The sequence below is a fragment of the Acanthopagrus latus genome, unplaced genomic scaffold (genome assembly GCF_904848185.1).
Source record: "Acanthopagrus latus isolate v.2019 unplaced genomic scaffold, fAcaLat1.1, whole genome shotgun sequence".
NCBI lineage: Eukaryota > Metazoa > Chordata > Actinopteri > Spariformes > Sparidae > Acanthopagrus > Acanthopagrus latus.
In genome coordinates, this window is record NW_023504052.1 from 1 (window position 1) to 71,884 (window position 71,884).

The 71,884-nt window shown below is 41.1% G+C and overlaps 2 protein-coding genes and 3 long non-coding RNA genes across 23 annotated transcripts; 3 read left to right on the forward strand and 2 right to left on the reverse strand.

Moving 5' to 3' along the window:
- Positions 1-255: 255 nt before the first annotated feature.
- LOC119015868 lies at positions 256-3,634 on the forward strand. Of its 5 annotated transcripts, none has more exons than XR_005073549.1 (10): positions 256-372; positions 552-834; positions 971-1,079; positions 1,365-1,445; positions 1,812-1,909; positions 1,991-2,223; positions 2,315-2,492; positions 2,645-2,738; positions 2,946-3,035; positions 3,573-3,634. It is a non-coding gene; the product is annotated as an uncharacterized LOC119015868 (long non-coding RNA). The 5 variants fall into 5 exon arrangements; XR_005073551.1 differs by adding an exon at positions 1,655-1,690 and having other exon boundaries at positions 267-834; XR_005073548.1 differs by having other exon boundaries at positions 267-834; positions 2,315-2,558.
- A 97-nt stretch (positions 3,635-3,731) lies between these two features.
- LOC119015867 lies at positions 3,732-6,968 on the forward strand. The gene is made up of 7 exons (XR_005073546.1): positions 3,732-3,933; positions 4,078-4,158; positions 4,324-4,415; positions 4,513-4,630; positions 5,125-5,283; positions 5,555-5,790; positions 5,911-6,968. It is a non-coding gene; the product is annotated as an uncharacterized LOC119015867 (long non-coding RNA).
- Positions 6,969-8,281: 1,313 nt separating this feature from the next.
- LOC119015869 lies at positions 8,282-25,495 on the reverse strand. 13 transcript variants are annotated; one of them, XR_005073557.1, is made up of 10 exons: positions 25,348-25,479; positions 25,165-25,256; positions 23,978-24,525; positions 12,685-12,759; positions 11,808-11,991; positions 11,230-11,348; positions 10,765-10,872; positions 10,059-10,138; positions 9,191-9,234; positions 8,282-8,416 (listed from the first exon to the last, which is right to left on the reverse strand). It is a non-coding gene; the product is annotated as an uncharacterized LOC119015869 (long non-coding RNA). The 13 variants fall into 13 exon arrangements; XR_005073556.1 differs by having other exon boundaries at positions 23,978-24,161; positions 25,348-25,362; XR_005073555.1 differs by having other exon boundaries at positions 25,165-25,495.
- Positions 25,496-57,277: 31,782 nt separating this feature from the next.
- Positions 57,278-60,604, forward strand: LOC119015871 (protein mono-ADP-ribosyltransferase PARP9-like). Its single transcript, XM_037091923.1, has 8 exons — positions 57,278-57,421; positions 57,935-58,045; positions 58,151-58,939; positions 59,293-59,430; positions 59,560-59,694; positions 59,885-59,953; positions 60,190-60,253; positions 60,449-60,604. Exons 1-7 carry the CDS (start codon positions 57,278-57,280, stop codon positions 60,226-60,228), a joined length of 1,425 nt encoding a protein of 474 aa, XP_036947818.1. The 3' UTR covers positions 60,229-60,253; positions 60,449-60,604.
- A 6,117-nt stretch (positions 60,605-66,721) lies between these two features.
- On the reverse strand, positions 66,722-70,041 carry LOC119015870. 3 transcript variants are annotated; one of them, XM_037091920.1, is made up of 7 exons: positions 69,915-70,041; positions 69,126-69,226; positions 68,642-68,788; positions 68,037-68,197; positions 67,797-67,927; positions 67,562-67,655; positions 66,722-67,360 (listed from the first exon to the last, which is right to left on the reverse strand). In XM_037091920.1, exons 1-7 carry the CDS (start codon positions 70,019-70,021, stop codon positions 67,193-67,195), a joined length of 909 nt encoding a protein of 302 aa, XP_036947815.1. In that variant the 5' UTR covers positions 70,022-70,041; the 3' UTR covers positions 66,722-67,192. The 3 variants fall into 3 exon arrangements, with proteins under 3 accessions (XP_036947815.1, XP_036947814.1, XP_036947817.1); XM_037091919.1 differs by having other exon boundaries at positions 67,791-67,927; XM_037091922.1 differs by lacking the exon at positions 67,562-67,655 and having other exon boundaries at positions 67,228-67,360; positions 67,791-67,927.
- Positions 70,042-71,884: the final 1,843 nt, after the last annotated feature.

Genomic DNA, 71,884 nt, shown 5'->3' on the forward strand with positions numbered 1-71,884 from the left:
CTATGGAAATGTTCGAAAAGTTATGTACAAATGTTTCGTGCATCCCACGAATATCAAAAGTCACTAGTGCGCAGTTCCCGCAGTGAAAAATGGCTTCCATTCCTTTCATTCATAGTGGAAAATGCAGCATAATGCAGCATTTTAAGGCCATTTCGCCATTAAAGTGCGTTTTGATGACATTCCTAGTGAAAAATCTGCATTTTGTTCTCATATTACTCCTTCAGTGAATATATGATCTTTCGTTTGTTAGTTATTACGTTCTTTCAGGTTTCCATCATTGCTATGGTGGTTACTATGGACTCTGCTGTCGCTGATGTACTTCCACCAGTTTTTTCTTCTTCTTTTTTTATTGCCAACCTTCTCCTGCTTCAGGTAAGAACGCAACTGTGTTAGTAAATCAGAAATGCAATGAGCTATATTGCCTTGACACCAATCAGTTTTGTCAATAACAAAGTTTGACAAATTTAGATAGATAGATGTACTTTATTGATTGTGACTAGACTAGGCTTTCTTGATTGTGCTCTCACTCTACTTTTATTACTGTTTTACAGATGACCAGTTTCTCTCATCTCTCAGTCCCTCTACCTTCCTTTACACAACCAACGGCTCTTTTAAGAGCCAACCATTTGTCAACAACAATATCAGAGGCAAGCTGGGACAGAAGTCTATACCATATAGGGTGCACTTTCCCCACAGATCAGAGATGGAGGATTGAGCATCTTTTAGTTTTGCTGTTTCGGCACTATGGCAGCAGATGAGGCTACCCTTAAGGAGCTGATCAGAAAGGCACAGAGCCTGGCAGAGCATCTCAACTCACTAGTCGAGCCTGCACAGGTAATGTAACAGCTTCAGTATCCTGTTCCATGCATGGGGATCAGATATTATAATGCATAGCAACATTCAAGAAGTTACTTGTGCAGGAAGTCTTTATGGTTTACCTGCGTTACTTTAATTATATTGTGCTTTTTAGGTGAACAAAAGAAGATCAAAACCACCAGTCCAGATCTGATGGAGAAAGCGGGATAAAGATGGCAGCATTATTGCCCAGACCATCAAGTCCTCTTCATCCAAATCCCGTGGTTAGTTTATTATATCCAACTCTGCATAGCGTACTAAGCATTTTGTTGTAATAAGGTCAATGAATACTACCACAGAAGAAGATTGTGATTATACTGGGTAGCTCTCAGTTGTGGATGTATTTAACTTTCTGAATGCTCAGCAAGGTTTTGCTGAAAAAGAGCAGACATGTTTGGCAAATCTTTCCTCTGTAAATTGTTCATTTCCTGAGCTGCTGGAACCAGTAGCAAACTGGCATTATGAATAAACATTGTTGGCACCCTTCACATTTAACTTTATCTTTTCAGGTGGAAGGCCCAGATGACTTTACCTCAGTGTTCCTGAGGGGACATCAGTGGAGATGCCTGATGAGGAAGAGGCAGGACTCAGTAAGAAATCATAATCTTTTTGTCTTATAGATTCCCATGAGTTTTGGCATGACTGGTCAAACAATCAAGCATTGTGGTGTGATTTCTGTGGGGATCCACCAATCCAAGTCTGTAGAATACGATTTATAGGCCTGCACATCTCAGCATTGCCATAATGCTTAATGTGGAATGGCATTTTGATGGCTTCCACATGCCTCTGCCACCAACAGAAGCTGCAGAAGGGGGCTATTCCCACCACACATGCGGTACTATATACATATAATCTTTTTATTTTCTTTACAAAACTCTATTTATTTTTGGCATCTTGAAAAAAGACCCCTATCTAATTTTGGAATTTTTAAACCTCTCTTTTCCTTTTGTTGCTAGAATATTGCCAATGGAAATGCCACACCAGATTTGTGACTCCCCCCCAGAGAATGTGTCTGTCATTGCTGGGAGGCCTGTGGTGTTCATCAACATGAAAGGTAACTCCATACCATTACCTCTACTTCCCTATGGTTTTACCCCCCTCCAATATAACATGAATGGATGCTTTTTTCCCCCAGGACGAGATGATCTGACCCTCCCAGAGCTGTGATGTGGTGGCTGCTGTGCCAGCTGGACCCCAGGGCTGTACCATGTCCAAGTCAGTGGCTACTGGCCTGCCACCATCCATTTCCATACCATCTATGATGTAGCTATGATTCAAGCTTTACGGGAGATGAAGTTGGCTGCTCCAGGGATTTCCCGCCTGACCTTTATGAGAATGCTGGAAGCACAAACAACAGTGTATGGCAGGGTGGGCTGGCCTACAGTACACAACATTTACCATTCCCTCCTTTTAATTCTGCATGTTAGTGTAAATTTGTCTTTGATGATTCTTTCAACAGACTGGTAAAGTTTGCTCAGACACATTTTTCCAGAGCTTCATGGAGCGGGTCATCAGCTCCTACGAAGTGGACAAGTTGTGCTCAGAGCAACCATTCGCCTGCACAACCTGTCCCCTCAGATGTTGGCTGTGTCTGTGGATGGAAACAGGAAGCACTACTGCTTCAAAAAGGGTGGACAGTCAGTGTATATTTCATGTTTCATGGTCTAGGCATGTCCATGTCTCAGCTCTCATTTGTTACACCAGTGAGCACATGTTCATTCTTCAGCAATGCTAACATGAAATGATTGGCATCATCCTTGCAATTTATATTTCCATGTCTGATCTTTAGCTCTGAGGAAGGGGGTTATTTTGACGGTGTGCTCATCTGCAAGGATAACGAGGTTGCAGTATTTGCGGACGACCTCCAAAAGAGGGCCAAGCATGTAAGAGCACGTTTTATTTATTTTTAATGAAATATATTCTCATTACACTTTGTATACCTTAAGTCAAATTTTATTTTAGGTAAGAGCTACCATTGACTATTATTTACAATTACTTGCATTCTGCAGTTTGATGCTGCAGAATTACACCCAAAGCTGTTAAATAAATGAAACATTAATGTGACCATCCTCACTTTGTCCTTTTTGTAGTTGCCAGGTAAAGGTGTTTGTGGCAGGTCTCAGCTGAACGCAGCAAAGGAGACAACAAGCAAGAGGGCTTGTTCCAGCCTTGATGAGCAAGTATGTTATCTAGAGCTTTCCCTTTTCACAGTCTTACATTTTGTGGTAGTGCGTTGTTTTCCACCCTTTGCTTACACTCTGGCCCCTGTGAATTTCCCCGTTGTTGGACTAATAAAGGAATATCTTATCTTATCTATAATGATAGGAAAATAGCTAATGGGAAACATTTTAAGATAAGACTTCCTTTATTGTCCCACAATGGGGGAAATTCACATTAACCCATCCTTCCTGTTTAGAAGCAGTGGGCAGCCATGGTCCAGGGACCAAATGCCTGTGTCCTCATCAAGGGAAATGGCAGTTGCAACAGTTAACCAGCATGCATAGTTGGACGAGCTGCTAGACTTGTGCAATTAAGACTTAATATGATGTTATTAACTGTTTTGGGCTGCGTCCACACTGGAGGTTTTCCAAACAAAATGATTTGCTTTTTCATAGGGAGAAAAGTAGCAGTAATAACATTTAATAACGCATACAGAATTGAAGAAAAGGCCGAATTATTGTTAAATTAAATTAATTTAATTTTTAATTCTTCCCCAGGGTCTAAAGTAGCAGTGTGCCGTCGTGGCATTATCCTTCGGGCCCTGAATATGTACAGGCAAGTATAAAAACACTTTGTATTTTCACTACAGTTCCATTTATTTCAAATGCTCATCAAGTGACGCTTAATTAATGCAATGCTGTTAAGCAATCCCACAGGGGTGAGATCGTTGTGTATGTGATGTTCCTGCAGAAGGCAATCACAGCCAGTCCACCAGCCTTCTTCTGCATGGACGTAATATGCAAGTACTGGCCTTACATCCAGAGAATTGCTGAAGCCTGCCCAGAGTACAGTCACCTCACCACCGTGAAGGCTCTGTTGTCTGTGCTCCATGCCAAAGCACATGGCATCGAGTGTGAGGTATTTTTTACTCATCCCTTGTGTTTCGATGCCAGTAATTTCTCCTTGTCAAATCCAATCTGCTTGATTACAGAGCCAAAACAACAATGCATGTTTCCCTGAACTCAGATTAATAGACTGCACTGTATATTCCTGAAATGTCAGATAACCTGGGAGAGGAGGTGGAAATGGTTCATTCCTCCCTGTCCAGGACCGCCATACTCACAAAGTTCATGGGCAAAGGAGGTTGGTTGTAGGCTTCGATATTTCATATTTGATATTTTATTTGCAGAATAATCATATAGATAGCATGACTTGACAGCAGTTACACTAGTGGAGCCTTTTAACGGCATTGTTGTTAAGTGGAGCTGCTAGGCATGCATCATTTTTGTCTTTTTTTGTCTGTAACAGCACGCACAGACATGCTAACTGTCCAGATTATGGACTGGAATAAGAGAAAGATGGAGAACATGTGGAAAACCTTGTGCACAAGATTTCGTAAGGTAACCATCTTCTTTCAGAAAAGCAGCCACATTGCTATATGAGTGACAAATGTCACTCTTTAAAGTTTAATTTCCCCCATCCCTCCTTTTCCTACAGACACAGCAGAATCCTGAGAGGGAGAGGCAGAGCCTAGAGACCCTCAAGGGAGAGATGTCTGCAAATGATGGGACTGTGGAACAGTGGGTCAGAGATGTCCGGGACTGGGCTGAACATGGTAGGTATCATTAATCAGACTCCGTACAATATGTAACATTTCCGCATTACAATTGAAACAAGCATTTTTGCTGTTTCTGCACAAAGCAACATGTTCGGTCAATGTTATGGACCATGGCAATGTCATTTATGAGCATGTTCTTTCTTTGAGTTGGTGTTGTCTGTTATGTTGATTTCCTTGTATAATCTGTTGATTTGCAGTACGCTGTAACTTCAGTGTTCTTCTGTGGTTTTTTTTTATATATACTTTAATCAGGGTGTCCGTGTAAAAGAGAGCAGTCTCTGAAGGGCCTTCTCTGATGACAGAAATCAATCAGTACAATGTTCTTGCATAACTCAACATTGCTCTGTGCTGTAAAGAACCCCCTGCAGCCAGTAATGATTCTCGGCTACAAGTGAGATCAAGAACTGAGGAGACTTCTCTGGGACTGAGGCAGCTTATTAGTCTTTTTGTTCTGGCCTCATTTTTCTTTTCTTCTTTTTTTACATTTCCAGATGGTGTGGAGTTCCTTGCCAAAAAAATATTTTTGATAAGGCAATGCACATAAGAAGACCTGAGGAGGAGGTGATGATCCTTGCTGCAGAAGTAACAACAGTGGGAGTTCCTCAAGAGAAGGGAGCAGACATTGAGAGGTCTATCCGTCAGCACTGAGGGTAAGCCATTACCCGTTACAATAAAAACATCAACAGAACACACTCATCTACCCAAAGCTGTTTTTTTCTTCCATAGAAAGATTTAAGTTGTCTGTTTTGCTGATTTTTTTAATGCCGTTTTCAGGACTCAAACAGATCTCACATGCATCTCACTGGAAGATATCATGTGATCTATGTATGTGTGTAACATACAGGAAACTTGCATGTATTTCAAAGAAGAAAAATATCAATGTAATTTAGACTTTTTAATATTTTGTTAATTACTATGAAGGTAGCCACTGCAGCGTCTCTGAAGAAGGACTTCGAGGTCTTCAGGCAGAGTTCAACAGAAGAAGGTCTCAGCTGCAGTCTCACCTTTTCACTGTGAGAAATAAATACTTGCACGTGGTAAGAGCAGGACTTGATGGGTCTGCACTGGACCCTGAAGAGGGAGAAGAGCAGTTTGAGGAGCAAGATCTAGCAAATGATGTGGAGAGCTACTCAGATGAGGAGGACATGGACATGCAGGTAATTAAGGCCATGATATTGATATTGACATTGTTTGATTATTCTGTGACAAATGCAGTGCTCCAGGTTTGTGTTTAACTAATTCCTGTTTATCTTCTCTTTTTCTCCCAAATAAAAAAGGGACTGGACAGTGCTGTTGGGGAATAGAATCCAGAGGACAACACACTCCTAATGACATGCCCATTGAAACTGAGTCTGGCACTTATTATTACTATTATTATTACTATTATTGTTATTATTATTACTATTATTAGTGGGCAGGTCTAAGTACAGACAGCTGTGAATACACCTAATGTGTCTTTAATGCATCTTGAGATCAAATCACTCCAAAAAATCACATTCCAGTATTTACAGCAAATATTTGATATTCTGCGTAATGCTGTAGCGCCACTGCCTGTGATCTTGTCGAATGTTTATTGTTTATTTGTTTTGGTTTGCTGGTTCAATCCCAGCACCCTGTATATCCCAGTCAGGGATGGACCATAACTCTGTATATTCACTTGAATACTTACTGTAGACCCTGAGTGTACTTTTGACCCCATGACTTGTCTATGAAGGTTCATGGTACTTTGAGCCTGTTTTGAAATCAGTGGATGAATTTTCTTTTCTTTTCTAAGAATAGGCAATAAACTGTTTGTCACAAGAGAATTACCAATCATGTCAACTATGCCTACACTAGCAGTCAAGTTTAAAGTGCTTGCATTTATTTCTTTAGTTATTTATTTATTTGAAAAGTTTGATTCAAACTTGGATGAAGATTCCTCACCAAAGCATGTCTGTGTGGCTTTATCTCTTCACAGCTGAGGTTTCTGAAATGAAGAAAGATTCACATTGTTTGAAATGTTTGCTCTGTTTACAGCACACAAACTTTGTAGCATGTGCTACAAAGTCCTCAGTTTTATTCTATAGGTTCTACAGGGAAGTCAGTGCATTCACTGGATTGTCTGAGTCATTAGTTTGTGCAAATGCATTGTGGCAACAACACATTAAAGAATGCTTGAAGACTTAAAAACAAGCACTTGGAACACAAAGTTTGACCAGATGTACAGTATGTAGTATGTATCTATGCACTGACTCAATTAAATGGACTTGTCTACTTTGTCCACCTCTTTTTTCAATGTTTATTCATTGTCTCTTCATGGTTCACATAAAAAATAAATAACTAATATTAATAGCCATTCATGCCTCATCATTCCTGCACTGAGGACACTTAATTTAGAAAGATAGAAATATTGTTGTTTTTTAAAAACATCTAAAGTTTGAGTTTATTTGCATGTTAAAAAGGAAAAAGAAGCTCACAGGCTACATGAAAAATGGGGACACAGGCTCTATTAATTTCTGTTGTGTCATTGCTGTGTACCGTCAGCGCCATATTCATACTATTCAATGCTGCTGTCCGCCGCTCTTGGGGTATGTTCACTAGCTGGAACGTTTAGCTAACACACGTTTGTTATTAATCGATCTGATAGATTGAGCTGTACGGTGCATCGTCTCGTTAGGAAGCCACATTATATTTAAACCAACTTTAAACCACATTATCACTCCACAGCAACAAAAATGGATCCAAGTCATGAGCCCCGAAAGTTCTGAATTCACACGTTGCCGAATCATTTTAAACCCATTTTTCCCCCATTAACAAACTCATTTTTTATATGAATGTTTTCCCATTAAGTCAGTATGGACGTTTAGAGCCACTGTATTCCCATCCCCCGACTGACAGGATGATCTGAGATGATCAAGATTATTCTAGATTGTGGTACCTATATCTCTCAGTACACACTTTTGTACACATATCTCCTAATTTGACCTTGTGCCCCAATAAAATATCATAACTTTGAAGTTATAAAAGCACATTGACTTGACATTGACTGCCGTTTTGAGTACATTTAGTCCATTTCCCAATCCTACTTAATGGTCCTCTATGGTCAGGATTGCGTTGGTATTATTGTACCTAGTATCCTGTGTGCACACTGTCAGCTTTAGACATCTCCTGTAGGTCTACAGATGAACTTGATATGAGAGTTGAAGCTTGTTCAAAAATGACTGAATCTTAACAGGACATAGCACAAATCAATGAAGGATGAGGGACTCCTTTCACTCTTAGAGAACTGAATTGCAGATAATCATCACGTCCACTAATACGAACCTTCTTTTTGTATTACGACTGGGTTTGACTTTCGTCTTGTCTGGTTGTGTGAATGTTGCTGTGGCTGTGTTGGTGAGGTCTGATCAGTGTTGATGGTTCCTCCGACCTGCCTTTCGCCAGGAAACAGTCAATCACACTCCTGCATACAATCGAGTGAGTTCAGCCCCTGCTTCTCGTCCCCTCCTACCAACCAGGATGGGCTTAGACACAAATGCTCATTAAATCATCCGATTTCTGAAATAAGGCAAACTTGTTCATTAGGAAACTAAGTGATGTGTCAGCTTCATTTTTTTAAACCATGTTCTTCACTTAAGACATACTAGGGTAAGAACTCAAGCAGAGAGATGAGCCTGCAGCAGCACAACTTTAATGGCAAGAACAAACCAGAACATTACAAAATGAAGAACACATTAAAGGAAAGTCTTTGACATCTAAGTGAGGTCATCTTGTGTCACCCACCAATCGGCCCATCTCAGGTGGCTACAAGAAAGAAACGATGGAAAACAGGAGAATTCTTTTTAGTACGAGTTGATTCAGTGTCAAGAGATCATAAATGACTTCCATGTATTGACATATGCACAGAAACATGAGTGGCATTCATTGGGTTATTTGGATGTCCCGCTTTCACTCAGTAATCAGAGAATGAACTGGTAATCAAGCAAAGAAAGCAAAACCACTAAAATCAGTATTATTCAATGTGGTTGTCTTGCCAGTAGGTCAGGGGTGCCTGCGGGACTGAATGTCATGGTAAGGACAAATAAATAGCTCCAAGAGCCTCTCTTACAGGCTGATGTCTATGTGTGTGTGTGTGTGTGTGTGAAGATGTGTTGGGACACAGGAGTGTGAGTTAGAGCTAATAAGAAGGTTGAGGGAATGATCCCAGACCCCTGCAGGCTGCATGTTGAAGTATCTTGGGCAGGACACCCTAAATTGTGTCTGTGTGTATGTGGATGGTCATCAGTCTAGTGGCACCTTGCATGGTATCCTCTGCCACCAGTGTATGATAATATGAGTAAATGGGTGAATGCTGCTTTGAGTAATTACAAAGACTAAAAAAGAGCGACATGCAGTAAATGCAGTGCATTTAACCATCCATGCATCAGATTGTCAGAGGAATGTCATTATAGGTCTGGTGTTTATGAATGTTGCACTGAACTGTAACTGAACTATACTTGGACCCTGTATACTTTCACAGCTACCCTGCATCGAACAGGCAAGCACAAAATGATGTGTATGATGAAGCTACATACATACCACTGAGGGCATGGCACCCACTTCACTTTGACCTCCAGCATTCCCTGAAAAATAGCCAATAGCCAAAATGCATCAGACAAAACATTCATAAGCACTTTTAACAGGTATTATAACAATCCTAACAGCTGACATTATAGACTGCATTCCATGTATTTCCAGTCTGGTTCAGGAATGTGAACATCAATCAGCTGAATTAAACATTAAAGTGTAACTTTTTTCAGGTTAAGTCAAACCAGTTTATATGGGTATCTTGCAGTCTTGATTCAGCTCCATGTCTTGACATTTTAGTACAAAATATTCTGCCATTCTCTATTCTTTCAGCACAGTGGTTGTTGCACTGTAAGCATGGAGTCCACAGATGTACCCAGTTCAATGTTTTCCCATATTTACTGTAACACATACTGTATTCATGATACATGTTGCTCCTCCCTGTACTGCTAGACAAAAATGTACAGTATTCAATTAAAAACAAAAACAACTTGCATTTCGAGTCCTTTGTGACACGATTCTGGAATATTGTCAGATTGTCATGAATATGAATTTCATTTCACTGTGGCAAAGACATGGGGGGGTGAGGTACCACTGTGATGATTTGTGTTTGTCACAACAGTCTTTCCAGATGACCTCTCTCAGCTTGTATCTGCACTACAACAAACTGTAATAGTCAGGACACGTATAATAACAAACCTTATCAATAATGGATAATGTTGCCAGCATATCATTAACTGGTCAAAAGGACAGACATATTGGGACTGCAATTGATCACATCAAGGCAAAATACCATATCTACATTTGGCTTAACTTGAGTGAAAAAGTGATGGATATCAGAAAAAAGGGTTAAATATACGTAATACAGATGCAATATTACCTGCTAGGTTGACTGGATTGGGTCTGTTACTACGACCTGGGGAGGTGAGGGGCAAATAAAGAAGATGCCTAGGACACAGCCTATAAAAGGAGGTTATTAAATGTTTATTCAAGGTTATACTATTTAACTCTCCCAAGGCTACTTTACATCAATTGGTGTAAAATGGTTTAATTCAGAAGTCAAATGATCACTTTTGCTGCAGTTTTTGATCTACTGAATTTGTTTCCCCTAGTCAGTGGCAAACTATACTTTCAAATATAGCTGACCAATTCATCAGAACAAAACAAAATTATAACATGGACTAGTGCAAGATCCAAATAGCAGGAGGAGCAGTATTTGTTAAAGGCAAAATGTGTGTGAAAATAGCACTGTGAATTAAGTTTTGTGATTGTAGTAGAGACACACAGCCTCTTGATGTGAACTCGAGACTCTGGTAAAGCTCCAGCAGACTCTCGTGTTTCCAGTGCAGACTGACAGCAGCTGTTCATTGCTGGTCAGTTCTGACTACCTGCTCTGTTTGCCTACAGTGAGCACTGATCAGTGGGTCACACTGTCTGGTCAGTGTCTTCTTTCCTCCCACATCACACAGCACCAAGCCCGCTACTGTGGATGTCCAGTGCAATCCCTCCTCAGCATCTTGCCATCTGTTTTAGTATTTGGAGAATTATGCAGAGGGCAGAGGAAGGCTCAGACCTGGAAGTCTTACCTATTTGCTTGAGTGCAGAGCACAGCTTAGGGGGATGGGGCGAAGCAGAGGGCAGGGGAGTTGGTTCAGGAGGGGTCTGGGACACAATACTGGGTGCAGGCACAGGGTCTAGTGTATGGTGGGGATAGAGAAAATAAACAATAAATAAAACAGTTAAGACACTTTACTGTATCATGTAAAGGTGACAGAAACTTAAAAAACAAGAAGTGGTAGCATTTTGTAGGTGACCAAGTATCTCAAGTTGTTATGGCGAAAATATTCACAAAAACAAGATCCAAAATAATTATAATGCCCTCTTTATTACGAACTCAAACTTCCGTGAATCTTGTATGAAACCTGGCAAAATGGATTATTCTTTGTTCTATCATCAGGGTGCAACATCCATATTGGAAAAGAAACTACTGGGCACACATTCCAGTCCATAAAGTATCTTGTCTCTTGCAGGTGTTTCTCATGAAGTCTTACCTGTTTGCTTTCGTGTCGAGCACAGCTTAGGGGTAGAGGCTTGGTCATGGGGGGCTGGGATGAAGCAGAGGGTCGTGGAAGTCCAAGTGAGGAGGAGGGAGAGGGTGCAGGTGCAGGGTCTAGTGTGCAGTGGGGCAAAAGAGAATAATCAACAGATACTGAGTCATTCAACAACATTTTTTGCATTACTGCCTATTCATAAGTGCCAAAACAGACACTGCATAACACTTTGCTGGGAATCAAATGAATAACTTACGAGGTGCAAGAAAATATGTGTTCTTGAGAAATCCAGATTTTGTAAGAGTAGCCAAATGAAGCCAAATGACTCAAAACTTCACAGACCTCACAGCTATTGTTGTTCAAAGACATGTTTAGTTTGGTGCAAATCTGGAGAATTGGGGCGTTCACAAGTAACAAGTTACTTCCTATTTACCATATGTTTTCCTCAAATTCTATATGGTGTTCATACTGTCAAATTTCTCGATACATTAAATTGACTGGCTGTGATGTCGAGCTGGTATCATTCGTGTGCAAGTTGGTTGGTGCATCAATACTGAACCAGAAGAACTACAGCTTACCAGAATCCGTGCAGCATCAAAAAGTTTGGCAATATTGCCCCCTTTCTTCAGCTCCTCTCCCCATTCCTTCGTAGCCTTGTTCTTTGCCTTGATGATTTTTTTTTTCATGGGCTGCTGTGCCCCACAAAGACAGACGTGTTGCTTGCAAGATATGCAAGTTTTCATTGTGGATCCTGGCATTCTGCTGAAATGGAAAACAAACAACATTAGCCTTCATCACTAGACCATGCATACAGGGTCAGTTTATTACTCTCAAGAAAAAACGAATCTACTGTTTCAATTAATATGATTTAAAGAGAGACAGACAGAAAAATACGCAATAATAAACACTGATTGCAAATATTGAGTAGGATCATATCGGCCTCATAGTGAGACATGTCAGGTTCCTATAGATATTGTATTTCACCAAAAATATCAAATTATTCCTGACATTAGCAGTTGGCAACATTACTGACTTTTTGATATCCTGGATGTTTTATGTTCTACAAATGTGTGAGAAACAGCTACGATAAATAAAAACACAATAAGATATCATAGAAAATGTAGGAGATTCTTGTAATGTTATGATAAAATATCATTTGCCTACAGTAAATATTATAGTTGATGGTTAAACCTAACTTGCTGAGAGCGACAACTGAGCATACAAAGGCAAACTTTAACCATGTGCTAACTTTATTTAGCTTCATTGCTAATGCTAGTTAAAGGTAAGCTTGTCTGTGCTGTTAGCTTTAGCTCTTAGCTAACAGTCAGCGCTGTGCTGCTAACGTTGGTTTCGTACTACTGTTGCAGGCAGAACCAGTCCAGACTAGTCAAGACTGGTTAATGTCAGAGTTTAGTTTGAACTGTACTTAATGTCAAAAGATGAAGGTGTGCTCACCTCTAAGATGGATGACGTGTTTTCAGCCGGCAGCGTAGATCCACGCATCATCAACTCAACAGCGCCACCTTGTGACTTTTGGACGAAACAACCATGAAACTAACCAAACCAATTTCCACTCACATCTGTGTTTCACTTTGTTTGTTGAGCTTAATAAATAGTGATGATTACTGTTAATGTAACACATAATAAAAATGGATAAGACATTAAAATAGAGGTAATGTTTCCCCCCTGTGACGCAGCACCGCAAACCTAATAATAATAATCAATAATGATCGACGGAGAAATCTTGAAAATTAAACTCATTTATTTCGTACACGCTGACATTATAATATCGTCATACTGAGGCTTACAATATCAACACTATCTCATGAATGTGTTATGTTAACTATCAACTAATTAAATTGGGCTGTAATGAAGCTAGTATTTCTTTTGGCAAAAAATGTAATTAATTTAATTGCTTATAAATCTTTACCTTAACCCAGCTTTAGTGATCGTTTTTCCAAGTCATAATGAATGCAACGTAGAGGACATTCTGATGCTCTAATAACCAGCATACAGCGCACCGGTCACGTGACTACGGCTCTGTGGCAAACATAGGAACGCATAGGAAAAGATCCTGCTGTACTTCTGGTAGTTTTTAGTACCAAAGCTGAATGAGAGCTGGCAGCCTGCCATGATGCAATGTGTGTATTTTCAGATTTTCAACAGTGAATTGCTTACTCAATTTGTGAAGCCACTGTTGTGTTGCCACTTGTCAATTAGCTCAGAGTGATAGATGACAGTCTTTGGTTCCAGAAGTGGTGAGTTCAAGCCTGAAGTGGTCACAAATGAACACTGTTGTCAACTGTCTTGTCTTCCTATTCTCCTGTTTGTTGCTCAGAATTGCCTGCATTTGCCAAAAACAGCCCGGACCCGAACCATCACTGCACAGCAGCTATAATTATAAATCTGTATTTTCATTCAGTGGTAGAAAAAAAAATTGTGTATAATGATCCTGAACATGTCACACAGCCATGAACACCAGGGTGAGCCCAAACTTTTTTACAGGTATCTATAGACTCCAGATGAACTGAAATGCTGGCTTTAAACATCCCCTTCCCTAAAAAAACAATAATCCCCACACCCTTTATCCCTCTCCCCCCCTCTCCCTATAGCCAAAACCCCAACACCCATCAGGCACAAAATTTTGGGAGGAAACGATGGGTTTCTTTTGGGGGTGAGGGATTCACGAGCCCTAACCCCCCACACTTTGCCTTGACGTGGCATCGGTGGTGCTAGGTAATGTCCATTGACATTGTACATACAGCCTGACCTGGCCATGTTTACTGACCTCAACCACCCTGGGAATGGACCTAAACCCAACCATCTCACACTTTGGCAGATGTCACCCCCACAAAGTTGGAAAATTTCAACTTTTGTTGTAGGTATTGTCAGAATCTTATATTGAAAAGTTGGCCTTTTTTACCTGGCTCTACCTAAAAGTTAACATCTTTTCAGATTATTTAATATGTTGGGCATGCCATCCATTCATGTGTATTGGGGCCATTTTCCCAGTAAGCCAATATCGCAGTGCCAGTATCCAGGTATGCATTTATTTGTGGTAGTTGCATTTTTGGGCACCAGGGGGCACTTAATCAAGACTCTGGAGGCCAATATTTCAATATCATCCAGTTTATCATTATTAGACCCTAACAATATGAATCTTAGGCACAGGCGGCCATTTATTTAAAATGCATTGGAGTTGTCTGCAAAGATTTCTATTGGCCCTCAGTGTGACTCTGTGGACCCACAGTGTCCTGCCTGCAGGTCCCCCAGAAGAAAAATGCTTATTAAACCTGATGATATTCATTTTTTTTTTCAAGGGGCCTTTTAGGACTGTCATATATAAATATAAATATAAATATAAATATAAATATAAATATAAATATAAATATAAACATATATATATATATATATATTATTTATATTATTTATATATATATATGACATAAAGATAAAATGCAGCGACCCTAAAGGGCAAGTGAATAGGCTAAGAGGCTTCAAACCCCCACAGGACTGGCCCCCGCGGAGTGCAGGATCAATGACAAAATGTTCAGCCTTCAAGCTTGAGAGGAAAAAAAAGTTCGTCTGGCTGAACCAAAGGAGATCTGGGCCCTAAGAACTATACAACCTTTGACCTCCTGCAGGTGTTGGGGCTGGACTGGCTTGTTAAGTGGATACTGAAATCCCCAATAATTAAGATTTTATCTGAGCGAGACAAGATCTGCAATAAATTCACTGAATTTTTCTAGGAACTGAAAGTAAGAGGTCTGTACAGTACAACCAGGTGAACACCTGTTCCCTGGATAAGGCTGTTAGTATTTTGATGAAGATGGTTTTTAAAACCAGAGCCTCAAATGAAGTAAATTTAATATCCTGGTCGCAGCTTAAACTGAAAATAGATTTGTAGATTACAGCAAACACCTCCCCCTTGTTTAGAGGCCCGAGCAACATGGGCGCAGTTATAGTCAGGAGGGGAGTGCTTCAATTAATGGCAGAAAAGTAGTAGGTTTCCAGTCATGTTTCACATAAGCCTGTCACATCGCGGTGAGGTTGTCCTTGTCTTGGGATCTGTCTTGTGAACTTCCTGTTTTATTTTGAAAGTAACTCTCCTCTCGTTTCAGGTCACTTACCCTTTCTCCTGTGTCATTGGTCTGACGTCATCCCTGATTCCTGATGTTTCCACCTGTGTTCCCCTCCCTCATGTGTATAAAGTCTCTGTCTTCCCCTTTCTGGTCAGGAGTTTTGAGTTTTGAAGTTTGAATTTTCATAGCCTTTGTTTTTCCTCGTTGTGAGAGATTTTTTTGTTGATTAACTTTGATAACGCAGAGCAGCTATATTTCATAGCCTGTTGTTTCCTCTTCGGAGAGTTTTATTTTGTAATTATTTATATCTAAGAATTTTTCTAGAATAGAGTAGATTCCTCCTCGGGAGCGCCTTTTGTTATTTCATGTTGTATGTTGTTCGTCTTGTTTGTCTTCTGAGAATTTTCATAGTCGTTTTGTTTTCATTCTTCCTGGAGAATACCAAAATCAGATTAATAAAATTTGATTGTACTTTCGCCCACTCTGCATCTGAGTCCTATTTTCTGTCCAAGTCTGTCAGTATACTTAGGCCAGCTATGGACTCAGCAGAAGCGGGGCGACTCTCAGAACTGTTGCGGATCCAGGAAGCTCGTCTAACTCGCCAGGAGGAATTCCGACCGCCATGGCTGTTAACATGGGGCAACTCTCGTCTCAGATCAGGAAATGCTGGGACAGCTCTCTCGCCAAAGCCCCTTCACCTCCGACTCCGCCTCCTCCAGCATCCCGGAAGTATAAGCGGCAACTGGAGGAGCTCCATGCCAAACTAGCTTCTCCCACTAAGTACGCCGTGAGCCCTGGACTTTGTCAATCTTTTCTAATTGACTGCTCAATTCATTTTGAATTAACGCCACAAGCCTTTTTGACCGACCGAGCTAAGGTGGCGTTCAGATGTCACATCTAACTGGGAGAGCTAAAGCTTGGCTTTCGGCCGAATGGAGTCGAAATTCAACAGTAATGCGAGTCATAGATGGCTTCCAGACGGCGCTGAAAAAAGACTTTCGACCCCGTGAGTTCTAGCAGGGAGAAGGCGCAAGAACTCAGCACACCTGAAGCAAGGTAAAGACTCGGTTTGTGATTATGCATTCATTTTCACACTTTGGCTGCGGAAAGTGGGTGAACGATGCTGCTCTTTAGTGATACCTTCCTAAAGGGGTTATCGATTGAAATTCAAGATCTGCTCGTCCCTTGGATTTACCCACCGATCTGGACGCACTCATCGCTCTCGCCATTCGCACGGACAACCGACGCACTCAACTAAGAAGGCACCGTGAAGGTAGACGAGGCGACAGGGAACCCCAAACGCTCCAAGGATCAAAATGGCCGACGCCGCACCGGCGTCTCCAGAAAGTCTTCTCCCCACCGAAGAGGAACCCATGCAATTGGGAAGAGCTCGCATATCCTTGGAGGAAAGGCAGAGAAAAGACACAAGAGGGTAGATGCTTTATTGCGGAGAAATGGGTCACCTCGTCAACTCTTGCCAGTCAAACGGATCCAGGGGGTGAGTTCCAACCAGTTGCAAGTCTGCTGTTCGTGTTCTCACTCCAGTACCATTAATTCGCATAGACATGAATTTGATTGACTCAGGAGCGGATGAAAGTTTAATGGACTATAACCTAGCCAAGAAGCTACATTGACTACCAGCCTCTAGCCAGGCCTATTCGTGCACGATCCCTGAACGGAACTGATATTTTTGTCATCACGCACATAAGCAACCCGGTTAAACTGTCCATTTGTCATCATCATGAGATATCCAATTCCATTTATTCACCTCCACCTCTCACTCTCTGATTCTGGGGCAGCCTTGGCTTTTTCTTCATAATCCCCACATAGACTGGAAGAGTGGCCAGATCAGAGGGTGGGGGGAGGATTGCACCGAACACTGCATTTCAGAACCAGTTGCAGAAATTAACTTATTCTCCACCAATCCTGTCCAGAAGCCGAATATCCGGACCTGACCGCCGTTCCAAGCTGTTACCACCATCTAAAAGAAGTTTTTAACAATGCTAAAGCATTGTCTCTGCTCCTCACCGCCCATATGACTGCGCCATTGAACTGATTTCCTGGATCTAACCATTCCGAAGGGGCGACTTTACTCCATATCCGGACCCAAGAAGAAGGCCATGAACGAATACATCACCGCATCTCTGAAGCCGGACTCATTCGCCCTCATCTCACCGGCAGGAGCCGGGCTTCTTTTTCGTGGGTAAGAAGGATGGCTCGCTCGCCGTATTGACTATAGTTCATTGAACGATATCACTGTCAAGAATCGATACCCGCTCCCTCTGATGACTTCTGTCTTCGACCAGTTGCAGCAAGCCAAAATATTCACCAAATTAGATCTTCGTAACGCCTATCACCTGATCAGAATCCGGGAGGGAGACGAGTGGAAGACAGGTTTCAACACCCGAGTGGACATTACGAATATTGTGTTATGCCTTTCGGGCTGACTAATGCACCCGCTGTTTTTCAAGCCATGATAAATGACGTACTCAGAGACTTCTTGACCAGTTTGTCTATGTTATTGGATGACATTCTGATATACTCACCCGATCTTGCTTCCCATCAGATCCATGTAACACAAGTCCTCGAAAGATTGCTTCAACACGATTTGTACGTTAAAGCAGAAAAGAGTGTTTTTCATGCCGAGACTGTCTCGTTCCTGGGCTTCATTGTAGCCCTGGAAGAGTTCAGATGGATCCGGCTAAAGTTAGCCGCTGTGAGCCGAATAGGCCCTACCCCAGATCAGCCCGCGAGATAAGGGTGGCAGCAATGTCCTTGGTATTTTGCTACTTTTACAGGCGGTTTGTCAGAGGTTTTAGCTCAACAGCTGCTCCTCTCTGTGCTCTTACCTCCACCCAGGTCCCGTTTGCTTGGAATCCGGCTGGCCGAAAAGCATTCCAGGAAGCTAAATCACTGCTTCACCACAGCTCCTATCCTCACCGGTACCGGACCCCCAGAGACAATACGTGGTGGAGGTAGGACGCCTCTAATGACGGAGTTGGAGCAGGTACTGTCCCCAAAGATCTGAGAAGGATGGTAAGATGCACCCCTGCGCGTTCCTGTCCCAACGACTATCTGCAGCAGAGCGGAATTACGGACGTGGCAATCGGAACTGCTGGCAGTGAAACTAGCGTGGAAGAATGGCGACATTGGCTAGAGGGGGCTGAGATACCTTTCATTGTCTGGACTGATCATAAAAATCTGGAATTTATTAAGAGGCCAAAAGATGAATTCTCGCCAGGCCAGGTGGGCGCTGTTCTTTAACCGCTTCTCTTTTACCTTGTCTTACAGGCCGGGATCCAAAAACGTGAAACCCGATGTGCTATCCAGACTCTTTGATCCCGAGCCAAGGGCCAAGCAAACCGAACCTATCCTGCCACTGAACTGTGTGGTAGGAGCGGTGACCTGGCCTATAGAAAACCAGGTAAAGCACACAAATGGTGGAGCCCCATCGCCTCGTGGCTGTCCAGACAACCGTCTATTTGTTCCCGCAGAGCTACAGTCACAGGTGATTCATTGGGCTCACACCTCGCTGCTTTCATGCCATCCGGGGGTCAAACGAACCATGTACGTCATCTCCTGGAGATTTTGGTGGCCAGCAATGGAGTCGGAGGTCCGGGAGTACATAGAGGCGTGTTCGGTCTGTGCTCGTAACAAATCGTCATCCAAGGCCCGATCAGGACTCTTACAACCACTACCCATCCCATCCAGACCCTGGTCGGACATCTCCCTGGACTTCGTCACTGGGCTCCCGGTCTCTCAAGGAAACACCACCGTACTCACAGTGGTGGATCGATTCACTAAGATGGTATGTTTCATTGCACTCCCGAAACTACCATCAGCCAAAGAAGCAGCAGAAGTCATGATGACGCAAGTTTTTCGAGTCCACGGATTCCCAAAGGACATTGTATCGGACCGGGGGCCCCAATTCGTATCCAAATTCTGGAAGGAATTCTGCAAGCTGATCGGGGCCACAGCGAGCCTGACATCAGGGTACCACCCAGAGGCTAACGGCCAGACCGAACGACTAAACCAACAATTGGAAACCGGCTTCCGTTGCGTGGTCCACCAGAACCCCTCGACATGGAGCAAACACCTGGTCTGGGTTGAGTATGCCCATAATTCACTACCCACTTCTGCTACTGGTCTCTCTCCATTTCATTGTGCTTTCGGTTATTCACCACCTCTCTTTCCAGACAATGAGAAGGAAGTCTCGGTTCCCTCAGCATATGCCATGATCCAACGATATCGCCGCATCTGGGCAGCTGCCAGACAGGTTCTCATCCGGCAGGGAGATCGGGTGAAGAAGTATGCCGATCGGAGAAGACGCCCAGCTCCTGATTACCAGCCCGGGCAAAAGGTTTGGCTATCAGCTAAGGACCTCAACCTCAATGTGACTTCTAAGAAACTGGCGCCTCGTTTCGTAGGGCCATTCCCAGTCACCAGGAAGGTTGGACCTGCAGCGGTTCGTCTATGTTTGCGTCGGTCCCTGCGTGTGCATCCCACATTTCACGTCAGCCAGGTCAAGCCGGTAAAAGAAAGTAGGTTGGTGCCTACCACCACGCCCCCACCACCACCCGAGGGTTCATGAGGATAGATAGCAGCACAATACCCACATGGCAACATGGAAGGAGTTGGAGGTCATTTTGCAAAGTGGCTGACAATAGATAAGTGAGAGATGGCACTCTGAGGCTGAGAGATAATATGTTTGAGTAATGCCTTATTTATATTGTATTTTTATCACTTGTTTCTTTCTTCAGTTTTTCTTTGCTGTGATATTTTTGACTTATGTTGCGATAGACTACTCACGATGTGTTAATAATCTATCCTGTACGACAAACCAGATATGTTCACTACCACTTTGTAGCTGTCTGTAGCTCCACTACTTTTTTATTTTCTGTTCCCTAGGCAACAGTAACCATAGACATATATTTGTTACATTCTACTCTGGTGCTCCAGTTTCAGAATAAGAGCATACATGGAACATCATGGAATATTACATCTCCCTTCAACAGAAAAAATAAGCTATGCTTATGCAAGTGACAAACAATAAAATACTTTGACAGTCCGTCTAGAACATCAAATAACACAGTATGCTGCTGTCTTAAGTGTTCCAGAGTGCAAACATTTTTTTGTTCAAATAAGTTTAAAAAATAATTAATATTCTTGCAGGAACATTTTTTTCAAAACACAAGTTAAAATTCATTCATTTTCATTTAAACACATATTCAAACTGATTTTCATTCAAAATGCAATATTCAACATTTTTTTAAAGAAAGTTTATAAGTCAAAGGCTTTCCTTGGCTTAATCACATGGCCATATCTGGTACGATAAGGCCCAGAGTGATCTGGCTCACTCACAGACACAGGCTGTTGCTGGTCATTTTCTGCGTCTTGTCCAGTGTCGTCCTCACTGATCTCTGGCTGCTATGTGACAGGTGTGTGGAGCTGATCAGATGACGTCGGTTCCATTGCCAGTTCTGGTGTGGTAGCTACGTGGTGTTTCAGCTGGTTGAGTGACTGTTGCTGGTTTCCATGTGCCATCTCCTTGCTGGAAAGGGATGGGTGCCCTGGCATGTAGTAGTGATAGGGGTTTTGTAGATCTGCTGTAGTGCCCTTTTTGCTGCTGTTGGCAGCTCTCTCTCCTTGCTCTTACAGTGTCCTGGGGGGTTACCTGAGGTCGTAGATGTTGAGTTGTGTTGGGCAGGGTAGCCTGCGACTCTTCAGGATTTGAGCTGGTGATTTGAGTCCATCTTTGTGTTGGCGCTGCAGTGTGTTTGGCAGATGTCACGTTGTTTAACCATATCCTCTATCTGCTGACTCACACCTGGCCAAAACATAACGTCCCGTGCTCTGTGCTTACTTTTCTCCACTCCAAAGTGTCCAGTGTGTATGCAGCGTAGCATGTGAGGTCTGAGGCTGTGTGGAATGATTATCTTCTCACCTTTTAGAAGGATGCCATCAGCCTCAGTGATTTCATCACGGTGGTTCCAATACTCACTGACATGTGGGTGACACCTTTTTCTGGTCTCCGGCCAGCCTGGCCAGATGACCTGCTTGAGAGTGGACAGTTGCTCGTCTTGACTAGATGCTGTTCTGATGTCGTTCATCCTGTCTGCACTTACAGGTGCTGCACTGATCACTGTGTGTATCTGAGTCTCCATAGCTTCAGATAGTGAGCTGTCCTCATCATCCATGGACTTCCTGGACAATTTGTCGGCCACCAGGATTTCCTTGCCCGGCTTGTGCATGAGAGTGATGCTATATTTCTGCAGTGCCAGCATCATGCGCTGTAAACGTGGTGGTGCAAGGGCTAGTGGTTTTCGGCTTATGGCCTCCAGTGGTTTGTGGTCTGACTCCACGGTTACATTTCGCCCACAGAGGTACTCATGAAACCTCCTACACCCAAGGTTTGGGTCAGTCAGTCTCGAGCAGAGCCGAGTCTTTGCAAGAGTAAGTTTTGAAAAGAAGAACTGGAAATCTCTTGCAGAATCCTTCAATGATTTCTCAGTGTCTTGTGCCATGTCAGTCTGAGACGGTTCTCTGAGATAAACTGACTCTTTGGAACAGCTCCATTTTTTCTGGCGTGTGCAGCTCCACAGCGGCAGCGAGGCGCTTTACAAATTCACCTTCGGCATGAGGTTTCCAGCTAGCCTGCGTCACATTGTCCTGGTCTGCTCACGGTTTGGATAAAACTGCTTGCTGGCCAATCAAACCTCGGCGAGTGGCAACTTTATCCATGCGCACTTGTCCTTTCAACGCATACAGTTTTGCATGTTTCACGCTATAATGACGCTCAAGGTTTGAGTTTCCATTACTGCTGAAGTGTCCCCACAAACCAGGCACAAGGACCTGCCTTTCACTTTCACTAAGAAGAATTCATTCGTCTATTTATCCTTGAAAGAGCGAAACTCAGCACCAACTTTTCTTTTCTTACTCGCCATCTCCCGTTTAGCTGACGTGAGTCTCCTCTCATTGTTGGTACCTGTCAGTCACTGAGGACACAACGCGATGAGGTGACACGCGATGACCGTTACGCTGATGTTGTGTTCAATAACCTTGGTCATGGCCCGGAGAGACAGACACCCGCCCCGGGGGCATTTAATTGCACATTTGAAATAACTTATTAAGTAACTGAAATAATTTTTTGTGAATGTATTTACGGATTGCCTCGCGGGCAGGACCAAACTGTCTCGCGGGCCGTATACGGCCCGGAGGCCGGAGGTTCCCCATCCCTGATCTAAATAGTAGCATGGTTTGTGAAGTGTAAGTAACCTTACTGTGATGCTTAATCAGAAGTCTGAGCATGGATTAATTATAGGAATGTTGTTTGAAAGATTTTATTGTATATATTTAACGATTATTAACCTAATCATAAACTAAAGAGTATCACCATTAGGGAGCCTTAGATGATTTAGGCTACTATTCTAACAAACCAGCTGACTGAACTATGTTTTAGCATCAGGTTTGATCAATGGCCTATCTCACATATGTGTCACATGTAGCCCAACACCTGGCTCACGTTCTGCTTTAGGAAAATGTAACGCCATAATTGTAGGCTAAGATTGTCTGAATGCTCAATGTTGAAGCATATATAACTATCTGGATACTAAATACAGTTCATTTCAACAATAAATTGCTATTTCACGACAGTTCACAGGAATGTGTCGCACAACTGAATATGAGGCAGCTTCTGTCGGTTGGAATGGATGGGCCAAATGTAAATTTTAAGCTGATGGATCTTCTTCAAAAGGAGCATGCTGAGCTACATGGAGGTGCTCAAGTCATTAGTGTTGGGAGCTGCATACCCTCCACAATGCAATGAAGGCGGGCTTCACAGCATGGCAACTTGAAAACCTCCTGCGAGGGATGCACTTTTTATTCCACAGAGAGGAGTTCACCAACCTCACCAGGTTCTCTTTCTGCGGCCATAGATGGGTCGACAATGTGCCAGTGGTAGAGAGAGCAATAGCAGTTTGGCCCATGCTTCAAACATACGTGGATGCTGCAGAGAAGAAGAAGGTCCTAAAACTCAGCACGGCCTCATACAACACCATCTTGGCAGCACAAGGGGATCCTCTAATCATCCCAAAACTGGAGTTTTTTCTTGCCATATCAAGAAGCTTTAACTCCTTCTAACCAGATACCAAACGGACAAGCCAGTGTTGCCCTTTTTGGCCAAAGATTTAACTGAGCTCTTGATGGTAATTATCACTGTCAAGATTTTGATCAATTAATTAGAATTTGATTAACCTGTATCAATTGATAGGAAGGACTTGGTCACTAACTGCTAGTTGTCCTTATAAGAGTTTACTGCAGCGGTGAAACGGGAGCTCCTACAGGACCGAACCCCCCTGCAGCTGACCAACATCGAGGTGTCTGAGGAGGAGAACTGGGTCTCCCTTAGAAATCTTGACATAGGCCTGGGTGCTGAGCCATCAAGGTAATTTTGTTGTAGGTTATTGGGTTTGGCTTTTTAGAGGTGTATATGTGTATTGTGATGCCTGCACAAATCAACCAGCAATGTATGTTCAGTACAGTATTTCTAATATCATCATAAGTTTACTAAGATTTAGATTTAAAAAGTAAACATTTCTGTCAAATCACTAATGTGCATGTTCCTTAATGCTCCTTGGATGCAAGATAGGTGAAATTTCAGTGCTCACCTTCAGGCGAGAATGTTTGCAGTGCCTGGTTAAGGTGGTTAGGAAGCTGCAAGAGAAATGTCCCCTGAAATCCGCTGTGGTCAGGCAGATTGCATGTTTGGAGATCCTGAGTGGTGCATCACACAGATGAAGAGTATAGTGCAAACGTTCATCCAGGGAAAGCAGTTGGCAGGTGGCATTCCAGCTGGTAAGAAAGTATTGTATAGGGACAGATAGGTTATGCAAATTGCTTAAGAACTTGTGCTAGAGGTTTAATTTGGGATTTTCTGCCTTTTTACCCTGAGCATGAAAGTGTCTTTGCTTTTGCCAAATTAAATGAACTTGTAGATCTATGTGGATACTATTATGTGATGCTGTGTTGTATGTATTTTGTCAAATGGATGTTGAAGAATGGAATGTAATAATGGTGTGAATAATTGTATCTTAATTTTCCTGTCAACATTGTAGGTAGGTGATGTCATCATTCAGCAGTTCACATCCTTCCTCTCTGTTGAGGGCAGTGGTGAAGAATTTGTGTCCTTTCGACCACTGAAACAGCGTGTGGATGTCTGAGGGAAAGGCAGGAACGAAGATGGACGAGCTAATTACAAAGTCTAACACTCTTCGCAGAAGATCTAAAGACAAAAAAGCTGAACTGGCCCGAACTGGACAAAATAATAGAGGAAAAGGCCACACAGTTGAGGCACTTGTAAGCCCCCCCCATGATGTTGAAGTGGTTAATGATGTTGAATCTCCACATTAAGGAACTGAGATCTGTTTGTAAGTTAATTTCAGATATTCATCCTTTGTTACAGTGTTACAGCAGTAATGATTCTCAAGTGCACTCTGACACCAAAGTGCTTTACTTTTCTTATTCATGGATGATGTGCCGGGTCAAACCAGCCAAGCACCAGAGAGCTGTGTCATATTACTTCATTTATGTTGACATTTCTCATGTTTTCAGTTTTACTGTCACTTCTACCTGACATAGTAGGAGACTGTCGAATAGAGCCATGGATTCAGTACTCTGTATATAAAAGATATGTTGAAAAATCCACAACTGGAATCTCTCGGTCTCTCTGTCTGTCTGTCTGCAGCTCAAAGTCGTGTTGGTTTTAAAAAATGTTGTGAAGGTATTAAATAAGGTAGTAAAAGGTATTAAATTCAGCTTAAGAATTTCTGTATAAACCACGGACAACATGTCTTACCATCATGCAGTTATCATGTCTATGTCTTCATCCTCCTCTTGCTTGTTTTATTCTTCCTCTGGATCATATTCCTCACTGTCCTGTCTTTGTCCCTGGTGTACAATAGTGCTAGCATTATAAGCGCTAGTGCTAGCTCAAGCTGCACTTGATTTTAAAAACAACTCAGTTTGCAGCATTTTTCACCTTCAGCCAACAGTGCTCTCTTAGATTTGTTCCTGTTTCTCCGCTCCCCCCTTGTGTCTCTTGATGCCTCGATTCATCTTTTGCTAGCTTAATCTCAGTCAACTTCCAGTCTCCAACTTCCAACAAGCACGCAGACGGTCTACTCGATTCAGTCTTCAAATTCCCAGAAGGCATTGCTTCATTTTAACTTTTGCAAACAAATAATCAGATTTAAAAAATGCAGGTAGATTTGTTTTATTTCAAAACATGCACGTTTTTGAACATTTGAATAAGACATTTAGCTACAAAACAATCAGAATCAGAATCAGAAAAAGCTTTATTGCCAAGTACGATTTTACACATACGAGGAATTTGTTGTGGTGATATTGGTGCATGCATCAAATAACTATTAAGTGAAAATATAACAAATTAACAATATAAACTATTTAAAGAATAGAAAATATAACAAATTAACAACATAAACTATTTTAAAAAGTAGAAAATATAACTATACAATATAAATATATATACACAATCTGTTTTTTGGGTAAAAGGATAAAAGGAGCAGACCGGCTGGCAGTGAACAATTACAAGAATGATGTGCAATGAAAATGTGCAAATGAACAGGATGTTCAAGGTGAGCGTTAATGTAACGCATAAAGTTATGGTGCTGTCAGTGTGACAGTAGAGTCAGTGGTAGAGGTGGAGTGTGAGGAGTGTCAGGGGGGATTCAGGCCTTGTTGATAAGGCTGACAGCAGACGGGAAGAAACTGTTCTTGTGGCGTGAGGTTTTGGTCCTGATGGACCGCAGCCTCCTGCCAGAGGGGAGTGTCTCAAACAGTTTGTGACCGGGACGGGAGGGATCAGCAACAATCTTTCCTGCACGCCTCAGGGTCCTGGAGGTGTACAGGTCCTGAAGAGACGGGAGGTTGCAGCCAATCACCTTCTCTGCTGACCGAATGACACGCTGCAGCCTGCCCTTGTCCTTGGCGGTGGCAGCAGCGTACCAGATGGTGATGGAGGAGGTGAGGATGGACTCAATGATGGCTGTGTAGAAGTGCACCATCATTGTCTTCGGCAGACTGAATTTCTGCAGCTGCCGCAGGAAGTACATCCTCTGCTGTGCTTTCTTGATGAGGGAGCTAATGTTCAGCTCCCACTTGAGGTCCTGGGAGATGATTGTTCCCAGGAAGCGGAAAGACTCCACAGTGTCAATAGTGGAGTCACAGAGGGTGATGGGGGCAGGTGAGGCTGAGTTCTTCCTGTAGTCCACAACCATCTCCACTGTCTTTAGAGCATTGAGCTCAAGGCTGTTCTGGTTGCACCAGGTCACCAGGTGGTCAACCTCCCACCTGTAGGTGGACTCGTCACCAGAGATGAGACCAATGAGGGTGGTGTCGTCCGCAAACTTCAGGAGCTTGACGGACTGGTGACTGGAGGTGCAGCTGTTGGTGTACAGGGAGAAGAGCAGAGGAGAAAGAACACAGCCCTGGGGGAATCCGGTACTGATAGTCTGTGCATCGGAGATGTGTTTTCCCAGCTTTACACACTGTTTCCTGTCAGACAGGAAGTCAGTAATCCACCTGCAGGTGGAGTCAGGCACGTTCAGCTGGGAGAGCTTCTCCTGTAGCAGAGCTGGGATGATGGTGTTGAAAGCAGAGCTGAAATCCACAAACAGGATCCTAGCGTAGGTTCCTGTAGAGTCCAGGTGCTGGAGGATATAGTGGAGGGCCAGGTTGACAGCATCGTCTACAGACCTGTTGGCTCTGTAGGCAAACTGCAGGGGGTCCAGGAGAGGGTCGGTGATGTTCTTGAGGTGTGAGAGCACAAGGCGCTTGAAGGACTTCATGACCACAGAGGTCAAGGCGACGGGTCTGAAGTCATTAAGTCCGGTGGTCCTTGGCATCTTGGGGACAGGGATGATGGTTGAGGTCTTGAAGCAGGCTGGCACGTGACAGGTCTCCAGTGAGGTGTTAAAAATGTCTGTGAACACTGGGGACAACTGGTCAGCACAGTGCTTCAGGGAGGATGGGGAGACCGAATCCGGTCCAGCAGCTTTCCGGAGGTTCTGTCTCTTGAAGAGTATGTTGACGTCCCTCTCATGGATGGAAAGAGTCGTCACTGAGGAGGGGGGGCCCATTAAGGTGGGCATTGGTGGAGGTGACTGGAGTTGGAGCTGGAGCTGTTGGGAGGTGTCGTGGGGGATGGTGTCAGGACTGTCCCTTTGTCTTTCAAAGCGGCAGTAGAACTCGTTCAGGTCGTTGGCTAGGCGTTGGTCGTTAATGGAGTGGGGGGCTTTAGGCTTGTAGTTGGTGATCTGCCTGAGCCCTTTCCAGACAGACGCAGAGTCGTTAGCTGAGAACTGGTGTTGGAGCTTCTCAGAGTACTGTCGTTTAGCCTCTTTCACCGCCTTGCTAAACTTGTACTTCGCCTCTTTGAATCTGTCTTTGTCCCCACTCCTGAAGGCCTCTTCCTTTGCAAGCCTTAGCTGTCTGAGTTTGGCTGTGAACCAGGATTTGTCATTGTTGTAACTCACCCTGGTCCGTGTTGGAACACAGCAGTCTTCACAGAAGCTGATGTATGACGTCACAGCCTCTGTGTACTCATATAGACTGTTGGTAGCAGTCCTGAACACATCCCAGTCAGTAGAGTCCAAACACGCCTGGAGATCCTCCACAGCTTCACTGGTCCACGTCTTTGAAGTCCTCACTACAGGTTTGCAGAGCTTTAGTTTCTGCCTGTAGGCAGGAATCAAGTGGAGCATGACGTGGTCAGAGTGACCCAGTGCAGCACGGGGGACGGCGTGATAAGCATCTCTGACTGTGGTGTAACAGTGATCCAGAATTTTCCCCTCTCTGGTCGGGCATTTAACAAACTGTCTGTATTTAGGGAGATCGTGAGTGAGGTTGCCTTTGTTAAAGTCTCCAGAGACAATAACCAAAGAGTCCGGGTTGGTCCGCTCCACACACAGTATCTGGTCGGCGAGCATGCGCTGTGCGTCCTGCACATTGGCCTGCGGCGGGATGTAAACACCGACCAGAATGAATGAAGCGAACTCACGGGGTGAATAAAACGGCTTGCAGTTAATGATAAAAGATTCCAGGTCAGGAGAACAGTGCTGCTGGATCACTGTTATGTTGTTGCACCAGCCACCGTTGATGTAAAAACAGATTCCTCCGCCTTTAGTTTTGCCAGAAAGTTCCGTGTCTCTGTCCGCGCGGTAGAGATTGAAGCCTGCCAGCTGCAGCGCAGAGTCCGGAATTAGTCCGCACAGCCACGTCTCCGTGAAGCACAAGCAGACTGATATAAAAATTGGTGACTGTAGACTGTAGAGGGTAACCATGACTGTGATATAGAGACCCGTATGTGGTGTATAAGTACTGATTACATTGCCAGCACTGATAAGTTTGAAGAGATTAAACAAATTTGGCTGTGAATTTTAGTGCGAGATCTTAATGACATTTGAAAGGGGGCCAGGAGAAGTGGTCTTGGGGCTGCTCTCTGATTGGTCAGCGGGCCCAAATGGCCCACGAGGGCTGGCGGCCCCTCTGACATCTGCCCAAATTTCAGATTACCAGTCTGTCACAGTGCACAAGACAACTTGGATGTGGTTATTCGAAGACAAAATGACATTGCAGAACTCATTGTCTCACAGCAAAACTTGTCTAGATTAGCAGCAAGGGAGATTTCTCTGTTTGACGGTAACCCATTGGCATATCGGTCTTTTATCCATGCATTTGAACACTTGATTGAAGACAAGACTAAAAATAATCAGGACAGACTCCACTGTCTTAAGCAGTTTACCTCTGGTCTACCAAGAGACCTGGTTTGGAAGCAAGACATCTCTTAAAAGAGCACTTTGGGAATGAAATTAAAGTTTCTGGAGCTTACCTGGAAAAAGCCTTTAACTGGACAGCGATTAAAGCTGAGGATGGGAAAATGCTGCATGCATATGCAGTGTATTTGAGAGAATGTTGTAATGTAATGCAAGATTTACAGTATTTAGAGGAACTTGAGATCCCATCAGACCTAAGGCTAATGGCATCCAAACTACCCTACAAACTCCGGGAAAGATGGCGAACTACAGCTTATGAGACACAACAGAGAACTGGCAGGAGGATCAGATTGCAGCATCTTGTGGACTTTGTGGAAAAACATGCTAAGATGCTTTTGGATCCTTTGTTTGAGGACATTCAAGATCAAATGACAACAAAAAAGTCTATCCCAAGAAGCAAAAGTGAACCAAAATTAATGAGGCAAAAGCAGCAGCTTTGCTACTTCAGTAGCAGTGAATACAGAGAAAGCAGAATGCGCTGTAAAACAATCATCTGTTCCACAGCAACCTCCTCAAACCACACCCTGTCCTATCATCCCTTCCTGTGGATTCTGCCGAGGAAAACACGCCATGATCGACTGCTCACATTTCCAAACACGGTCACATGACAACAAGGTTGAATTCTTAAGAAGCCATGGATACTGCTTTGGTTGCCTACTTAAAGGTCATCTAAGCAAAATTGTAAAAGAAGATTAACATGTCAAACATTGTCAAACGAAACATCCTACTGTACTTCATATTCAAAGTGCAAAAGGCCCAAAACAGGAAAATGAACCAAAAGCCACTGCTGAGACAGAAGATACCCCTATAAACAGTGCCATTGTTTCAGCAGGTGATGTAGCTGGGGCCGGGAGAGACTGTGCACTTACAAGTGTTCCAGTCAGAGTTAAAGTGGCAAAGGCCAGCAGATATATTCAGACCTATGCCTTCCTCGATCCAGGCACCACAGCAACGTTTAGCACAGAAAATCGAATGAACCTGTTGAATGTGAAAGGACGCAAAACAGAGACACTTTTGCGAACAATGGGACAGGAAAAGCCTGCAGGGACCTACGAGGTCAGACGACTGGAGGTGGGAGACTTGGAGGGCTGCACATATCTTGACCTTCCGAAAGTTTACACAAAGAGCGAAATCCCTGTCTCAAAAGAAAACATAATCACAGCAGCTGATTTGAAGAAGTGGCCTTATCTCAGTGGCATCCAGTTAAAGGAAATTGAGGCAGACATTGAACTCCTCATTGGGACTGATGTTCCTCGAGCAATGGAGCCATGGCAAATAATAAACAGTTATGATAATGGACCATATGCAGTCCAAACCTTACTGGGATGGGTGGTAACTGGTCCACTCAGTGTTGATAGTGCTGTAGAACAGGCTGGGCCCATTGCAATGTCAAGTAACAGAATCTCTGTGGTTGAGTTGAAGGATCTACTCATCAGACAATATAACCAGGATTTCTCTGAGAACATGTATGAGGAAAAAATTGAGATGTCAATTGAGGATAAATGTTTTATGGAGATTGCTTCCAGATCAGCATTTCTTAAAGATGGCCACTATCATTTACCACTGCCTTTCCGGGATGAAGACAAGATCATGCCTGACAACTATGATATGGTAAAGGAACGCACACTGCACCTTATGAAAACATTTAAGAAGGATAAGAAGTATGCTGAGGAATACACCTCCTTCATAGAGGACATTATCAAAAAAGGTTATGCAAAAAAGGTTCCACCTCAGCAGCTTCGCAGAGAGGATGAACAGGTCTGGTACATCCCACATCAGGGTGTCTACCACAGGCAAAAGCTCAAACTGAGGGTGGTGTCTGACTCTACATCCTTATTTCAAGGAACATCTCTGAACAAGGAGCTCGTCCAAGGTCCAGACTTAACAAACACCCTCACTGGAATTCTATTAAGGTTTCGCCAAGAACAAATTGCCATTATGGCAGACATTGAGGCAATGTTTTATCAAGTACATGTTGTTGAAAAGGACAGAGACTTCCTGAGATTTTTGTGGTGGCCAGAGGGCGATATCAGCAAACCACTTGAAGTTTACAGGATGAAAGTTCACCTCTTTGGCGCTGTATCATCCCCAAGTATTGCTAATTTTGCCCTGCGTCAAACTGCTGATGACAACCAGAAGCATTACTCTGATGAAGTTATGAAAACCATCAAAACAGTGGACCAAGCTATGAATCTCGTCAAAGATCTCACATTCACATTGACAAAATGGGTCAGCAGTAACCGTGAGGTGTTAGCAAGCATTCCTGAGCATCACAGAGCAAAGGCAGTCAAGGAACTGGACCTGGATAAAGAAGAGCTGAAAGAACAAATCACAGTTGAGCCTGCACTTGGAATCAACTGGAACACCCACAGTGACACCTTCGGCTTCAACTATCAGGAGCCAGCCTGATACCAGGAGAGGTATACTCTCCACAGTTAGATCAGTTTATGACCATTAGGTTCTCTCTCTCCTTTCATCCTGAAAGCCAAACAACTACTGTGAGAAATTACATAGACTTCCTGTTAATGGTAAGGACAGGAGGAGGAAGGGAGAATGTCACATTGCTTAAGGTGTAAGAAAGAGCCACAGGTGGGGACACATCCCCCACATGATAATATGCATCCCTATAGATAAGACGACACTTACTGTCCCATCTGCTACATCAAGGAGTCACTGTCCTGGGAAGACAGGATACACCCAAACATCAAAGAATCATTGTAATGTAAAGAAAATGTTTTCATGACTGTTTGTAAATGAAGGTAACCTCCTGTCCTGTTTCTGTACTTAAGGGGTAACAACTTAGAGTTTGGCAGAGAATGCTTTTGCCTTCTCTCCACGCTGCGTGCATTAAACGAGATTTGATTCATACGCTGAAGTCTGAGATTCTTCGGAGACTTAGCAACTCTCTACCTCACAAAGGAGAATTTCCACTACATTTTGCTGACGAGGGATGGGATGGACGTTTCGCTGACTGTCACCGAGCCTGGACTGAAGGAAAACTGCCGGCAGGGAAAGTTCCGCTCCGACAAACGGAGGACTGGATCCCACCTGAAGTCAGGCACGGGGGCGGACAACGGACGCTCCATCGAATAAGTGAGTACGGCGTTTTGAATCATTTGCTCAATTCTAAAAGCCTAGGTTGACTTTTGTAATTCCTGTGTGGTTGAAAGTCATGTTCCCCATGTAAAACCTGTGTGGTGTTGGGTGATTTGTGTTAAGCGTCCGAGTGAAGAGACACCATTCCATATAAAGCTGTGTGTTATGGAATTTTGAGTTAAAGGGCTCAGTGAGGAGCGCCTTTTTATTTTCCACGTAATACCTGTGTGGTGGTGGATAAAAAAAACAAAAAAAAACAAAACAAAAAAAAACGAAGTACAAGGATGTCAGCACTTAACGAGTAAAGCATGCGAAAGAACCGATGTTATATATATATATACACACCTCTGCAGTGTCAAGAACATTTCAAGAGACCATAGATATTTTAGATGCTACTTACTGATGAGTAGATATTAAATAGTGGTCGACCAAGGTAAAGTAAGCATATAATAGTATATAATATTAACATGACTGTAAAAATGATATGATACAGTATAGCATTATATGAGGTCCCTCTATGATAAAATGGGCATATGAGTGATAAGAAAATACGAAATAAGTATAAAGAATAAACTTTGTTGTGACATTCAGTGACTAGTATACAGATTGTATACTATAGAGGTGTGTTGCTCGGAACAAACCACCTGGCTGAATAAGTGTGCTTTGATGAGATCCAACCATACACTGTATGTGTCACATCGCGGTGAGGTTGTCTTGTCTTGGGATCTGTCTTGTGAACTTCCTGTTTTATTTTGAAATTAACTCTCCTTTCGTTTCAGGTCACTTGCCCTTCCTTCTGTGTCCCTGGTCTGACGTCATCCCTGATTCCTGATTGTTTCCACCTGTGTTCCCCTCCCTCATGTGTATATAGTCTCTGTCTTCCCCTGTCTTCGTTGCCTAAGTATTTCGTCTTCCATGTCGCATACTAAAGCCTTGAACCACAGCCTTGAACCTCGTCGTGTTAAGTATTATCTTGTTTTATTCATCTGTATTTTGCCTCTCTAGGAGAGTGATTTTTCTTTGTAAATTTTCTGGTTAGAAGTTTTGAGTTTGAAGTTTGAATTTTCATAGCCTTTTGTTTGTCCTCCTTGTGAGTGATTTTTTGTTGATTAATTTTGATAACTTAGAGCAGTGCATTTCATAGCCTGTCTTTTCCTCTTCGGAGAGTTTTATTTTGTAATCGTTAATTTCTTAGAAATTCTAGAATAGAGTAGATTCCTCCTTCGGGAGCGCCTTTTGTTATTTCATGTTCCTTGTTGTTTGTCTTGTTTGTCTGATGAAGATTTTCATAGTCATTTTGTTTTCATTCATCCTGGAGAATAACAAAATCAGATTAATAAAATTTGATTGTACTTTCACCCAATCTGCAACTGAGTCCTATTTTCTGTCCAAGTCTGTCAGTATGGAAAGATCATTGTGCTTGAAGTTTGTGTGAATGATAAGCCCATTGAAAGTTTAAGGAAATCTGTCCCAGTGAGTCACTACAAATTATGAGGAACAAATTGGGGAAATCAAAAAATGTATCTGACATTTTTACAGGCTCTGCTGAATTAAAAGCAGACACATGGGGGAAAATGTGGTTAAGGATTTCAACTTTGGCATTTTGTCACCCTTGAGGTGTTTCCAATTAAGACACATTAAGCACAGAATGTTTGAGATGGTGTAGAGTATGTTGAAAGGAAAGGTAAAATGAACATAGGGAAGAAAAAGATGGACTGATAAATTGTTTTTTTTTTCAAAATCAGTAGCGGGATTGAAAGAAATGTGAAAAGAGGGTTTGAGTAAGAAAAAGAAGGAGAGAAGAATGTAGGGCTAGAATCTATGAATGGACCTCCTCCTGCTGTCTCCACACCTACAAACCTTCAGCGACACCTTCTCCACATGTGGTCAAGCACCCCGAGATGACTTTAAGAAAGAAGGCGGGAAACAAATACACCCTGATTTTCAGCTGTCTTCCTATCTCCTAAACAGCAACAACTTAACCTGCTTCTCCAAGAAAGACTTTTCTCCAATAGCAGATTCTGCTGACTGATGGATGTGGAGAGAAGATCACAGAGGGGATGATGTTTCCCTAGCTCCATGCCGAGGAAAACAGGAAAACAGACTGTAATTGTGATCCATGTCCATGGCCATGTCAACTGAACGAAATGAAGGAGGTTGCAGAGGAGGTACCTGACACAAAGATTGGAGTTTTGGTGGGCCACAGAATCCTGGACAGAGATCACAAACAAAAGCAAGAGGAGAAGAAGACTGACTCCACATCGAACTATCAATGACGGTGCAACAGCACTGACCAGAAGACCGATGCTACAGAGGAAAGGCGATGGGAACTCTGAGCTTAATCAGCAAGAAAGGCGAGATCCAGAAGAATCCTGGCCACATGCACCACATGAAGGTGTCTGCTCATTCACCAGGACACAACCAGAGGAGACAGTGGAGGAAGGTCAGAGCATTGAGCAGCACATAGACATGAGCACATTGAGACACAAGTAATGATGACACACACACACACACACACACACACACACACACACACACACACACACACATTGATTGACTGCTAATGACTTAAAAAAAAAATTGCTTCTAACATTATTTAATAGCTTGGGACTGTAAGCAAGTTTGACATTTTGGGGATATAAAAGATGCAAAATTCCCTAAAACTGTAGAAGTCAGTGTTGATGTCATTTCAGTCAAGCATAAATCAAGCTGCCATTGTTGACTTCCTAAATCTCACCATGTATCTAAAGAAAACAAAAAAAACCAAAAACAAATGGGGGGTGGAGATCATTAAAACACCTTAGGGTCATAAATGAAGCTGGTCAGCATCCAGCAGATGTTTTAACACTAATGTTAAACATTCTTTCAGACTGGGCTTTTTCAGTTGTTAATTTAACAAATGCATATTATAGCATTCCTGTTCATCCTGACTCACAGTTCTGGTTTGTTTTCACTATCAGTGGTATTCTTGGATGCAGATACCATAGGGTTTTCTTCTCCAATTTCACTTTGGATTTGCAGTAGAGCTGAGAACTTGCATAGCATTGGCAGCCATCGTGTGTTAATACTTGACCAGTATGTTGACAGTGTTTGTGCATATGTCTTCCTATGCAGGGGCATTGTCAAACTGAGACAGTGTTTCCATTTTTGTTTTCTGGCAGAAAATGGTCCAAATTTTTTTTTTAAAGGACAAGTTGCAAATTATTTCAAAAAAAAAAAAAAGAAAAAGAAATGAAATGCGTTATTTTAATCCAGAAAAGTCGTGAATTAGGTCCCGATTACATCCACAATCTTGGATGTTTGAAAAAAAACTGCGAATGAAACATAACAAAGACAAAAAACGATTGCCTTATTGAATTTAGCAGGCTATTGTTGTCCATGGATTTGATACAATTGTGGAGATCTCCCAACCCCTATATGACATCACATATGGGGGTAGACATTTGGCCATGACTGACTTCTTGACTTGGACTTCTGACGCAGAGAAAGCTTTAACTGACTTAAAACAAGCTTTATCGACTTTGCCTTAGCCTAGGGCTACCAGACACTCCCACATTTTTAAATCTTTTTGTTTTTCTGAAAATAATGAGTTTTATGACAGAAAATTCTAACTCAGTCACATGGTGAGATACAGCCTGTGGGATACTATTCAAAAAAGGATTTTCCACAGCAGGGAGAGGTATGGTTGCATGTCTCAGGTCTGTAGCGGCTGCTACTGAAGCAGTTCTAGGTACAGCTGATATTGTTGCTATGTGCCCTCTTACTGTACATGAACCACATCCTGTCCACTCTCTTATCTTACAGGAAAAACGCTCACAGACTGTTACACTGGCAAAAATGTTTTTTAGCTGAAAATGGCTCATATAATTTTCTTTACAGCTCAAGGTGGAGAACCCTACCCCTGTCTGGAAGGTGTCAAATCCAAGAGATATACTCTTTGACACTCCCCTGATTAACCCTGATTCTGTTTTCTTTGTACAGTAGATGGCTCTGCAATGAGAAGTCCAATAGATGGATCCCATTGTGTTTCATATCAAGATATACTAACCGTGTTATACTTGAAAGTGCTAACCTTCCAAATAACCTGTCTGCCCAGGCAGCTATTTTTCATTCCAGGGACTGGGAATAATATCACAGTACATACTGACTCTCAGTTAGAGGTAAGATCTTTAGCCCAAGCCCGACCCGGCCCGAAATTCGGGTCGGGTCGGGCCTAAAATGTCAATCATTACGTTCGGGTCGGGTCGGGCTCGGGCTTCTCTCTCGCTGACTTTTTTAAAAATAAATATATATTTATAAAAATGTATACTAAAACGATGTGTGGATACTAAACTAAGGAATACTTGTTGTAAATAAATAATTTGGATAAAACAGAGAAGGCGGCGCTGTAAGGTAATTGCTATATAACTACTACTAAACAGGAGGCGCAGAGCAAGAGCACGATTTGCGCACGGCTTTGCGGACATTTCGTGAACATAATCTTGAAATTTCGGGTTTGCTTCGGGCTCGGGCCTGCAAATCAAGTTAATTGGTCGGGCTCGGGCTGGGTCGGGCTTTAATGCCTGCGGGCCTGGGTCGGGTCGGGCTGGATTTTTTAGGCCCGATCTTACCTCTACTCTCAGTATGCATTTGATGTATGTCATGATTTTCCACACATTATAGGAAATCAAGGTTTCTTACTTATACAGGAAATTCTACTGCTCCTAAAAGTCTAATCATTAACCCTTTGTCTGCGTTACTTCTACCTATGCAAATGTGAAGCTCGTACAAGTGCTAATGACCCAGTGTCACTGGGAAACTCCCATCTGACCTCTGGGTTGGTGTAAACGGCCTCCCAGTACTACCAAAAGCCAAATTGCTCCTCTTTGCGAAGTTGACCATGTATCAAAAGGGAGGATGTAGAATATTGTAAATAGATTGTGGCATGCGCCAGGATTTTTTTAACTTTAACTTTGATTTGTGAAACTTACAATGTTGGCAGAGGTGTAGCAATGCCTCTGTCAGCCCATCCTAAACCTGAGGATCTTCTTGAGCATTTAATAATGGATTTTATTAAACTCACTCAATGGAGAAGGAAAAGAAATTTTCTCATTATTGTGAACATGTTTTTCTTCCATGAAAAAAAAAAAAAAAAAAAGATAAAATAAAGATAATAAAATGAAACAGCGATCTAAATAGCGAACTCATTTCTGCAGGGAATAATTCCATGTAGGGGTCTATACTCAAAATTAACGAATAATAATTTGCATTTGGAATGCATTTTGAAAATAATTTTACTCAAAACATCTCCAAAAGCCTATATATAAATCTTAAATCACACTGTGTTTACCATCCAGCTAGTGAAGGTGCAGTGAAATGAGCTAACCAGACACTAAAAACAAAATTGACTAAAAATATATATATATTAAAAAACAAACAAACAAAAAAAAAAACAGATTTGTCATGGGTTGAGTTTTTACTGCTTGCGTTGATTCATGAGAGGCTGCCCACATAAGATAATTGGACATATCCTTGTGAGATAATCACTGGCCTTCTTATAAAGATGATTAACACCACATTTCTTCAAAACAGGTTACCCCTGACCGGATTGGATGTTGATAAGTTTTATTCTACATTTAACCATGCTTTTGAAGCTAATCTTCCATCAGATGAAAGCTGCCCTCCCAGAGCCTACGTTGATGCAAACTCCACAACATCCAGCCTGGAGACTGGGTAGTGGTAGAGGACCTGAGAAGGAAGCACTGGCATCAACTGCGGTGGACTGGACCACATCAGCTGCTGCCGATAACATCCACTGCCATTTGAATAGCTGAGGGGGACACCTGGAGCCATGCATCCCAATGCAAGCTTTTTTCCAAGCCATGCTGCTGAAGGAAGGACAACAACCTAACCTGCAGAAGTGCTGAGAGGGAACGCCGTTGGACGATTATGGCTGGATTTCATCATTGGATTGGTTACCACAATGACTGTTTGCCCAATCCTGTTTTTCAACGGAGCGAAATTTGGACTCCAAATGTCCGCATATATTCATATCTTTCACATTAACTGATTCACTTGCACCCATCAATCACACTGATGACATTTATACTGACTACTCAGACACCCCATCTCTTACAGAAGGGTAAATAAATAAATAAATAAATAAATAAATAAATAAATGGACTGTCAACAAAAACAAAAGAAAACACAGAAGAACCATCTGCAGGATCAAAAGATCCTAAAAGGACACAGACTAAACTTTGCCACAAGGCATAAAAGCTATTTTCAACAAAATTAGTTTTTTGTCTATTTTACTATTTTTGAAAATAACATGTATTATATACAACATGTCATGTATTTTAATTCATGTAACACGCAGTCAAATTCATTGATACTTGTTTTTGTTTTGAAAATTGTTTATGGATCTTTTACTTTTTCAATGTAATTTCCCAAAAATGTTGTGTTGACACTTTGTGTCAAAAGGGAGGAATGTGAGAAATTACATAGACTTCCTGTTAATGGTAAGGACAGGAGGAGGAAGGGAGAATATCACATTGCTTAAGGTGTAAAAAAGAGCCACAGGTGGGGACACATCCCCCACATGATAATATGCATCCCTATAGATAAGACGACACTTACTGTCCCATCTGCTACATCAAGGAGTCACTGTCCTGGGAAGACAGGATACACCCAAACATCAAAGAATCATTGTAATGTAAAGAAAATGTTTTCATGACTGTTTGTAAATGAAGGTAACCTCCTGTCCTTTTTCTGTACTTAAGGGGTAACAACTTAGAGTTTGGCAGAGAATGCTTTTGCCTTCTCTCCACGCTGCGTGCATTAAACGAGATTTGATTCATACGCTGAAGTCTGAGATTCTTCGGAGACTTAGCAACTCTCTACCTCACAAAGGAGAATTTCCACTACACTACTCCAAGAGCTCTGCAAAGCCAGGTATGGATGGGATCAAGTTAGTCCACAGGAATTTGCAACACTCTGGCAGAGATGGATCAGGGAGTTCAATCAGTTACGTGGGTTTCAAGTAGCAAGATGCATAAAGCCTGAGAACTTCAACCCAGTGGAGACTGCTGAGCTGCATCACTTCTGCGATGCAAGTGAGTTGGGTTATGGTACCGTAAGCTATCTTAGATTAACGAATCATCAAGGCAAAATCCATTCATCTCCTTCATAGAGTCTCACCTCTAAAGCAGATCACCATCCCCAGACTTGAACTCACTGCAGCAACACTGGCTGTAAAAGTGGATCGGATGCTGAGGAAGGAGCTGCATTTACCACTCACACTTTCTGAACAGATAGTACATCTGTATTAAATATATCCACAATTAATCAAAGAGATTTCATACATTTGTATCCAACAGAGTTGCAGTGATCCATGATCTCTCCCACACAAGCCAGTGGAGATACATAAATTCAAGAGACAATCCAGCCGACGACGCATCATAAAGGTTGCATGTGGAATCTTTCTTAAGATCAAGATGGCTGAGAGGTCCCGAATACCTGGGCAGAGAGAAAAAGACATGGCCAAAGATCACACAAGGTCTAGGAGAGATATCAGCAAATGACCCTAAGGTGAAAAAAGAGGTTACAGTTAAGTGTGAGAACTGAAAACCAACATCTGATATGCACATTAATCAAGTATCACTCATCATGGAACCGACTTCAGAGGTCTGTAGCCTGGATATTGAAGGTGGAAAAACTACTTAAACTGCTAAGTCAGCTAAGAAAGGGTCAGACGCACTTCAGAGACGAAGAGAAAAATGAAAGATGAGAGTGGGACGCAAAACCGCAAAACAGTGGAGGATATGCAAGAGGCAGAGCGGGCAATCATATGTTTTGAACAAAGACGCTACTTCAGCCATGAATTTACTTACCTGGAACTTGGCAAAACCCTCAGTTCAAGAAGCACCATCCACAAACTGGATCCGATTCTTGATAATGGCATCTTGAGAGTAGGAGGTAGAATAAACAAACTGCAATGCCAATGCACTAGAAGAATCCAATTATTCTTCCTAAAGGTGCTCACATATCTAACCTCATCCTACAACATATCCATCATCAAGTTGGGCACTCAGGAAGAAGACATATGCTTTCCAGGTTAGGTCAAAGGTTTTGGCTCCCTCATGCAACCCCTTAGCCTGGAAAATCATCAGAAACTGTGTATTTTGCAGGCGCATTCAGGCAAGACCTGGCGAACAGAAAATGGCAGATCTTCCCAAGATTATTTGTATCCAGACCTACCTCCTTTTAGTCATGTTGGCATTGACTACTTTGGTCACATTGAAGTGAAGAGGGGCCATGCTCAGGTAATCATCTTCACCTGCCTGGCGAGTCGAGCTATCCACCCACAAATGGCAAGCTTCCTAACTGCAGACTCATGCATAAATGCTATACGCAGATTCATCAGCAGAAGAGGATCAGTTTTAAGCATCAGGACTGACTGTGGGACAAACTTTGCTGGAGCCCAAAGGGAACTACAGGAAGCTTTGAAAGAGCTCAATCATCAGAAGATTCAAAACACCCTTTTAATAGAGGGAACAAAGTGGTTTTTAACCCCCCTTTTGGAGCCCACCATGGCGAAGTCTGGGAAAGACTGATCAGGATCGGACTAGTCAAGTGACCCCTATGACTTGGAACCACTAACCCCAAACCATTTGCTTTAACTGAAGGCGAAAACAACAATGCCACCAGGAGTCTTTGAAAAAGACAATCAGTACTCAAGAAAGAGATGGAGACAAACACAGTATCTTGCAGATCTCTTCTGGAGATGCTGACAGACAAAAGAGTATCTTCCACTCATACAAGAAAGGAGCAAGTGGGACAGCATAAAAAGGAACTTGAGTCCTGGTGATCTGGTCATTATTGTTGATAACACAGCACCAAGAAACTCATGAGTTATGGGCCATGTTGTAAAGACATTTCCAGATTCCAAGGGTTTCGTGAGGAGTGCTTTGGTTAAAACCAAAAGCAGTGTGATTCAACGACCAATAGATAAGCTCTATCTTCTAATGGAGGCAGCAGTATGAATGGAGGGAGGCCGTGAATTTCCACCATAGATTCCGGAAAGTCTCCAACGTCTTCAGAACGGGAGGGGTGAGCAAAAGAGTGTTGCAATGTAGAACCTCACAGCTAGATGGCGCTAAATACTTGCTATATTACACACTGTCCCTTTAACACTATCGCAGCGCAGAGGTTAATATTGCACCTTCAAATGCATAAAAGCAAACATGCAATACATGTATTGTGTTATTTATTTATTGTCTCTCTGCAGGATGGTTGCCATGTGGAACAAAACAGGCAGTGAGCTATTGTCGATTGTGGAATACGCGCAGCTGTTGGCTACATGTCACCATTTTGGTCCTTCAAGAGCATTTACAGAAAAATGTGAACATTTGTCAAAGACCAGGATGTTAACTGTGAAGTATGTGGTTTCAAGTTTTCTTTTTAAATAGAGGAGTTACCCCTTGTTGAAAAGTTTATTGTCATATTACCCATGTTTTCCCTCCCAATAAACCTCATGCTTTCCTACAGTCAAGGAAAAAAAAAAGAAAAAGCTTCCGGAGAGGGTAGAGAGTCCCCTACCCTAAACCTAAACCTAAACCTAAACCTAAACCTAACCCAAGCCAGGCAGCACTCAGATCAGATGACTGCTCAGTGATAACGCAACAGCAGAGTGACCGGAATGTCAGCCGTCTCTTACATGTACATCTGCAGCGGCTGAATTATTTATTATTACAATTGTAAGCCTAGCAAGGGGAGAGAACCTGTTGGAGAAGGCAGAAAAACAGACAAAAAGAAGCAAAGCTAACGGTTGACAAACATCTGGAAACGTGGAAAACACTAACACACAGAAATGGGAAGTTTGGATGGAGAGTGAACGTGGTACGTTACGGAGGGAGATGCCAACGCACCTACCAGCCCTACTGGGATATTACGGCTGAATACGACAGGGGAAGGAGAGTGTACTTCATGTCGCCTTCAGGGGTAAGGTGACCCTGTGGATTTGAACCACCATTTAAACCAGAAGGAAAGCTTATTTTCATCTGTGTTTCATCTGTTTTGACTTTTTATTCCAAAGCACTTAAGGTGAAACATGACACTACAGAGATTCTCCCTCCCTTTCCCTGGAACCTGCTTCATCAGAGCTGGTTGTTTAATCTATCAGTTCAAAATCAGAGGAGGCAGCAGCTGCAGACAAGACGGACGTGGTTGTTCATCCTCACAGCCTCATATTTGTACTTCTGTCTTAGGTTTCTCTGTTACGCTGTTCGTCTCTTCTTCAGTTCTTCTCTGTATTTAGTCTTTGTTCTCCCTGTACTCCCTGTCAGTTTTCCAGAAAGGAAATGTCAAACCAATCTGTGCAGATTCCTAATCTTTGTATAGTTTATGTACATTTAAGGTGAAGCCTGTCACTTTTTTTCAGGTGTCAGCGTGCTGAGAGGAATTGGGAGTCAAGGTGAAGTGGGAGAGTACAGGACATGGACGAAGAGGAGGGGGAAGATGAAGATTCAGCCTCCCTCCACACAAGCTCACTACTGAAAAACTGTAAATAAGTTTGTTTTGTAATAAAGTTTGTTATTTAAAAAAAGTCAAATGTTTTCTCAGTGTCTACAGAAAAAAATGGCCCTGTGACAGTCATTTTCCTGTTGTCACGGTCAGTGTTGCCACAGTAATCTTGAAAAAGTAATCTGAAACTGATTACTGATTGCTTCTTTAAAAAGTAACTTTGTTACGTTACTGATTACTTGTCTTTAACAGTAACTGAGTTAGATTACAAGTTACTTTATTAGTTACATTCAGCAGCTGCCAACAACACCCTCGCTGCCTCAACATAAAAATGACCTCCTGCAGAAGTGGAGGCTGCAGCTCGCTGCTTAACACCACCTGGTGGGCCTTGCTCTGTGAGCTTAACTGTGCTGTGCTGCGACTGTCATGTTTTTGAAGCTTGATAGTAATTTGTTGCCAAAACAGAGTGTACAACAGACCTTAATATTCTCATCTGTAGCTCTCATGCTGAAAACGCGACTTGTCGCGTACGTGACATCACTCCCCGAGATGCAAGAAGAAAGCAAACATATATATTTTTACAAAAGAAAATGACAAAAATAATAGCAATGCACACTGACTTGAATAAGTAACTTTAATCTGATCAACATCAAAAAATCAACAGTTACATTTAGTGTCACTGGACTATCCTGCTGTTCAGTCATCTTCTGATGTCTGTCATGTATCACTGAAGCATTTTTCCTCTGCTGAGGAGCCGTGGTCGCTGTCTCAGGGGCGTGTTAGAACTGTCCAGCCTCTTCTGGGTGTCAGGTGTGGATGAACAGTCATGTACAGCCTTTGTGCTGGTAGCAGATGTGCTGCTAGCAGTCTGTTCAGCCTTCTGGGTGGTGGTCTGTTGTCCACTCAATGGGACATATAACACTGAATTCCCAAGAGTTGCTGACATGTTACTCTTCGCTTATTTGTAGCTCTTCTTTACCATTATACTTCAGTCTCTCCAGCTCAGCACTGTAGCCCGGCTTAGTTCTGTGTTTCTAACTGTGCTTGTGATGTGTTTTGTTATATTCGATAACATTCAATAGCTGCTGCTGTCGGGGGTTAGGGTAGGTGACTGAGTCTCACCTTCTGTTTCCGCACTGGGCACATACACGGGTGGATGGCTGTTGCTGGCGGACTCATCGGGCAGCTGCTGCTGCTGCACTGATACCTCTTGCAGCAGCATGCCTTTCCTGCAAACTCCTTTCAGGTTACGTTGGGTTACGCCTCTCCCGAAGGTGAAGGAAAGTGCATTCTCTCTCCATCCTGTCAGACCACGAGTAACCCTGTTCCCAGACATCCACACTATCATTTTGTGGGGTATTTATTTAATCATAGCCAGCAAATTTTTTATAATAAACTATATAGTTATGTTTAGTTGTGCCTGGTTGCGCACATAATCTAAACTGGAGACAACATGAAGGAACAAAATACAATGGAGTGTCAGAGAAAGCTAACAATGGCACAGTCTCTTTTTCACCCATGCACACAAATACAAACACACACACGTCACCAAAAACACTGAAAAGCCAACAAACGGTCTGTCTAAACGTCACACCTACATTGTTTGGCTGTTAAAGGCTACGTACATTTACGTAGGTTACGTTTACGTAAATTAAAAATATACGGCATCTCCAACTGATTGAATTTAGACTTGAAAAGAACAAAATCTGGTATACAAAATAAATTAAGGCATGCAAAAGATCATGTGAAATCTTTCTTTTCTTTTCTTTTTTTTCTTTAAGCCAAACATCCTAAAATTTTAGAAGATCTTCCTGTTAGGAAGAAATCACTCACTCTTAGTAAATCCTCAGAACAAAGGTAGCTGCTAAAACAAAATTCAAACCCACTGGAATATCACTGTAATATGCCTGAGCATTTAAAGGCCCATATTTACATATCTGAGTTCTGTGTTCCAGCTTTAAGAGGCTGATATTTACATACATGTTCATGCGGATTCAGCAGCAGTGCAGCAAAACAAACAGCAAACACTTGAGTGACACAGACAGTGACAGACAGCCACAGTGACATCATGAACATTATCGCCCACCTTGCTCAGATGCCTCCTTTTAAAAAGGAATACTGTGGCCTTGTTAAATGATATGTGTAAAACAAATTATAGTAAGTATGAAGTATGAAGGAACAAAACACAATGGAGTGTCAGAGAAAACAAACAATGGCACAGTCTCTTTTTCACCCATGCACTCAAATACAAATACACACACACACACACACACACACACACACACGTCACCAAAAACACTGAAAAGCCAACAAACGTTCTGTCTAAACATCACACCTACATTGTTTGGCTGTTAAAGGCTACGTACGTTTACGTAGGTTACGTTTACGTAAATCACGTACATCTGGGCCCAATAGGGTGGACTTTCTCTCTCTCTTCTTTTTCTCTTCAACAACCAACCTGACTCACTCCTAAAGCATCAACATTACTATCTTACAAGCAGGAGCGTTGACTGATCTCGTTTTTATTCATCTATCACTGTGTATTAGTTTTGTTTCAGTCAGTCTTACCAGTTCAAGCAGGGACCTCCTCGTAATGAATTATTATTACAGCTCTGTCTCCTTTGTGCTCTCTGACTTTTTGTTTGCAGTTTTGGCACAAACCTCTCGGATGGGCGGGCTTTTTCAGCAGAGCGACCCCATTGGCTAATTAGTTTTTGACTGACACAGCTCAGTACTTATGTGTAGATAGCTAATGCGCTGAACGATCCTGGCTTTAAAACTGAGAGAAGACGACGATGATGGGGATGACAATGAAGAACAATATATGTATTAGTTAGGGTTCTAACCCCGAAGGGGTAGAACATGGCGGTGCTGTAATTAAGGCTTGAAAATGCGTTTTTGGAAAGGCCATGCCCCTCACACCGTAAGTCTGATTGACTAGAAATTTGACACACAAGTTCAGCTCCATGTGCTCTCCAAAAAAGCCTCTGGATGATGAAGCTCCGCCGACTTAGATTTTTTGCTAATTAGCATAATGTGAAAAACAGTAAATTGAATAGAACTTTTGAAAGATTCACTCTATCACCTCCAAATTTGGTATACGACTTGGGGGGATGATGCGACATATTTCCTCTCTAAATGAGCCAGATTGGTCAAAAAACATGGCCGCCAGGGACCCATGTATTTTTGCAATGGGCGGGGCTGAGAAATGATTGGCCATAACTCCCACACCCTTTGTCCTATCATCACAACCTGGTGGGCTGACAACGGGACTGAGAATCAGTCAGGAACAAGTTGGCCCATGTCATCAACTGTGAGGGATGAGGGTCAGGGTGGCCGGTTTGGCCACCCTGACCCTCAGAAAGAGGTTAGAGGTTTTGTTGTGGACTGTTATTGTTGTTGTTCATTGTTGTTGTTGTTGTCTTCTTCCCTCCGTTTTAAAGCCAGGGTCGTTCAACGCTGGTCCCCTCCTGTTTCCAAAGCGCCGCGATGATGGACGCACCATCAAATTTAGTTTTTAACTTGGAAAAGAAAAATGGACAGAACAGATTCATACACGAAATACAATCTGCTGCAGGACAGGAACTAAAAAGGCCAGAGGAGATCCGCAGACGGATTTCTACTTTTTATACAGAACTCTACAAAAGAGAGTACCAAGAGAACCTGGAGCTGTTTTTTTTTTGTTTTTGTTTTGTGGAACTTTACCCAGGGTAAAGAGAACATCGCCGTGGAGCTGGAGGAACCTCTGACTCTGCAGGATCTATCCACGGCCCTGCAGGGCCTGAAGGGAGGCAAGGCCCCAGGCAGTGACGGGATTCCTGTGGATTTTCCCAAAGAGTTCTGGGAGGAGTTGGGAACAGATCTTTTAATGGTTTTTAATAAAAGTTATAAGGACCTGATTTTACCGCTAAGCTACAGGAGGGCAGTGAGAACTCTCCTGCCAAAGAAAGGAGATCTGCAGGAGGTAAAGAACTGGCATCCTGTGTCTCTTCTCTGCACAGATTATAAACTGTTGTCCAAAGCGCTGGCCAACAGACTGAGGGAGGTGATAGACCACGTCGTCCAGCAGGACCAGGCGCACTGCGTGCCTGATAGGTCTATTCTGGACAATGTGTCCTTGATTCGGGATATCTTGGACATCTCTGGTTCCTTGGGCATTGAAACTGGTCTCATGTCGTCAGACCAGGAAAAGGCTTTTGACCAGGTTGAGCACCTTTACCTCTGGAAAGCTCCAGAGAGTTTCGGCCTCAGCCCAGGTCTATTAGCTATGATCCAGGTTTTGTACCAGGACATTGAGAGTGTACTGAAGATCAATGGAATGGAGGACTGAGTGCCCCTTTTGAAGTGTGTCGGGGGGAGAGACAGGGCTGCTAACTCTCAGGTCTCTTGGATTACCTCAGACAAGTAGTATGGAGACATTCTATTGGTTATTGACGCATTTTTGGTCGAAAACGTCTCTCACACTCGCAGAAGAACAAGGATGTTAACAGAGTGGGTTGAATTAAACAGTTGCCTCATTTTTGTTCTAAACACACTCGGTAGGTTCACATGCACAGCTTAGTCAGATTTCAATACTGAGGTTTGGAAGACATGCAATTCTTAAAAAGCAATAAACACTGGTTTGTTGTTAGGCTATTTATTGGAGCGCAAGTGCAAACTAGAAATTCAGGCTACACATCTAAACAAACAAAAAAACCAAGAAATGACTACCGACTGCTGCTGTGACTGTTAGTAGGAAGTCACAGTAAACTCAATATCTGGAAGAAGTTTAAGATTTGTGCCAAGATAATCAGCCAACACAGACAGCTGTCAGATTAGATTATTCTCAACGCTCATTAATAAGCAGTTATCTTAACAAGCACAAATGGGCGCTTTTCTAAAATATGAGTCATATTTAAGCACGTTGAATAAGTGGAAGGCGACTTGTTAGAACCCACAAGGAAGTTATGTTAATGGGTTTATAACTCACTCAGGTTCAAGTCGCTCCGCTGTCACATCTCATCTCATATGTGTGTGGTGGAGTTCTGATGAGGCAGCGGCTTGGCATGAATGTTACGAGAACTATGCTGCCAAAGCAGCAACAATCAATTAAACAAAACAAAAAATACAATTTGTAGGTTAAAATACAAATAAATGAAATGAAACTTGAAAAATAAAGAGAATAATGTGTGTGTGGAAGGATTAATGAGATTGGGTATGATTAGGCAATTACAAGTTGTCATATACAATGAAAAACATATATACACATATAGTTCATATTAAATGATAATAATAATAAAAACAACAACATTACACTATAGTAATAATGGTTCTGATCAGCATTCGTGTGTTTCTCTAGCATCATGGCAGAGTGTTACATATTGAGCAGCTAATTTTATAAATTGTGGATCTTCTCCCAGACAGACTTTTAACAGTTCATTACATTTTGTTCCCTGATATGATGGATCTGCTGCAGTTATCTGCTGGAGGAAAGCCTCTCTCTCAGTTTGGTACAGGGGGCAGGAGAGGAGAAAATGGGCCTCAGTTTCTATTTCTCCTGAAGAACAGTGTTTACATACTCTTAATTCTCTGGGCTTCCATTCTTTCTCATGCCCACCTTTTTCAGCCTGTAGTTGATGGTCGGTGAGTCTGTACATTGTTAATGTGCGTCTCTGTTTGGGGGTTTTTATGCTGACCAGACATTGTGCTGGAGAATATTCTCTATCCAGTAAGCGATAGCATTCTAATTCATTGATGGATTTAATTTCATTCTTCCAATTGTCAATGTAAGTCATGTTGTTGTTTTTGTCTATAGGTGCCAGGTGAGTTTTGGAGAGATTTTGGAGGTCTTGGATTTTGAGGTGGCAGGTTTCTCTGGTGCTTCTCAGAGGGTCTGTCTCTGGACAGAGGCTGTTACTGTGAAAGGCTCTGTGGTGATAGGAATCAGGATCAGCTTGTGTTAAGTGAACCTGGAACTTAATTGACCACCTGTTTGATCATGTGTAGTGAGAGAGGGAAGTGTCCCAGCTCTGCTCTACATGCATGGTTTGGACAGTTTCTCTGGACCTTGAGGATTTCCCTGCAGAACTGAAGGTTAAATTTCTCTGTGGGTGTTGTGTCCCATGAGGTGTGCCTCTGGGTAATTAGAGGGCCCCAAACTTCACTTCCATACATGATTACACTGTTAAATAGTTTTAGCCAAATTGTAATTGGGGGATTGAATTTATATAGTGAGCTTTTGATGCTACAGTAGGCCCTGTGTGCCTTTTCTGTGAGGGAGTTTATTGCTTTGTCAAAGCTGCCAGATGCACTGATGATGATGTCTAGATAATTATATTCCATTGTATGCTGAAGTGTGGTCCCTCTTACCCTGAAAACATGTTTGGATTCCTGTAGCCGGGCCTTTTTTTGGAATACCATGTGTTGCGACTTTCCAGTCCCTTAAAGTCGCTTGAGAGGTAGAATAGGTCCTGTATATTTGTGACACGCTGTTGCTGATCCAGAGAAGCACGCTGAGTCCAGGTAAGTTTCAACGGATTTAATAACAAACGAGACTTCAACGGCTTTCAATGTTACACACGCGCACAGATGGAAAAACGTGTACACTTATTATTTGCGTAATGTGTATCCAAATGAAAGAACAGAACAAAAGCGGTCAACAAAAATTACGGCTACCCCTCTTCCTCTCTCCATCCCCAGTGCAGGTGACCCAGCCCCTATTGTAACCTGCGCCTGTCATCTAAGGTGCCCATGTGACGCCCATGTGACGCCCATATCGCCATGACAACCAAACCAAAGCAAACTGAAACCCAAATTATCCCAAACCAAGTGTGGCTCCTACAATTTGCAATTTCACACTTTTGTGTTCCTGTGAGTTCATGATGAGCTCACATCGGGCCTCACTCCTTCTTATGAACAAATTTGTTGGTAAGTCCCACTTACAAAGATTTTACGAAGATTAAGAAAGAATCTAAGAAGATTCTTAAGAAGCTATTGGTGAATGAGGCCCATTGATCCCAGCAGAGCTTCACCTGGAGCAGCTCTCATCAGTGACTTACCTGAAAACTTTAGAATATAGAAGTTGTAAGTAAGTGTAAAAAAAAACAAAAACAAATACTCAAGTACAATTGCTCAAAACTGTTCTGAGGAGTCTTTGAACGCCCTCTGGAGAAGTCTTACTTACTTTACTTTAATACTATAGGAACAAACTGTATATATATATATATATATATATATATATATATATATATATATATATATATATATATATATATATATATATATATATATACAGTATATAGTAGAGCATATCTGTGAGAAGGAACTCCGGAAGTGGATAGTAGCCGTGTTGATGTCGAGACAGCATCTTTGCCAGGCTGCACAGTTGAATAACATAGCTAGCTAGTGCTGAACTGAGGTAGAGGTAAACAGGCATCATAACACACAATTTCAGCTTAATAGCAAACCGATAGCTATGGCATTGCGATTGTGTAGTTAACGCACTCATTAAGTGACAATATGTCAGCTTTGTTGTTGCAGCATCGTGCTGCCCTCTGTAGAAAACTCAGTAGAGCTTTGTTGTAGACACTGTCCAGACGAAACTCTCATTTATGAGTGTAGTTTCTGGGCTCTCCTCCTCAAAGGTGTCGGCGGGTAGTATGTTGATAAAAGAATTCTGAAACCTCATAATTCCCCCTTCGAGGCCCTTTAGGTCTCGATAAAGACTGCAACACATTAAGGCACTATAGCACCTTATTTTAAGTTACTTTATGACTGGATAAGCTCATTGTTTTTATCCTAATTAGGTCGAATTCGGCTACTATTAGCCTCATCTGCAGCACTCCCCTCAGGTATACTCCTTTTCAGCAAACTCTGAAAAGTACCTCTAACTCTCGAAATCTTTTCTCATGGCTTCTCAGGTGTAGTTGTAAGGGAATCCCACAAATCAGCTGTTGCATCCCATTCCAACAATCTACCCCTTCTAAGGAGTATCAAAAAGAAATAGGAAACCTTACTAATCAACTATGGAGCATCCATGCCTTCAAGCCAATCCAGGCGGGAAAACTCCTTTTTAATTTACCAATACCAATTATCATTTCTTTTCTAATTAAACGAGCATATGCCAATCAGCCATTGAACTCCAAACCTTTCACAGGTCCTATTTTCAACTATTGGTAAAAAGTATACATATCGCAGTGCAATAGTATAAAGGATAAAACCTAATTAAACATTTATATTATTAAGATTATTGCTCATTCCTTGGTTGATTTGCAATTGTCACAGGATTACAACAAATACAACAATTCCCACATCATGACATATGGATACATATAAATGAGAACATAGAAATTTTTCTAATTCTATATAACATATCAAATCACCTGAATCCTTGCTCTTCTTCTTCTGCAGCGCTGCCATTTTGGGGTGACCTGTTGTCCGTAACACTCTGAATCAATAAATTCTCTCTCAGTCCTGTCCTGTCCCCGTCCTGTCTCCAGACAGGTAAATCTCTCCGCTGTCATCCTGAGAAAAGAAACTAACCACTATCTTTGTAAAACAAAAATCAGATACCATATACAGTATTATGAGTACAACATCCATCACTTATTGCTGTGTGTTCTAGATCAGGCATGTCCAAAATCCAACCCCTGGTCAGAAACGGCTCTCAATTGATCTTCCCTCTATCTTGCTTTGTATGGCATATCTACTACTTATCTAACCTAAAATTAGAGCTTTATAACCACTATACAACCCCAATTTCTTCAATATCCTACATTTTCCAAATTTCAAATGTTTCAAGTTTATTTCTTACATTCAATATATAATTTTGCATTAATATCTTACTGATCCCCATTCAAAGTTTGGACACTTCTGCTGTAGACAATGTTACTGCTTTTCTCGGTTCTTGTCATCAACAACCCATCTGTTATTTCATCCACAAACTAAATAACATACATCAAACAACATTTTATTCCATTATATTTTGCTTAAACTCCCAGAAACAGTCTATCCTGCTGCCTCTGAATCATGTTATGAATTGGTGTCACCGAATCTTCTTTCTTAATCATTGCCTGTGAGGACATTCCCAACATCTTCCCTGGGTGCTCCAGTACTTCCAATTTCTTGTTCCTGAAGAGACAGATGTAAGAACAACTGCCTTTGGAGCTGCACTGGGTCAGCAAACCTGTATAAATGTTATATTTGCATTCCACTACACAGATAGGTAGACGTTAAAGACACTTGAAATTTAGTGTTTAACCGTGATGTCCTTCCCTGTTTCTAGAAAGATAAACCTCAAGTTATTTCCACATTTTCAGTTCCCTGAGCAGACATATTATTACATATTGGTTATGAGACATATAGAGACTCATTGGTCAGATGTTTTTCAGCAGAATCATCTGAAAAGAAATCGAGTTAGGGTTAATGAGGGGTGTGTCAAATAATGCTTTGTTGGTTTGACGCAGTATTGACCACCTCCAAACATGGATGCGGTTCTCCATCCGGACCTGTAGGAAGCAGAACTAATGTAATAAGGACTGTGCATCATTGTAGAGTGACATGCTAACCCTAACCCTAACCCAGTCAACGTCAGTCTTGGTCAAATGTTTCCCCCATGTGTGAAGTCACACATGAGTTGGGAGATCTCCACAAATTATTATTCCATGGACAACGATAGCCTGTTAACTTCAATGAGGCAATCGTTTTTTTGAACATCTAAGATTGTCTGGATGTACCGTATTTTTCGGACTATAAGTTTCCGGAGTATAAGTCGCACCAGCCAAAAAATGCATAATGAAGAAGAAAAAACACATACATAAGTCGCACTGGACTATAAGTCGCAGTTTTTCACTGCGGTCAAGCCAGCCGTCTCTCCCTTTTGCGAAGTCAAGCCAGCCGCTCCAACATTTCAAGTGCTCTCGTGTTACAGGCTTTACGGTAGATAGACGGCTGAGGTTGAGAAAGTCAGGTCGACTTCCGGTTTTCAGAATAAAACGTGGGTTTTTGAAAGGCAATGAAGAGACATGTCAGTGTGATCCTGTAGTGGTTTTGAATCATGTCTCATGACCCAGACTCTACTGAAAAAATTGATGATCAGGAGTGTTGAAATGGAATAAAAACAGGTGTATCCCAACCTGCCAGTATGTTACTATGATCCTACACTGTTTTGGAGTCATTAGGTCACATGACCTGGAAGCTGTTGAGCTAAAATGCTAATACTGCATTAAACAATGTATGTAAAATGTCAGAAATGTTAAAATGGAATAAAAAAGAGGTGTATCTCAACCAGGCAATTGAGTACTGTGATTCTGCACCAATTTTGAGTCATTGGATCACATGACCTTGAAGCTATTGAGCTAAAATGCTAATACTGACATAAAAAAAAATTATTATAAAATATTCTAAAACTTAAAATGGAAAAATAAGAGGTGTATCTTAACCCCCCAGTGCAGTACTATGATCCTGCACTGGTTTGGAGTCATTAGGTCACATGACCTGGAAGCTATTGAGCTAAAATGCTAAAATTGCTATTTAAAAATTAATATAAAATATTCTAAATGTTAAAATGGAAAAAAAGAGGTGTATCTCACGTCTAATCTTTCTTGTGGTGGTTTTGTTGTTTATATAGTCCTAGAACATAATATTCTGTGGGTCTTGAATGATGGGTCAAATGTCTTGAAACAGGTGGCAGTGAGGGGCTCTCTGAGCTGAATATGGCTGGCAGTCAATTAAAAATGAATACAGTCAGTTAAAAAACAGTGTATGATCATGCCATATTACTTGTCATATTGTATGTTCTGAACGCTGAGTCAGCATTGATACCAATATAAAAAAGGACTTTTCAAGTATCATCGATAGTCTTAGTTGTAAACCAGTAGATGGCGCTAATGCAGATGAACTTCCAGAAGACTCCAACTGGGCTTGAGCGAGGTAACAAGTCTTCATTGTCAATAAATCTGGAACTTGAGTGGAGGTAGGGATGCTCTGTTGAAAGCCTTTGTGAGACATAATTTCTCAGAAAATGTGACACCTGAGCAGTGGTTGGCAGTCTCAAGAGATGTCTTCAAAACCACTAGCAAGAAATTCATGACATGGCTGAAGGTCATCTGGACCGAGGACAGAAGAGGACTGCAGACAGAGGTGCTTAAAGGTAAGTTACTGACTCACTAGCATCTTATTATTGAACCTGGCCAAAAAAAAAGGAAGCCCATGACATGATCCGACCAAAGTCATTTGTATATACTTTCAGTCCGAAACCAGCCACAACAGGTTTAATCTGGTCCGTGCCCGAACCAGCAGTTACACTTTTGGGAAATCAGAAGGGAAAAAAACATGAAAAATATAAAAACATAAAAAATTGTTGTAAAAAGTTAAATGAACACAAAATGGCTCAAAAGGATGCTGAGGATTAGGACTACAGTCATAAGGGTCTTCAGTACAGTGAAATGTTAAATGTTTCACCATGTTTTTTTTTTTTTATGTTGAAATGGTTTTATCAAGCGGTTGAATGATAGTTATATTTTTATTGCCTCATTGTAAAGATTAGGTGTATCCATCAGTAGAATTTGATTAATGACTTTTCGAAAATGTTTATGTGTAGGAGATGTCAGTGGGACAGAAAAGCCTGAGATGCCTGACAGAACAGACAAAGACAAAGATGATGAAGTTCTGCCGGTGAATTTAGACCAGACCACATTGGAAAGGGAAGAAGAAAGGGAAGACGCACAGGACGACACTGAACCATCTAACATACAGGCTCTTGAAACAGAATCATCCAGCCCTGTTGCTCTGGTGGAAAAGTTGGTAACACAAGCAACGCTTGAAACCAATTTAGGCTCGACTCGGGGTGAAAAATAAATACGTAGCAGAAGGTACATAAACTTTATAGCTATGCCTTTTAAGATAAATGTTACAGATTAACAGATTTCAAATGCGGTGATTAGCTTTGTTTATTTCGATTATCATCTTACAAGCAGTTACTATGGATTAACATGTTGTCACAAAATGATTCCAGATCTTTTAAAATTATTAGAACATAATTATCCTTTCTATTTTATTATGTTGTTTGTAAAGTGCAGTCGAACAGTGGATAGGACATTAACAAAAACTAACTTCTGTTACGTGTTTTTTGTAAAGAAGCTTTATTTTTTAAAACAATTTAAAGTGACTGCTGGAAATGTTTTGTTATGAAATGTTCTTTATGAAACAATTTCTTAAAAGACATTTCTTGCTTGCAGAATACCAGCAGTGCCTCCACTACATCGTCAAAAAGAGTGCTGAAAGACACCACATCTTCACTCACAAGTTGCCAGATAAGCCCTGTTTTTTTTTTTAATTTCTCGCAATGATTGGAGTAAACTCAGACGGAAACAACAAAAAAGGCAATTCAAAACTTTACACTGGACTAGCGTAATAGCAAAGGGCATAAGAAGTGTGCACCCATTCTGCTCTTTTGGATTCAAGCGGCACTCTGTCAAAACAAAGGGATCCAAGAAAAACTGCCCTGTGTTTACCTGCTTTTCAAGGAGTGTGGTGTCCAGGTTGACGTCAAGGTGGAAAGTGAATCTTCACTTAGGGCTCTGGTCTTTTTCAAGGGGGAAATGGTGCAGCCAAAAGGAATGACGCTCTGGTCCAAAAACACAATCCATCTGTTCCATCAAAGATCAAAAAGTGACATAGTATATTTGGACGCAACTGGCAGTGTAGTTAAAAAGGCCAAAGGACAGAGTTCACCATTTTACATTTACGAACTGATAGTAAGACATCCCCTGAAAGGATGCTCCCCGGTGCCGGTTGCTACATTTGTGACCGCAGAACACACCACAGCATCTGTATCGTTTTTTTTAGGATCCTTCATGACAGACTGTGTCAAACTTCATGGGACAAAAATTCGGAAAAGAACTGTGATGTACTTATGTGATGGCTCAGCAGTTTTAATGGAAGCCATTGCACAAAACTTGTGTGGCCTGAGCCTCACAGAGCTACTTACAAAGTATTATCACATTGTGACAGGACAAGCAAAGAGTGATGCAGCTCATCTTCCAATACTACATCGGTGCTTGAGTCACTTAATGAAAAATGCCAAGGACCTCTGCAAGAAACAGTTAGTGATGCCTTCTACTTCTTATGATTTCATTTTGATTATTACCATTATCATTCAGTATTGTTAATATTGATATTTATTTATAAAAATCTTTCCCACAGTGCTGGAAAACACTATCTCCTTTGCATGCATGTGCTCGGGCTGATGACTCAGGCTACAACGCTGAAAGAACTGGAAGAAGTTGTAGTGAGTGCTAAGTGGTTTTCTCCAGTCCAGCAAGTCATGAAAATGTTGAAAAATATTTTCAAAACCTCCAAGTACTCCTCACCTCAACTGCACCGCCAGTCGTTAAGGACATTGACACAACAGAGGAGGACTCTGTGGTAGGTTATCCCGTTGGGAATTTAAAATCTAAAATGAGTTAATTTATGTTTTCTCTGTTGAATTGTGGATCTTTAAGGTCTGTCATAGATATTGAATGGACTATTTGTTGTTTGGGTTAGGGTGAAATATTGATGCATAGACATTGCAAGCCATGTAGGCCATGTATACACAATTGCATGGAGCACAGAAAAATAATGTTCTAAGGAATGACTGATGCTGTCTCCAAATACGACAATACATGAACAAATTACATGTGTGACATGAATGTAATTGTGCCTCTCACAGGTTGAATCGAGCGCAACACCCTTCGATGACCACTTTAAGAAAGTCATCCAGCAGGCACCACTGGACACACAGGGAGAGCCAAATGACTACTACTGTCCCACCTTTATCCCCAAGCTTCTGAAGCACTTTCTGCCTCAGTCAGTTCTGTGGTCAGGACTTTTACTTGGTAAGTCAGGTGCCTATATGTTTATAAAGATTAGTCATGTATTGTGTTGCATAAGTGTTATGACCATCTGACGCCTGTAGGTGGCAGCATTGTCCTGCTAGGATAATAATCAATAGCTCATGTTGTCCATTTTTTGGTCAGACACAGGTGTTTTTTCATGAAAGCACCCTGACTTCAAAAAAAGTGTTCACAGTTTTGTAACACGGGGCAACGGAATGAGGAAAAACACAGACTTCACTTTCAACTACACAAAAAAGTCCCATTCTCCCACATTTCTCATTTCAGTGTCAGAGGCAATGTCCAGTTTAATGTGAATTATAAATAAAAGTTTCTATCAACTTGCTGCTGATTGCTGTCGCTATGTGTGCAGACTGAAGATTGTTCAACCATCAAGGGCAGTTTTTTGAGAGGCAAGATTGGATCGAAAAATTTGTCTGAAATTATTTAATTCAGGAGTAAGCTGTGTAATAAGCTTCGCATCAGGGTTCTAGCCATTCTGTCAGGGCTTATTTGTCAGCTAACCATAGACTGTAATAAAATAACTATTTTCTTGACCTTTGTAGGCACAATAAATCAATAAGTTTAATACTAATGTGACTTCATGTTAAACTCAACATGTCTTCAACAGAATTACACTAAAGATAACAAGACCCAGGGAATCATGGAGAAAAGTCAGTGGGATCTCAAGAAGATCCGTTTTCAACAGAAAAGGCTGACCAGATTGGATGACTTTGTGCACACCTACAAGGTGATGCATGAAGGTCTTCTACGAGAGTACCAAGACTCTCTAAAAATCAAGACCAAGGTATTTATTTTAGGAATCATAATATAATCAGACAATGTACTTGATTTAAAACTGTATGTATTAAGTTTTGATGGTCGTCAATGCAGGAAGTGGGGGGAAAAAAACATAAATAAAGTAGCTGATGTATAATTTCTTCATTTTTCCATGTGTTATCATAATTTCAAAAAGCTGTTTTGTTGTAGAATTTTAGGACTGAATAGTATGTCATATTTAAAAATACATCTCATACAATATTATCAATCAATAACACACTGTCTGTGTCACTATATGAAAGCACAGAACATCATAGGTTTTTCATATTGAATAATACTTCCTATTACAGACCACAGTGATTCATAAGACAAGCAAAACAACAGCAAATAAAAATTTTAAAAAGTTTATAAAAAAGAGATGTCAACAGATCAATTCACAAAATTTACTAGTGTTGTAATGCATCCACAATCCAAAATAGACATCCGAAATTCATAACTTGCTCAAGTAATAACAATACATCTCTCTGTTTTATGTAACAAGACCCACAGGGTTGCCGTTGAAAGGTGGAAACAAAGGAAGCAGGGGAGGAGAGGTGTATATGTCTCACCAATGAAGAAGCCTTTTGATTTCAAGAAACATGAAAAGCAGAAGGTAACAACAAGATGTTGTTTGTGATCACCATCAGCTTAAAGTGTATTGTACTATGTGGTTACATGAAATATAAATGGGGATTCAGTGTAACATTTTGATTATCAGGTTTTAAAGACGAAGACATCAAACCAGACTGAGGTCCAGGAGAAGTTCATAAACACCAACGAACCAACCAACAAAACAGATGTTGACACTTTGTTGGAGGATGCACCGCCACCACCACCCATGCTGGACACCCACCAAGACAAGAGGTTGTCAGTTACACTGTCAGAAGACCTCACAGTATGTGTGTGGAAAGCAGATCTGACTATGTTTGACGTGGACGCAGTTGTCAATGCTGCTAATACGATCTTGAGTCATTCTGGGGGGCTTGCACTGGCTTTAGTTAAAGCTGGAGGGCCAGATATTGTTGAAGAGAGTGACCTGCATATTCGTAAGTGTGGCAAACTGAAACCTGGCCAGGCGGTAGTCACAAGTGCTGGTAATTTACCATGCAGATATGTCATTCATGCCGTTGGCCCCAAAGTCACAATTAATCCACCCCCAACCATGCTCTCCAAAGGCAAGGGGACTTTAAAAAAGGCCATAGAGAGCATCTTGCAGAAAGTAAGAGACCTTAACATTCAGTCTGTTGCTATTCCAGCAATAAGCTCTGGGATTTTCAATTTTCCATTGGGACTGTGTGCAGACAGGATAGTGTCCACAATAAAGGAGGTCCATGATCACAAGAAGCTCAAAACTCAACATCGTGTGGTTCATCTTGTAAACAACGATGAGCCATCTGTCAAAGAAATGGAAAGGGCCTGCCTGGAGATATTAGTATCACCAACTTCAGAAGCCACAGTCTCAGAGCAAATGCCGAAGAGTAAGACAATCACGGATGAAGAACAGCAGGTACTTTATGACTCATAGGAGAATTCTCACATTTTGAATGCATATCCAACTAAAATTAAATCAGTGATTGACTGATGAACATTTCATTTCTGCATATATTTTGAATATGTATTTAGTGATAGGTACACCTGCGGAAGTTATCGTATTACAGGTGTTAAGTGTTACGCTTTTCAAATGTTTTTTTCATGATACAGCCTGTTCAGTTGTTTGCTAGAAATGAATGAACTGTGATTTAAAATTTACAAAGGTCGAGATATTGATTATATGGAGTTTTATTTCACGTCATTCATTATTTTTATTTATATTAATGGGATTATATGAAGAGCTAAGAAATTGTACAATTGTTTTCCCAGCTAAAAACACTGTGGAAAAGGAAGGACACAGAAGTGGTAGTTGCAGTGATACCATCTGCCAACCAGGAAGGTTCCAGTTTTCTTGTGCACCACAGTGAACTCTGTTCACTGAGACCTCACCGATGGCTGACAGGCGAGGTATTTTATGGTTTGAATGTTACCCACATTACACTCAAATATCACACATGAAGTAGTTATGCTGACTTATGCTGAAATAAGTATTCCAAGGTTTGAAAGCTGTGTTTCTTTTCTCTTCTTCCATACTAGGTTATGGAGAGTCTCTTCCATCTGTATGCCAAACAGCTCAACCTCGGAAAGGACTTATTTTTACTGAACCATTACACAGCTGGTGTGATACTGTTTGGAAAAGGAGAAAGCGTTAGACAGCACAGTTTGCGGAGGGTAATGGTTGTTTTCATTCCTTTATCCTGTCCAGACCTCAAAAAGCCAAATCTTAATAGGAAAACCCGATTTGCATTTTTAGAATAAGAGAATAAAATAACTCAAATTTTCCGAATGTGGCTTTTCTTTAAAAAGAAAACTCTAGAAACGTTATTGACTATTATTTAATTTATTTTTATTTCCATTACAGACTGACTTCAACAACTATGAAGCCATACTTTCTTTTGTAAATGTTGGTGGAGTACACTGGAAGTTACTGGTCAGTGATTGTTACTTCAATGGTGATCTGAAATCCTCTTGTGTTATGTATATATTTATTATGTTGTTTTGAAATAACATTAATCTTTTTTAGTATGTACTTCCTGCCATAAGCACAGTATATCTGTTGGATCCTGTGGCTAACAAATCAGAGCAAGCTGAGTCTGCACATGCTGCAAAAGGGTCATCATTTTTCTCATCAAGGTTTAGCTTTCTTTTTCTCTCTGTCTTTGCCAGAAACAACCAGTATACATAGAACAACCAACAAATCCCTGAGAAATTTTGAAAGAAGACATCTTTGGTATCTGGTCTCATATACTCCTCCTTTGTTTTGTGAAAATGTTGCTATTAATTGTATAAAACACATGTCACAACAACACAGTAATGCGAAGTAGTTACTTGATGCAGTTTTATTGATTTGAAGTTTATTATTTTGTAAACCTGACTTTGATGTCGATATTGCATGTGTTTTGATAACACCATGTGTTTTATATAGGGATTACATGAGGATGCGCATGATTGTCCATGGCAAGAACGACTGGGGAAGAGTCAGATGGAGAGGAGGAGTCATGGACCATCCTGTGCAACGTGACAAGTGTAGTTGCGGGGTCATCGTCACCATGGTAATGGCCGTGTGTGTGTGTGTGTGTGTGTATGTGTTTGTGATGTTTACTTCTATCTCTATGTTTCTCTATCAAACATAATGGGTCAGAGTTCTGGTGCTTAACTGGAAAATGTAACATAACAATAAAGTGAGACAGCACTGGCAATTTGGAGTCATAAGAACTCTTTGGTAAATGGATTGAGCCATTAAAATAATATTCATAGATTCACAGGATTAGAGTAAGTAATTTCCAAAACTTAACACAGCGGGTAGGGAAAATGGTGCATTGATATGTGGCTGTAGCCAAAATTACATTGCGTTTCCTTCCTTTAGCCTCATATGTTCTGTGTGCTTTTTAATTCAGTGTCTTGATTCATTGTCCAAAGTATCACGGTAGAACAATGCTACAAAAAATATAGCTATGTTCAGTATGTCATTTCAATTAAAATATATAATTAATATTCCATAATCTATAGTTCTGTTCTTAAAGTTCACACTTGAATTTAATGTATTTTCAGTGGTGTAAATATGACTGTGCTGAGGGATGATTGTTGTCACAGCCCGTGTAGTTTGGCATTTACATGTCTGAGGTACTACTATACTTATTTTTTAACATATCAATTCATATTTGCCTTTGCATTGATTTATAATTCAAAAACAGTGTTTCAAAGATGACATGCTTAATTCTGTATGCTGGTGTAGATGGCAAAGGCAATGATGAAGGCATATCCTGCATTGCCTCTCATGTCCTTTGACACATCAAAGAAGGAGATGGCTTTGGAAAGGACTAAGTTTGCACTGGCAGTACTGAATGATTCAGGTTTAAGTCATTTTTCTCTTTTATTCACATTAAGTAGTTCATCTTGTTGTGAAAGTAAATACAATCATACACAACCAAATGAACTACATCCTCTGTAAAGAGTCCACACAGTTCATATTGTTTTTGTCAAAAGTGTAAAAGATTTTATGAAAAAAAAAAAAACAGTTATATATACCATACATTTCAGACTCCCATCACAGAATCAAAAAGAACTCTTACCAAATGTCTATATTGTCAACTGGAACTGAAACAGAAGTTATATCACTTTAATTTTGTAAATGTATAGATTTATTTATGTCTGTATTTTTTCCCTCAGTAAAGCTTCACAATACTGATTGTTAAATTTATTAAATAGACTTGAAAACTCCTTCAACATATCTGAGTTGATGACTATTAATGATCCAGCTGACAAGCTATATATAAATTGAGAGCAACACAGCAGCCAATGTAACAGATCAATGTAGAATGTAAGAAATTAATGGGAATGGATTCCACCAATTCATTCCCATTAATTTGTTTGGAATTCCCATTGATTTGTTTGTTTATACTGGTGTAACCGGTTACCCCAATAAACTATGGAATGTGTACATATGTGAATTATAACAGAAATGTGTTTTATTTCAGTGTTAGATCTGGACAACCACTGTGTGATGTGCTCTGCCTCAAAGCCCCCTGGACCAGGGCCTCCAGCTGGTGGGTGAGTTTTTGTGACTGTTTCTTGTACATTTATCAATTGGGGTTTATTGTATAGTTATAGAAGAATTTTCTTGGAATTTTCTAAACTTAGCACCAAGCCACCAAAACCAATGTCAAGGGCTACCTTACTTCCCAAGATACATAAAAACTATAAATGAAAAAGATACTAAATGTTGACACTATGACTAAAATAATGGATTAAAAGTGTAACTGTGCCCTTCCACTGTAATATTTGGTGTCCAGAACTGTAGTCTATTGTCCTCTACACAGATAGAGACCCTAGATTTTGAAAACAAAATGCTGTGGTATACTGCAGTGCAAACCTGATGAAGACATATCTTTCTTTCATTGACTTCAAGATGATGGCTTTTTGTTATTTGATTAAAGGATTAACACAGCATATTAAACACATTGTAAAAGTGTAACGCAATGGACATAAATCTCTTAATACAAATTATTGTGGCAAACATTTTCTTGACTACAGTCCGAAATGATTCTCTTGTCTTTTTGTAATTTAATTTTTGAGATACAGTGTGACTCTTGCCAACGATGGTACCATGAGCAGTGTCTGGGTTTGGCTGAAGACCAACTCAAAAAAGCTAGGACAGCCAAATGGGAATGTGTCCTTTGCACATAAATAAAAGGTGTGATAAAAAATGCAATTTGCAGTCAGAAAGTAGGTGTCAGTTAAGGAAAGCCAAAGGTCACATTATTTTTCTTTTACGATATAAAGTCTACATTGTTAAAAAAAAAAAAAGAAAAAAAAAAGGATTGTTTGTTATACATGCTCAATGGTGCAGTCAGAAAGTAGGTGTCAGTTAACGAATGCCAAGGGTCACATTAATTTTAAGTCTACATTGTTAAAAAAAAAAAAAAATGTTTGTTATACATGTTCAATGGTGATTTCTGATGTATGAGTGAAATATACTTCTAATATTTACAAGATACTATTATGTGTGTGTTTGTAGTATCACATATTTCCATCACCTTGTTCTCTGTAAGGGACTTGTCTGTTTCTGAAACACTTCTTTACATTGTAGTTTAAACCTCTGATATTTTTTAATGGTTTTTTAAAATGTAAATTTTAGCATTTTAGCTCAATAGCTTCCGGGTCATGTGACCTAATGACCCCAAACCAGCCCAGGATCATAGTACTCCACTGGAGGGTGGTGATACACCTCTTATTTTTCCATTTTAAGTTTTGAAATATTTTATAATAATTTTTTAATATCATTAGCATTTTAGCTCAATAGCTTCCAGGTCATGTGACCAAATGACCCCAAACCAGTGCAGGATCATAGTACTGCACTGGGGGGTTGAGATACACCTCTTATATTTCCATTTTAAGTTTTAGAATATTTTATAATAATTTTTAAATATCAATTTTAGCATTTTAGCTCAATAGCTTCCGGGTCATGTGACCTAATGACCCCACACCAGTCCAGGATCATAGTACTCCACTGGGGGGTTGAGATACACCTCTTGTTTTTCCATTTTAAGTTCTAGAATATTTTATAATATTTTTTTGATGTCAATTTTAGCATTTTAGCTCAATAGCTTCAAGGTCATGTGACCTACTTATTCCAAACCAGTGCAGGATCATAGTACTCCACTGGGGGGTTGAGATACACCTCTTATTTTTCCATTCTAAGTTTTAGAATATTTTATAATAATTTTTAAATATCAATTTTAGCATTTTAGCTCAATAGCTTCCGGGTCATGTGACCTAATGACCCCAAACCAGTGCAGGATCATAGTATTGCACTGGGGGGTTGAGATACACCTCTTATTTTTCCATTTTAAGTTCTAGAATATTTTATAATAATTTTTTAATGTCAATATTAGCATTTTAGCTCAATAGCTTCAAGGTCATGTGACCTACTTATTCCAAACCAGTGCAGGATCATAGTACTCCACTGGGGGGGTTGAGATACACCTCTTGTTTTTCCATTTTAATATTTCTGAAATTTTATATCAATTTCTTTATGTAAATATGAGCATTTTAGCTCAATAGCTTCCAGGTCATGTGACCTAACGACTCCAAACCAGTGTAGGATCATAGAAACATACTGGCAGGTTGGGATACACCTGTTTTTATTCCATTTTAACACTCCTGATCATCAAGCTGTCGATCTTGGCTTGGAAGTCTGCTGGCAGTTTTTGGGACATCGATGTCCGTGCTCTGATAGAGAGGCGGCTGCGCTGCATGAAGCGGTAACACCAAGAAGGACCTCCCGCAAAGTCACTGATGTTCATCTCCTTGGCAACTACCACCTGGGCGTGGAGGCGTAACTGAACTGTTGACAAGCCTCTCCCAGCGGCACATTGTTCAAGCACCCATCTGTGAACTTGTTCCTCTAGCTGTGGCCATCTAGCTTTTAGCCTGCGATTAGCTTTTTTGGTTTTCTTCATTGTCGTTAGAGTATCCTCCGCTTTTCGCCGGTCCCTCACAAGTTTCTCGCTCACTCCAAACTTTCTTTCAGCTGCTCGATTACCGTTTTCAGCTGCATATTTTACAACTTGCAGCTTGTAATCTGCTGAGTCTGATTTTCTTTTTGGGGGCATCTTTCTTTTTCTGTTCAATCTTTCTCACTTGTCTTTATAGGTTTATGTTTTATATTTTAATTTTTCTGTGGTACAGGAGTAATAGGCGTAGCAGATAATGGCACACTATCCTAGGGCGCCCCCCCGCGGCTGTCAGCATGAACATGAGAAATTACCTGTATATTTTAATATATAAGTCGCACCTGAGTATAAGTCGCAGGACCAGCCAAACCATGAAAAAAAGTGCGACTTATAGTCCGAAAAATACGGTAATTGAAACCCAATGCACGACCCTCCGGAGTATAATAGCGCCTTAAATTTTACTTGAAATAAGTTGCAACTTGTCCTCCCAAACTTTAGGTCTGTTTTCTGCCAGAAAACAAAGTACAGGCAATGTCTCAGTTTAACCATGCCCCGTATAGGAACACTTGTACACAACCACTGTTCACATCCAAACTCACCATTGGGGGCGCCGCTTAGCTCGGTTGGTAGCGCGCGACCCATGTGCCGAGGCTCTGCAGCTGACCCGGGTTTGACTCCCAGCCCGGGTCCCTTTGCTGCGTGTCACTCTTACCCTGTTTCCTGTCACACTCTTCAGTAAAGTAACCTAGAACTGTACGTTAGGATGACCAGAAATGCTAGAATATGCATTTGTTAAATCAATAACTGAAAACCTTGTCTGATAGAATTTTTTAACATAAATATTACATCATCTGCTGGATGCTGACCAGCTTTGCTTATGACCCTAGTATGTTTTAATGAACTCCACCCCCCTTTGATTTATTTTCAGACAAGTCGATACATGGCAAGATTAGCAATTCAACAATGGCACCTTGGTTTATGAAAGACTGAACAACAGAAGTAATGACTTCCACAGCTTCAAGGCTGAATGGATGTTTTTCTTTACATTATCTATATGTTAATTTTGACTGGACATTGCATTTTTTATATTTCTGAAATAAACTCTAGCTTAAGGGCATCAAACTATCAAATATTGTTAGAAGTAATGCTTAAGCAGCACATTATCAATGCAATCAGAAGTGCCACTGCCCAATTTAGACCTGTGTGTTGGCAAATTTTAACAATACTGTTTTTTGCAAATGTCTTGGTTTGGAGGAAATGATAACTAATCCTAAACATTGTTAAATCATCCACTTTCTGTAGAATCAATTTTACCATTTCATCCACCAACTCCTTCCTATTATCTGAGAACATGTGATCTGGAAGTCCCCATTGGCTTATGGCCTCCCAACATAAGAACTTGGCATCAGACTGAGCATCCTCTCGCTTGGTAGGACAAACCTCAGGCCACTGCAAAACTCTGTCTACACCTACTAGCCTGTATCTGTTTAAGCATCAATTGGTTTTATCATATCAACAAAGTCCCTGACTAGCTCACTCTTGGAGTCAGAATATAACCAGGAGGGACCATCACCCCTCTCCTAACATTGTTTTTTAGACAGATTGAACATCTGTCTATGACATGATCAATTTGTTCAATCAAATATGGTGCCCAAAAACCTTCTCTTAATGTCCCCCCTTGCAACATGTGCTTGCCCATTTGCTGCTTGACACCATCTTGTGGTTCTTCATCCTCTGGGGTTGTCAAATGCTCAACAAAATCTACACAGCAAAAATCCCAGTGTATATTGTACTCCTTAAGTGTACATTTAACACCAGTTTCGGTGTCTATATAGGTCCAAGAGTTCGGTGTTCAGTGAACACTGTCAAAAGTGTAAACTATATACTCCAAATAAAGAGTTACATTTGAACCCTTACAGTGTGCAATAGTACTCCCTCACTGGTACTTTTAGACACTATTCCAGTGCTTTCAACACCTGCAGTATAAACCTACAACTCCAAGAGACTAAAAGATATACTCTGAGTAAGTGTTTTATAGAACTCTGCAGAGCTTATCATTTTACACTCTGGGAATGAGAATATACTCTGTAATTGGTGTACACTTAACACCTTTAAAGTGAATTATGATCACTTTGAGAATATATAATACACACATTCTTTTCTTGAAAACGTAACATTATCTTTACTATAATATAATAAACATATTAACAAATGTCTTAACATTATGGAAGTGTACAGTCGGCTCTTATTACAATGACATCAGTTTTATTTTAGTAGTCTATGCATTACATCATAGAATAAACAAACACCAGTCAGATTATCCCTTGGCAGTAAACAAAAAACTGTTGACTATTTTTTGTCACTACAAACTCCCTGACAAAATCCCTCTTTGAATTACTAGTGCTCCACTACAGCTCAGCAAGGAAACATTGTCTGCTGAAACACAGATACTGTAACTTTGGGTGATACAGCCTTCAAAAATCTGAACCTGTCCTTTAAAGAACAATATACTCAGCCTGTTAATGTACAACATGACATTCAGCGGGTGCTGCAGTACTGTCAACAGGTGTAATCTGAAACTGAACCATAAATTAGTTCATACACCAAACATCAAACACTGCCAAAGGTACGAAGCCATGGTGCAAAATAAGCTTGACAAATTATTTTTTTTATATCATCACTGAGATTTAAAAAAAAAACAGATGTGTAAAAGATCAAACATAAAAGTTAAAACCTTTCGCCAGCTCCAGTCCGCTGCTCTCTGTGGTTTGAGAGGTCCTTCTCTTGACTCCACTGTTATTGCCAGAACTGAGTCCTCGCTGTGTGTTTTTTAGTTTCCATGCAATGTAGCCCTCATTGCTCTCTGCATCAAAGAAATGCTCCTAAGTTGAAAATAAATAAAAGAAATTTAAGCATGATTATACACCTAGTAAAAGGAAAATGCATCAAAACATTGGCTGTCAATTTCAAGAATGTTGACTGCCCACTTGCTGCCTGTACAACACCACCTGTCTATATTACTCATAATAATTTAACTTAATAATTTGAGGAGTTGGGGAACGTCTCAGTAAAAAAATACTTACATAGCCCTTTCTGGAGTAGGGATCTCTTAGGGAAGGGAACAGTGTTACAATCCCCAATGCATATTGTGTCCTCTTGTCCTTTGGTGGAGCACTTCTGTGGGTGTAATGGATAGGTTGCATTGATGGCAAGAAACTCCATTACATGTTTTTCATGAACAACATGTTTGCAATCAAATACTATGAATGTGCCTTTATAACTAAATAATGCACCTTGAAGCATTTTACATACCCATACTTTTCCAACATATCAGCAACAACGGTGTTGACAAGTTCACGGCGTGTTCGGTCCTTCATCTGTCCTTTAGTCGCATATTCTGCAAGTATTTTGTCCCCTCCAGGCTTTTGTTCCAGAACTCTCTCGACAAGCTTGAAAACAAGAAAAATATAAGAAGAAAAAATAAGATCACACCCCACAACAAAAATATGATGTCAAAAACATACATCATAATGAGAAGGAACATACAAAAAACACCACCTCTTTGGCTCGTGAAGAACTGTCATCAACATGCTGACTTCTTGGGGGGCTCAGAATGCAATCATCGATGCGCTGTCTTTTGGGAGACATCAGAAAAGCATCACTATCCGACGAGTGTGATGATAGTGACAAGGTGTCTGTGCATGATGATGCAGGAGAGTCTGAAAAGAGGGAACACATCATTTTCAAAAACACATTTCACATCTGATTTCATTAATTGACTCACAGTTTCAAATAAGAAGAGGTGAGGGCATGGAAAGACATGGTGAAAATGTGCATGTGTCTTTCATCCATATACCATTAACAGACTACAATCAGTTTTGATGGTTAATGTCGCTACATTTTAGGCAATTTAAGCTACAACAGACAGTCTTCTTGGTGGCAACTAAGTGCCGAGGTCTGTATTCTTATCAGTTGATATTTTCATAAGTAAATGGATTGGTTCTGTAAGTAATGAAAAACAAATTCTGCCTAAATGATCAAATTACATTTTAAAGGGAAAATTGGTGAGTACCTTATTAATTGTGTGATTAAAAGCCAATTACAATGATCAGATATTGATAGTGTAAGCCTGAAATGCACAATTTGATCAAACGACCACTTACCACAGACAGAAAGATTGTCAACAATCGTCCACTGGATGTCAGATTTTTCCTCCAGGATGTCACTAAAGACCTCTTCATCAACCTCTGTTCCACTCTCATCCAGCAAATATATGTCCTTCTCAGCCGGTATACTGAACTTCCTTTTAGCTTCGAACACAGAAAAAAGGATAAATTAAGCTTGGGTACATCTCTTATTGTAACTTAGTGTTACAATAAGAGATTTTTGCAACTAAAACACAACGACCTGAGAATACAAATTACGTGTCAGTAGTATAGTGGATAAAAGTGAACACATACTATGTCTTAACAGCTCTTAGTTTGACTAGATGTTTATTTACCTGTAGGGAGCTTATCTTTTTCAGTTAAGAATGGCTGTCCATTGCTTCCATCAACAGCCAATGACAGGTTATTCAATTATGAATGTCCTGGTGACACAATATACAGTACAACCTTTAGGCTACTTGCAGCATAGACATTAGCTTACCCTCCTTGAGAAATTCTGAGTGAGAGGCTCCATGTAGTTTGATGTACTTCTTCTTTCCTTTATACTGCACCTTGAACAGCATGGCTGTAGGTTTTCCACGACTACAACATAAAGATAGAATTGCATTAGTGGACACAAAAGTACAAAACCAGGCCTTGTACACAACTTAATTCTACCTCATGACTGGACGCGGTCAGGCCAGGTGAGATGGAGAATACACACCCAACACTGAAGAAAGGTACAGGCAACACGAGGTTCAAGGGCTATGCTATGCTAACTGCGACCCGAGCACATGCTGTCACCCTGCTCACTGCCACGGTCTTCGGTCCTCTTATCGCTCTTACTCCCACTGACGGTCGTGTATGAGTCCGACAAGCCCGCTCTTCATTCGGACACTACTTTTCTCCGGTGTTAAATATGTGCAGTGCTAGCGACATATTTTCGGTCTGGAGCATACATGCATTAGAGCGGGAGTCGGAAGCTTTGAAGTAGCTTCAGTGATATTAGCTCAGCGGGAGAGAGCTAATGCTAACAGGCAAATCGTATTTTTCTCATGTTGAATAACCTGCTTCACTATGGCTTGCGTTACGACCGCAATTAAAATTCTAAAAAGTTTAACATTTACAGTGACTTTACAACTAATAGAGTAAGCTAGCTAAACTAAACTGAAGCCACCTTATTGCCTCTTTAAGTAATGTTGGCGTTTTCAATTATTAATGATAGTTATGAGACTCAAAACGTGAAGAATTATTTGATATTCTCGACATTATTCACTTTATAGTTTCTCACCTGCAGTCCAACGCAGCTTTTGCATAGATGTATAATCCGTAGGCTGTGGATGGGGGGAGAGACAGGCTGGTGCAGGTCCGTTGCTGCACTGCTCCGACATGATACATAACACCCACCGTGCCAACCAATGAGAGGGCGCAGAGAACTGATGACAAAATCGAAACCTAAATGGTGATGCGGCCGGGAAAGACTCAATCAACAAATAGACTCCAATAATGCAAAATAAACACTGCAATTACTCTACTCTGACACTCTACTTGGAAAAAACACCTGAGAGTGATTCTGGCTCAGCCTGAGGAGTGTACTTTGTGCTCATTTGACACCAAAGTGTAAGGTTTTTTACTCTGGTCATCAAAACTCCAGGATTTTAACACTTTGGCATTTGCTGTGCACTGTGGTGCCCCTTGCCAAATTGACATACTCCTATTACCTGTGATAGTCTCTATGCCACAACCTGCTCAAGGCATTTGTACCATGATTCAAAGGAATTCTTCGACCATAATTTTCAAGGATTATTGCAGGATAACTCCTGTTCCACTTTTTGAAAAATAAAAGCTCATTCACCCAAATAATAAATTGATCTAGTAGGCTCCTTAGTGAGTCACAGCTCAACTTTGAGATCTTTTATACAAAATAGTTACAGCGCCTATGTGGTTTAAGTCCAAATGACAGTTATTGTCCATTGTACAGTGACTTCAGATTCTCCCCCGAGTGCAGCTCAGCTTGCTACTGTTATTCATTCGCCTATTGCTATATTTATTGCATTTACTTAATTACTTATGTTTTACCCCTCATGTATATTTTTACTATATATATATATATATATATATATATATATATATATATATATATATATATATATATATATATATATATATATATATATAGCTTTTCTTCAGTCTCTTAGTATGATCTGGACCTGTAAATGCTCTTCTAAGTCAGATTTTCTTTTTAAATTTTCACTCTACTAAATTAGATAATGTATGATATGTGATGTTTTTTCCTATATGTGAAACCAAACAATCTCTAGGATTCAACACTAAGGGGAACGCTGCAGAAAGCTCCACACAAGTACATAGCTTTTGGAGGAATTTCGGTCATCCGGTTTCTTGACAGGCAACAACAGTGTGTTGTTCAGAAGACTTTTTCTCAACATGTTTGTAGCAGCCCTTTTTGGTTCCATCAACTAAATTGCCTCCTCCTTCCGTGAGTACTGGTTCCTCCATGGAGGCCAGGCCCTGGGCTTGGTTGATTTCATGAGGCCAATGTCAGTGGTGTGTTGTAACCACAAACATCCTGGAACCTGTAGCGACATTTCTTCTTTCAGGTGACCTGCATCTGACTTGACACTGAACATTGATTGACGTGTCAGTTGTATTGTCTGTGATTGTCCCACTCCTTGGGCAGAGATTATCATGTTTATGCATCTCTGGTCTTTACTTCCCCAAATGGCAGAGTTTCCTTTTGTTGGAACAAAGGTGGCATCTTCTTATTCTGCCATTATTTCTCCAACATGGTGCTGTTTGTAATCCTTGTCTATCATCAGAGTTACGTGTGGGATGCCCCCTTCAATGTCATATTCTTTGCCAAGACATTAATCCTTGTTTGTTTTCATAGCTGCTTCTTGTTGTTCCATAATTATGCAACTGGAGCTGAGCAGAGTGTGTTCTGGTTGGTGATTCACCCATTCATCTGAACCAGATTGAGCCACACACCTAAAGTACCCAATTCCTCCAGAAGTTTCTCCCTATTTTCTTTAGATGACATTAGCCTTCTATCCCTAGTTTTCAAACAACTCCAAGATAGCTAGCTCCATCTGCTTCTACTCTTATAAACAGTAGTATCCCTATATTGAATGGGACCTTTTATGAAAGAGTTTCCGGTTACAGATATCCAAGCATCTAGATAGCTATGTTACTGAACTAACTAAGAACTAAAGAATAAATGATTATTAACTTATCATAACCAAG

Bases quoted from the DNA above. Each gene is read 5' to 3' on its own strand.
- LOC119015871 (XM_037091923.1), top strand. From the start codon at position 57,278: ATGGAGAAAAGTCAGTGGGATCTCAAGAAGATCCGTTTTCAACAGAAA. The intron at 58,046-58,150 runs GTAACAACAAGA...TTTGATTATCAG, and splicing joins AGAAACATGAAAAGCAGAAG to GTTTTAAAGACGAAGACATC. The intron at 58,940-59,292 runs GTACTTTATGAC...TTGTTTTCCCAG, and splicing joins TCACGGATGAAGAACAGCAG to CTAAAAACACTGTGGAAAAG.
- LOC119015870 (XM_037091919.1), bottom strand. From the start codon at position 70,021: ATGTATCATGTCGGAGCAGTGCAGCAACGGACCTGCACCAGCCTGTCT. The intron at 68,198-68,641 runs GTAAGTGGTCGT...CCCTCTTTTCAG, and splicing joins TGACAATCTTTCTGTCTGTG to ACTCTCCTGCATCATCATGC. The intron at 67,928-68,036 runs GTGGTGTTTTTT...CTTGTTTTCAAG, and splicing joins GTTCTTCACGAGCCAAAGAG to CTTGTCGAGAGAGTTCTGGA.